The sequence below is a fragment of the Pholcus phalangioides genome, unplaced genomic scaffold (assembly GCF_987345545.1).
Source record: "Pholcus phalangioides strain wild (caught in Gottingen) unplaced genomic scaffold, Ppha-v1.0 ptg000022l_1, whole genome shotgun sequence".
Classification (NCBI taxonomy): domain Eukaryota; kingdom Metazoa; phylum Arthropoda; class Arachnida; order Araneae; family Pholcidae; genus Pholcus; species Pholcus phalangioides.
In genome coordinates, this window is record NW_028301615.1 from 10,729,857 (window position 1) to 10,790,804 (window position 60,948).

At 35.5% G+C, this 60,948-nt stretch overlaps 1 protein-coding gene across 1 annotated transcript; it reads left to right on the top strand.

Annotated features, from left to right (window-relative positions):
• The first annotated feature begins 26,307 nt into the window (after positions 1-26,307).
• On the top strand, positions 26,308-57,618 carry ZnT49B (solute carrier family 30 member 9). Its single transcript, XM_089249503.1, has 18 exons — positions 26,308-26,447; positions 30,779-30,936; positions 31,620-31,859; positions 33,166-33,271; positions 36,971-37,063; positions 38,040-38,122; positions 40,429-40,496; positions 41,117-41,172; positions 43,339-43,441; positions 46,816-46,871; positions 50,389-50,524; positions 51,747-51,786; positions 53,251-53,322; positions 53,906-54,116; positions 54,510-54,572; positions 55,208-55,337; positions 55,829-55,942; positions 57,372-57,618. The coding sequence occupies exons 2-18, from the start codon at positions 30,807-30,809 to the stop codon at positions 57,414-57,416; spliced, it is 1,746 nt and encodes a 581-aa protein (XP_089105629.1). The 5' UTR covers positions 26,308-26,447; positions 30,779-30,806; the 3' UTR covers positions 57,417-57,618.
• The last annotated feature ends 3,330 nt before the right edge of the window (positions 57,619-60,948 follow it).

The following is a 60,948-nucleotide window of genomic DNA, read 5'->3' on the forward strand; positions in this document are numbered from 1 at the left end:
TGAAATAAATTCAGGAATTCAGGAATTAAAATTGTTAAAAACTTGTGCATCTTCATTTTTTTGTTTCTCTACGTACATTAACTTCTTGTATTTACTTTTAGTTATTGCGTTCATAAGTTCGTTTAAAACTAATAAATTCGTGAAATAATTCTGCCAAAATTCTACCGAAATTATCAAATTTTATTTCCTTCTGTCTTTCAGAGTTCTAAAGTGACAATTTGCGAGTAAAACTTTCTAACACATGTCAAAATTTAGACCATAACAGTAGAAAATCTGACTGTTACAAAGTGGTACTATAAGCAGGGGTAACTTTGTGAAAGTTATTTAGTAAAATACTATCCGTTCAAATAATAATTAATTAAAAGGCTCATTCGTAATAAAAAGATTAGTAATGATTATGATCAATGGCACTATTTTTAAAAAAATATTCATATTTTCACATTGAAACATTACAAAAATATTGAAACCCTGTCACAAAGTAGCCTCGGTTTACGGTAAGTAAAACTCCTTCTTTATATAGTGGGTGATTCAGAAAAGGTGAGAAAAACTTTAAAAGGTGATAGTACACGCCAATACAAACAATTGTCATCAAAGAATGCATGGTCTAACATGAAACGCAAACGCGCCAGCGAGTTTCGAAACAGCCGCTCCTCAAACGTTAAAACGACATTCCTACTGAAATTTTTCGGGGGGAAAAAAAGAACACCGTGCATGCAAATATAACCTGGGGAAGAAGAAGAAACAGCGTGCAAATCGGCGTCACAGTAAATAAAAGGCGCGGACGCCCCTGTGAAGTTATTCTAGCCTGCAACCGTTCTAACAGTTGTAACGTATGGGATAATGGCGCACTTGACTAATACTGAAAAAGCAGATAGGCATTTCATTTACGAAGCTGCGAACGGAAGTACCCCAGAGGCAGCACGAATGTACGGCGGTAAGCGTTTCTCCACAGGTGGTTGCCCAATTCGAAAACATTCACGCTCTTGCATCGGCAGTTGTGTGAAACGGGATCCTTTCTTGCTTCCCGGTCGTACAAGGACTGTCAGAACAGCAGGTGTGGAAGACGAGATTTTGGAGATGGTGGCAGATAAAGCCAACTACAAGCACACGAGTTGTGGCCGTAACCTTGTTTTGCCACAATCCACGACGTGGAGGGTGCTGAAGGGTGAGAGGTTGCACCCATACCATTTTCAACGAGTCCAAGCATTGAATGAAGAAGATTATGCTCGTCGCGTAGACTTCGCCCGCTGGCTCCTACAGCAAAGTGCAGCACGCCCAGCTTTTGCGGCAACTGTTGTTTTCCCCGATGGATTAACTTTTGCACGAGATGGTGCATTTAATACCCACAATAAACATGTCTGGGCGTCTGTAAATCCACATGCCGCATATCCACATGAAAAAACAGTGACGCTTCTCCATCAATGTTTTTGCATTTTATGCTTATAATATTTTTCTGGATAGCATTTTTGGGTTTAAAATTTTTTGATTTTTCTGTAATTATTGATTTCACTGGTATAATAGCAGAACGTCAGGGGATCGACCATTCATTTAGGTTTTCGGGCTCAAATGTTTTCAGAAACGTTCTGTTTTAAGCCAATGTCAGGGTTTCCTCCCTGATGAGAGCCCTAGACATTGTATTCGATTAATTCCATTTTTGAATTTGCATGTACTGGTTTCATTTTCGTATATATATATATATATATATATAGACAAATGTGCAAAATGAACATTATGAAAATTTAATTTTTGTCGAAATTCACCAATACCAGCGCCATAGGCAGCTGTAATATGCAGTGTAGTGAAAAAAACATTTTTAAAATATCAATTATATGAAAACAGAAAACAAATTAATTATTTGAACTGGAAAGCAAAAAAAACTTGAACAATCAAAATTTCAAAAAGAAATCGAAGAATTCAAAAAAAAATTTTTTAATTGAAAAAAGTTATAGCCAATATCTAGGGCTCTCATCGGGGGAACGCACTGACATTGGCTTAATACAGAACGTTTCTGAGAGCATCCCTCGGTCTCCAAAGCCTAAATAGATGCTTGATTCTCCCGAGGTTCTGCTGTAATACCGTTGAATTCAAAAATCAAAAGATAAAGACTAAACGAATGTTTTTTTGTTAAGTTGAAAATATATAAAAATAGATGAAGAAGGTGCAAGTACATACCATGTGCAAGACCTAGCTTTGCCGGTCAGATTTAAAGTGAACAGTTATAGTTATTGGTGTGAGGAAGAAGCAAGTCCGAAATAGTTGACAATCGTTAGCATTATTACATATATGTTTAATGCGAGATAGTTGAAAAAATTCAATATTTTTGGAAACCTTTTCGCTGATATTCGAATTGTGATTGGTTAAAAATTGACTTTGAAATTGAAGTGTTTTCTTTTGTCGCGGATACCAGTTAAGATCGTATCGTTAGCAATGTTTATCTTAAGTCAAGGAAATCGGCTTGATCATTGTTGTGATTAGTTTTTTCAAGATTTAATGTGCTACGATAAACTGATTTATATTTTTCTATATTTTTGAATTCAATGGTACTACAGCAGAACGTCAGGGGATCGAGCATCTATTTAGACTTTGGAGGCCAGGGGATGCTCTCAGAAACGGTCTGTGTTAAGCCAATGTCAGTGTGTTCCCCCGATGAGAGCCCTAGATATTGGCTATAACTTTTTCAATTTTGAATTCTTTGTGAATTCTTAAATTTATTTCATTTTAATTTTTTTTTGAAATTTTCATGTTCATATATATTGTTTTCAATTTCCAGTTATTCACTTAATTAATTTGTTTTCAGTTTTTCATATATAAACAATGAAACTTTACACACACACACAATTATATATATATATATATACTTAAAAGCAAAATTCAGACGTGGAAAAAAAAACCCCTTTAAGTATATATTATTGAATGCACGAACAAGTGAGTAGCACTAGTGCTTTTATCATTCGAATATATATAAAGAAAGAAGTACAAACTCATTTGTGAATATATATATATATCTAATATTTTTTTTTTATACAAAAATTGCCACGTTTTTAAGACAAATAAATTCAACTGGTCGAATGGTCGACGCGTTTCGGCTCTTCAATGGAGAGCCGTCATCAGGACCTCGTGGTCAGAACTCACACGAATGAAGAGTGATGTTTACGTCTGGTCGTCCGAAGAGTTCGCCTTTGTATTTGCTGCGTCCGAGTGGTCTTTGGATGCGAATTGGGGAGCCATCTCAACACTTTACAACAGATGGCTCCCCAATTCGCATCCAAAGACCACTCGGACGCAGCAAATACAAAGGCGAACTCTTCGGACGACCAGACGTAAACATCACTCTTCATTCGTGTGAGTTCTGACCACGAGGTCCTGATGACGGCTCTCCATTGAAGAGCCGAAACGCGTCGACCATTCGACCAGTGTGATTTATTTGTCTTAAAAACGTGGCAATTTTTGTATAAATTAAAACCAGGCAAAGTTACTCATTTTTTGTGATAATCTAATATATTATTACATATTTAATTTTCCCAAATAATTTTGTTAACGAAAAAAGTCATTTAAAAAAAAATAAACTCCTTTCTTCTAAACTAAAATGAGTTTTCAGTGATTTACTTTCAGAAAGTACTTTCAATCAATTTTTACTCGAATTATGCGACATTCGGAATGTATTGAGTAGTCTTTCATCGAAAAATATTCGAATAAATCATGAAGATTATTATCTGTGACTTACGCCATACAACCAAAAAGAAAAAAAAAATTATGAAGCCATTTTCTTAGAAATATGTCCGGATGAAACATTTGAAAAAAAGATTTAGCTCTCTCTCTTAATCTGAATTAAAAAAAAAAAAAGAAAGAATTTTCGCTGGCGGTTTCCTGCACTCAGAGACCAAAAAAAGAATCCCCGATGATTCTGTTGGGTATCGGTACAACAGAATCTATTGCTCAGAACGTCGGAGAAGAACAAGAATAAGAAATATATAAATATATCAAACGATGGCATGCCAACTGTCAAAAATGGCAAGAAATATTCACGATTCAGCGAATTTAAATAGATTCTAGTCTTGCTCAATGTGGATGATATATATATAAAAAAAGGAATTGCGTTTTACGTATTATTTTGAGCCCTGTAAAAGCTCCTATCACTTACGAATAAAGCTTTCGCTCGTGGCAAAAAAAAGAAGAAAAGAAGCAGAGGAGAAAAGTAGATATACATTTATATCCAGAAAAGAAAACTAGAAAATCGTGTCGCTTTCTCTCGAAAAGAAATATATGATAAAAAGAAAGAAAATTCGAGATCAATGGGACTGAAACTTTATTTTTTATTACATTTTTGTCCTACAGAAAGCGCGTGGAATTTCAATGATATGATATTCGAAAAGCAGAAAGTAAATACATTACATTCGATACAGAAGCGGAAGAAAAATATCCGTGCGTGCCCGAGGAGAGTGTGTTGCGTCCAAAATTTAGAGCATCTCCAGTCGTGTCCAAGGCTTTGTTCGCCAGCAACGCACACGAGGAAAAAAAAATCTCATTCCATATCGAGAGAAATGAAGATGAAAGATACGCGCGCTGCTCTTTTGTCCTCAATCAATGCACCGACCATTCGATATGATGTACAAACTATGTTTCGAAATGGTTTTCTAATCTTTACACTCGCATTTCTGACTCGACTCGTGATTCGAACTCACGATGATTCTTACGCTCGAAAATTTTTTGGCTGTAAATCCTTGCGCCATATATGATGGGGAGATGGGGTTTCGAGTTTTTCCTTTAAAGACCAAAAAATTGACACCCCCCCCCCCCGGCATCTGGAGGATCCAGGTTTGAACCCCGCTGCCGGCGCAGTAGTGGTGGTCGGTTGAAGTTCGTTTTCTGTGGTTTTCCAACTTCAAGGCGCAAATACGAGCTGCTCTGCCATTTGAAAAGGTCTCTCCGCAGAGAGAAGGCAGACCTACAACAAGATACTCACGTGACATGAAAATTCAAGCTTTTACCATCTTTACTTAAAAACGTAGAAGACAGATGGCAACAAGAACATGAAACGAGCACATAAACGAGAATAGAAACGAGCGCTTACGAACACATAAATAATTTATGGCCACACAAGCACTCAGAACATATATTCCATCATGTACCAATAAGTTAGAAATTCCGCAGAGGAATGTTTATGAGCTTCATGATGTGGTGGTAAGTTTAGTTGAGCGTTACTTCGGAATATGCAGTACAGCTTTGCAAGTCTTTAACGTGGCATTGATTTGATTTTGAATGAAAATGTCATAATCATCCCTTTCAGCGACAAGCACAGGATGACCGCTATAGAAATCCATGTTAAAAATGTCGATTTTACTGAGAAAATAGGGAATTTAGTAGTGTGGGGGGGGGGGGGGAATTCCACCATGCCAATAATTTAAAAAATTGAATTAAATTTTTAATTTATGAAATCTTTAAGGTAAATCTAACATATTAATAAAATTGAAATTGAAATTAAAAAAGCTGAGAAAATGAAATAAAAATTAAAAGTTTGACATACACTCCATACAATAACACATTGATTTCAACCTTTCAGGAAAATTTTATCTTATATATAAATGTGAAAGTATGTATGTATGTATGTATGTATGCTCTTTATACAAATCTACAGTTTTAGACCGATCGTCGCCAGATTTTGCATATATACCAAACAGGTCCGGAATTGAACCGTAGGCTACTTTAAAAGTTCGTCAGAGCTGGGCAAATGCCCGAAATGGGCGAAAAACTGTCGGGCAACAATGGTTTTGGGGGCCTCAACAATTACTTTCGGAACGTTTACTTTGGTTACCGTGGTTTCCAACAATGCGTTTCAGACGTGTATATGTCTTTACAATGGTTTGTCACACCTTTAATTCTGTTATTATAACAGTTTATTCCTTTATAACGGTTTGTCACTTTTCCAATCCTCCCAGTAATTGAAGAAAACCCGGGAAGCGCCGGGTATTATGGCTAGACGGAAATTTGAACAAAATGTCCGGTAAATTTAAGTAATTCATTAACGATTTATCATATTTACCAATATGAGATTATTCATAATCACCGGATTTATCGCATTTACCGTTATATATGTATGAATTAATGATAATTATGTGCAAATGCCCCTTCGCCAGTCAAATCAATATTATAATTATGTCATCGGTGCTTTTTCATTCATATTTGGCCTTTGAAAAAATAATTGAGCTCTTAGGCTGCGGGAGCAATCCTGGGTGAAAATTTGGTCCGCAAGCAGGAAGGTTTGCGCACTCATAGCATACAGTAATCAATTTCAGTTTTTCCTTGTACATTTCTGTGGACATTTCTCTTCAGTTTTTCCTGAAATCGAAGAATCGGTTAACCAACAATGCGTTTCAGACGTGTATATACGCCTTTACAATGGTTTGTCAAATCTTTAATTCTGCCATTATAATGGTTTGTCACTTTTCCAATCCACCCAGTAATTGAAGAAAACCCGGGAAGCGCCGGGTATTATGGCTAGTCTTATATATAAATGTGAAAGTATGTATGTATGTATGTATGCTCTTTATACAAATCTACAGTTTTAGACCGATCGTCGCCAGATTTTGCATATATACCAAACAGGTCCGGGATTGAACCGTAGGTTACTTTAAAAATTCGTCAAAGCTGGGCAAATGCCCGAAATGGGCAAAAAACTGTCGTGCAACAATGGTTTTAGGGCCTCAACAATTACTTTCGGAACGTTTACTTTGGTTACCGTGGTTTCCAACAATGCAATTCAGACGTGAGTATATGCCTTTACAATGGGGTTTGTCAGACCTTCAATTCTGTTATTGTAACAGTTTATTCCTTTATAACGGTTTGTCACTTTTCCAATCCTCCCAGTAATTGAAGAAAATCCGGGAAGCGTCGGGTATTTCAGCTAGCCTATATACAGGGTGTCCACTAAGTGCTAATGCGGCCTTTATCTCATCACCCGCCCATCGTATAAGTATAGTTTCAATTTAAAAAATGCTTAAAAAGGCGTTTGAATAATATTCGATGCACAAGCTGGACGTATGACGTCACTAACAACAGAGAACAATAACTACGCTGACAAAACTGGGAATAAAAATTTTCAACGTCAGCTGATGAACTCAATGCTTGCCTCAAATCATCAACACTCTGGCACGAAGTTAAAAAATTATCATTATCCACCAACATGCGAGTTCAACTGCAAAATGGCTCAGCACTGCTATCATTTTCACATCAGTTGACCAACCAGTAGACCCAAGCACTGGACCGATTACGTTCCCAAATGGATTTTGCCAGTTGTTGAACTCAGTTCAAGAACTTGCAGACAAAGTCTTCCCAAGCATTCAGCAGAATGACCAAAACCATGAGTGGCTTTCTGAGAGCGATTCTGGCACCGAAAAATGACAATGTGAACAAGATCAACGAAAAAATCCTAAAAATTATTCCAGGAGACTTCACATCTTACAAATCGGTTGACACTGTCACAGACACGTCACAGACATTTAGTTCTGTATCCTGCAGAATTTTTGAACTCCTTTGGATATTCCGGGTGTGCCACCACACAATTTGACCCTCAAAGTCGGAGCACCTATAATGCTTTTAAGAAATTTGTCGACACCGATACTCTGCAATGACAACATACTCTGCGTGAAGAAATTGCACTATTGCATCATTGAAGCAACGATTCTGACTGGATGTGACAAAGAAAAAGAAGTGTTCATTCCACGTATCCCAATTATCACCGAAGAAATGCCATTCACTTTCAAGCGATTACAGTTCCCAATTCGTTTAGCTTTTGCCATGACAATCAACAAAGCGCAAGGCCAGTCGTTAGCAGTGGCAGGTATCAACTTACTTGAGCCCTCTTTTTCACACGGACACCTTATCGTCACCTGTTCACGTGTTGGTAATAGCAAAAATTTGTACATCAACACACCAGATGGACAAACAAAAATATTGTGTATCCACAAGAGATTGCCTGAAGATTTTAATTAGATTTTTGAGTAAGAAATAATTAATAAGCTATAAATATATAAATTTTTTACGGGGCGGGCAACGTCGTCGGGTATCAGCTAGTTAAGTATAAAACCGAAAAATTTACGTTCACATATTCTTTGACAAACAGGACGAATGGCAACCCGAAGAGAACCACAAATAACAATAACAGCTGAGAGGAATGATGATTGTTACATGTACAGTTGAACTCGTTTATAACGAACTCGGTTGAAACTTGAAACGACACCTCGGTTTTAACGTCAATAATTGGCGGTTCTAATTCCCACACAGAATAATTTCGACGAACACTGCTTATAAGTCGATGAAAACGCGAAAACCTCGGATATAACGGATAATTTTTGTCGTTATTCCGTATTATTTACCATAATTAGGGTGATAATATGACACGTATACGGAATATTTCGTAATTTTACCCTTCTTGACGTTTTTAGTTGAAAAAAACCTTTCTTTCCACTAAAAGCTTTCTTTAATTCATAACCCTTACTAAAATCGGGGATGAAGATAATTTGCAAAAGTTATAGATTATATTATGGTATATAATTATGACTTTTACCATCAATATTTGTCGTGTTCAGTGTCGTTTTAACGCATGAGCACAACCGGGCACGGTCCAGGGGCTTCAAGTGTAACAAAAAAAAAACCGATCATGACCCAACTATGAAATTTGGTCAGTAGTTTTATTTCATGATGTTGTTTGTTTTTTAATTCGAACCCGAAGAAGGTCATAAGAGGTTCGAAGCTCACATAGGGAAATCACGCCGAGCCGAAACCACTGAAAATACGAACATGAAATTTAGTCAGAAGTTTTATTTTATGCTATAAAATCTCACTAAGGAGGAACTTTTCAAATGCAGCATAGGGTTATGAGGGGGCAATCATGGCTGAGTCGAAACCGCTGCAGCTATAAAAAATATGAAATTTGGTCAGTATTATATTTTATAATGTAGATTCCCACTAAGACGAGATTTCTGAAAACTCAACTAGCAAGGGGTTCATGAGGTATTCAAATGTTAAACGGGGAGATTATTGCCAAGTTATCTTCAGATTACCAAATCCACGCGAGCGAGCGAAGCCACATGTAACAGCTAGTTTCACTTGAAATGACTCAAAAGCTTTCTGAAAGAAACATAGGAAATATATAACTAGAAAGTAATTCCGCGAGGGGTGGACATAAATTAATTGGATTCCGGTAGACATTCCTGATAATGATCGGCACGAAAATTCTTCTCACAACGTGGCTATGTCATGTTACGAGTGAATCCACATCCAAGAAAACATTTGTTAGCCGAGGTAGAGATAAAGCAATTTCGTTAGCCGAAAAATTCTAAGTCGAGCACTGTATTAGGAGAGTTACACTGACTAATAATGTTTTATGATTTGCAACACATTATGGTATAATGACACATCGAGAAATGAGATTTGAACTCATATACGGCAACTGAATTATATTAAGTCCGTCGGTATATCACCTTCCCCATTGAGGGTAAGAAGCCAGAAGAAAAATTTTCCCCACTTTTTATAAAGTGTTCGACTGCCCTCCTCATCCATTATTAAAACGAAAAGATGTGGCTGCTGCCTCTCTGTCGTAATGATGGATAAGGACAGTCATTGACTACCTATATTCCTCGATCGCCGTAGGAATCACGGGACACTAACCGCGTAAGAAACGCTCTTAAATGCTTCACCTCAAGCTCCATCTATACTTTTTTTTTCTACTCGCATACATGAAAAAAAAAATCTTTTTAAGAGTACGGAAGAATTTTTTTTCCTTTCCCAGGAAGAAAAGAAATGCAAGGATGCAATGATGTGTCTAATCGAAAAATTCCTTCACGGAAGCATTATTTATGAAGGTCGGAAATCAATGTCGGCTCCTGCCTCCGAATGCGAGATAAGACCTACTCACTGCTCAGCTGAGGAACTTGGCAGCAACAGCAGAATCGCGACTGCCGTGTACTACTTCTACCACACCGCGAACGACTCCATCCCCGTCTCCGTGACTTGCTGCTACTGAGATATTCAAAACGAGCACTTCGCCCTCAGTGCATTCCTTCTATAAAGGCTCCCGACACATGATTGATCCGTTAAAAACCCCCCATTTTTCTATCGCATGTCCTCGTTTGAAACTTAAATTTTATAACCTTGACGCCATCCATTGTGAATTCTCGAATGAATCGTCGAGAAAGAAATCGATAACCACTGATATGAATGAGAACGAACGGGAACGTGATCGTTATGGCTCTCTCTCTCTCTCTCTTTCTTTCCATCTTTCCTTACCAATAACGATTTGAGACACGCGAAATGATTTGAATGCATATTACTATATATTCGAAAAAAATATTATGCCATTTCTCACGTATTCCTTTATCGCTTCATATTAGACTTTTGGCTTTACAGAATTCGTATATTGTATTTGAATAGACTTTCCGATGCGTTGTTCCATCGATAGAGGGAGGGGGGGGGGGAAATCAGTTTCGCTTTCTGGTTTGCGGTAAAATTCGTAGTTTAGTATGATGTTTGAAGCAGTTAAAAAGGCCCTCAAAAATTATTTTCATTGAGGGGAACCTGCGCTTTAATTTCCTTAAAATATATGAGGGAACGGCAATCAAAGTGCAGTCATACCTCGGCTAACGAAGACAATTCGTGCCGGAAACATATTCGTTAGCCGACAGTTTCGTTTACCGAAACACGATCTCCCATAGGTTTCTATGAAAAAGAATTCAATTCGTTCCAGGTGCTGACCAGAATTTAAAGATGAATATTTTGAAACAACCAAGAGAGCGCTATGAAAAAGACAAAAACCGAAGGCTAAAATGAAATGAACAGCTTCAAAATTCAATAAATGAGAATCTATAAGAAAATCTTGTTTTACACAACCAACACCAGCTTTAAGAGACTAAAACTGGTGAGACTAGCTTAGGTGTTGATACAACTCAGTCGAGTTCGTTGATGTGCCCCCATCCCTTTGTGATTCGGTCAGCTCATTTCAGTGTCTGATACATGCAGATAGAAAAGATAAGCTCCAAGAATGTCTTGCACTGAAAGAGCGCATATTCTAAAAAAATAGACTCCTTTTTTTCTCTTTTTTTTTCTCAAAACATTTTCTACGAGCTGAATCTTTCGTTTTATATGAAATCGTTCCAAAAGTTTCTCAAAGAGAAGTTGGGGTACATCTGAAAACAGATTCTGAGGTGGACGTGAATTAGTCGGGCTCGAGTGACGGAAATCCCGATGTGATGAAAATTTAGCTCACGACGCGACTATTTTATGCCAGCACGTGCATCTATATCAGCGAAAATGTTCGTCAGCGGAATCCGTATTTGTTAGCCGAGGCAGAAAAATCACGAGGAAAAATGTTCGTTAACCGAAAATTTCGTAAGTCGATGCATTCGTTAGTCGAGGTATCGCTAATAGGTATCACTCCTGACATTCGTTTTATCGTTTATGAGAGCGAATAAGAGTTTCTCATTCCGCAAATCGCAAATTCGTTTCAACATCGCGCTGATCCACCATCGAAAGTTTCTCGACGGTTTACGACCAAATTTAACCAAAAAAAGAGAAGAAATAAAGTTTTTGGATGTTCATCACATTTCTCGCCAGTGGCCCAGTTTCCAGAAGTGAAAATAAAAAGGTAAAAAAAGAAAGAAAAAGATGAACTTTTCTTTTTGGTTGTGGAATCGATCCCGAGAACGAAGCAGATGTCGTTTCAAACTTCGGCTCAAAGAGACTTCTTTGAGACAAATAGTAAAATTGACGGTGGCAACGTTGTCTTCTGTGTTTTCTTTGAATTCTAAAGGAAATGGATATCACATAAGGACGAGAGAAAAAATGTGAGAAGAACATTTTTTTTTCTCACTCCGCACATTTGTGATGTTCCTGCTCAATATAGCTTTTGCTTCTTTCTCTTTTATCTCTAGAAAAAACTTCCTGGGCAAAATAAATAAAAATAAAAGATATATTCATAGAAACTGGTTATTCGTATATGAATTCCAAAGGGAACACTTTTTTTCTTCCTTCCGCAACTTTTTTTTATTGCGTTGAAAATCATGAAGGAATACCAAATAGCTTTTAAGCCAGATTGAAGTTGACATACGATTTTCAAGTGCCTTAGGAATTTTCGGTGTAATATTTCTCATTTCTTTCGAAGTTCGTCCCAAATTGACTTCTCTTCGAGAAATCCAAAGCCTTTGAAAAGTTCACTATATACGCACTTTTTTTTCATATAATTTTCATTCACATATATCATATATGCTAAACCGGAATGGTCCATGAGCCAAATGTGGCCCTCGAAGTCATCTGATGTGGCTCGTGACAAATAACCAAACCACTCAAATGGCCGACGAATGATTATCAAATCTTATCACAAAAAATGAGTAACTTTGCCTGGTTTTAATTTATACAAAAATTGCCATGTTTTTAAGACAAATAAATTCAATTGGTCGAATGGTCGACGCGTTTCGGCTCTTCAATGGAGAGCCGTCATCAGGACTTCGTGGTCAGAATTCACACGAATGAATCGTGGAAGAGTGATGTTTACGTCTGGTCGTCCGAAGAGTTCGCCTTTGTATTTGCTCCGTCCGAGTGGTCTTTGGATGCGAATTGGGGAGCCATCTGTTGTAAAGTGTTGAAAGTTTTTTCACGACTGAGGTTAATAAAGCCTGTCCAAGCTGACGAAATAGGTGGTGTGTTTCTTCCATCATTAACGAGGAAATTCTGGCATGTTCTGATGAAGTATCCCTCGAGAAAATTCAATTCCGAATTGTGTGTTGCTTTTTTAAAAACAAATGCTTTGTCAAAATCAAAATGATGTGAATGTTGCCAGCAGTGTTGGGCAATAGCCGAATTATCCGTCCGTCCCTTCTCAACATGCTTTCGGTGTTCGAGAACTCGAATATTTAGATTTCTTCTAGTTTGGCCAATATATCCATTTTCACAATTCTTGCATGGGATGAAGTAGATACCAGATTCTTTGGAGGGTGAGATAGGATCTTTCAGATGGGAAAAGGTGAGTATATTTGTTGGCTGGAATATTGTATGGAAGTCAAATTTCTTGAAGATAGAAGAGATCATGAAACTTGAAGAAACGAATGGAAGAACAACGGTATTAGAAAACTGTTTTGAGTCAGCTGGGAGCAGGTTCGTGGTGCATGTCTGGGTCATTTTTCTGAGGACCTTGTCGATGATAAAAGGTGAAAATATAGATTATCAAATCATTAAAGCTGCCCGTGGCACATTTCCAAATCATTCAAGCTGCCAAAGGTGCATATCCAGATCACTTGAGTGACCCTAAATACATTTCCAAATGATTTGAGCAAACCTGCTGCACACCTCCAGCTCACCACGTGCCAGACGTGATACATTTGCAGATTACTCAGGTGACTGCACGACATTCATTTCCATATCACTAGAGTAGCACCCATCGAGATATAGGTGGTGCGAGTCCATGTATGTATGTATATATCTATATTGTCCACACTTACATTAAATGGTTAGGTTTCCCGGAGGCACCCGATTCCCCCCCCCCCACAGAAGAATGTGCTGACGTCAGCTAGTGTGATAGGAATCGCGGAGCCTAGGTGTCCCGCGATTCCTATCAGTATCATCCTTCGAGATCACTTGAGGGGCCCGCAGTGCAACTTACAGATCACTTAAGTGGCCCATTTACAGCAGGAATTGACAATCCCAGACGCCAGGTCACTATGACAACCAGAAAATTTGTATTGGCACCGAAAATTTTAAATAGTGATTGCCAAATTAGGGTGTGAAAAGGGACGCCCAATTTTTTGATTTCATTATAGTACGTTTTTCAACACGGGAAGAAGTTATTGAGTCGAAAAAAAAACTTTATTTAAAACCAGTTTTCTCTGGAGGAAAAACCATGCTCTTGGCTCCTAAAATTTTTTGGCGGGCAACTAATTTTTTTTATATTTGCCAACCACCGATTTATAGTTTATCTAAGCGGCCCGCTGCATTTTTAATTGCTCTTGGCATATTTCCAGATCACTCAAATTTTTCGCGACACATTTTCACTCAAGTGGCCCGCAGTACACTTTCAGTTCACTTGAGTGACTCGAGGCATACTTCCAGTTAACTCAAGTGGCCTGCGACACGTTTCTAGACCAATGAAATTCCCCCGTCCTCTCCAAAAGGTTGAGCACCGTTGATCATATTAAGGACTCCCTGATTCCCTGCCAACATCATTATATATATATACCACACCTTAACTTTATCTTTTTCTACTACGCCTAGGAACAACTCGTTCAAAGCTAATTTAGTATATGTATGTCAGTGGGAAGAAAAATCGTTTTTTATAATTTTGTTTGATAAAGGTTTAAATAAATGATTTTTTTCGGGAGAAAATTGAGATTGAATAAGTTGTTTTCTGTGTAATAAACGTCATTTGTGTATCATCATCATAAATAGTCATTTGTGTATTTTGTTGGGAAGATATTAGCGTTATGAAATTTCTATCTCTACGTAGTTTTTTGCTTCTTTTTTTTTTTGTCTCTGATTTTTGTTTTTGAGAAAAAAAATGGCAATATATACATTCAAAAATACACGTGGGTTCTGCAACATAAATTAGTATGATTACCCTTCAGATGTGTACTTTTTTTCTTTTTTGTAATTTCAACTTTTTATTTGATTATTAGTTTATATTTAGCTTCATTCGAAAGCATTGGCTGAATTGCGGATTCTTGTAGGAAGTGGGGAATGAACTATGGTTTTATGGTTACCACGCGCACATATTCGAACAGATTAAAAATGTTCGGAAATCTTTATCGCGAGGCAGTCCCTGTGAGTCATCATCATTAAGCTCTTAAAATACGACAGACAGTATTGTTGAAACAATTAGCGGTGCACCGCCGAAGTAACGTACTCGGTCGGCAATTCATTTGTAATAAGACAACGTTAATGTTCCATTTCCTTCTTACGATGCTTATTAACTGATAAGGAGGGCATAGAAAATGACTTTCGATCGAATTTTTCCGCGCAAATCACTGGAAGTGACAAAAGTCAGACATTTGATGGAAGAGGTTCCAACTCATCGAACCACATAATACCAAAAAAAGCCCTATATATATATATATATATATGTTGGCAGAAGTGGTTTTATGATGTCGTGCAGCACGGAGCGCATTTTCTTTTCTCTCTTTTTTTTCAACTTCATTGAATCCAAAAAATGAAAAGGATTCGAATCGATTTCCGTTTAGCGCAAAGAACCATCGAACGCTTTCGATTACCAGTCATTTGCTCTGATGTTCAATTTGTCTTAAAAGGTCTTCGTCGCATGCACAATATCCGTAATTCCGTAATGGTTACAAGCTTATAATTAAATATGTCCTATCTCGCTACATTGAAGATCCCATAATGCTCTTCCCGCTCATAATTGGCGAAAAACTTCTCCGAATGGTTTACGCGATTCCATCTTTCAGACTATTCCAAATTACTGATCTATTTAACTAACGAGTCCTTGATGATGATTTAGTCTTCCTTTTTATCGAAACCATGAGATCTGCAAATCAAATATTATAAAAACTGCAGCAGTAGGACTTCCAAATAGGAATTCTCTGTGATTCGGGATTATGGATCCGCTTTTGTTTATTTCCCAATTTTTCATATTTTAAAGCAGTAAAATTTGTGCGAATGCAAGCCAATCTCCCAATTAAAAAGTCTCGCCGGAGAGAGCAACAGGCCTACAACGGTAAAATCATCAAGAAATACACTTCACTCATAGTTCGAAAAATATGTGGTAGATGGCAGCACTATAACAAGCATTACACATAAACAAGCTTCACGTTAGGTTCACAACACGGACACGCACATTACAACATGTACCAATTCGTTAGAAGTTCCGTAGACGAATATGCACGAGGTACATGTGTGGTTTAATAGTAGTAATGGTATGTTCCATACCTTTCTTGAATGTAATTCCTTTACCACCCAAAGGTCCACTCTCGTCTCTAAGCATAACTTTAACCACTTCAAGTAAAAGCTTTTGACAAAAAATTTGTATTATCTCTATTTGATGAATCGGCGATAAATCTGGTAACCTTGTGCTAACCTAACCATACGTTAGAAAAAGAAAGAAGGGGGAAAGGAAAAAATATAAAAGTTAAAGGTATAATAGATATGGTTGAAAAAAGAGTTTTTTTAGAGTCCTCTTCTCACCATCACCCTACGTATTCCCTTTCGCTCTTATATGTATAGAAAGATACATTATACGTGCGGGAAAAAAATGGAGGAAGTTTCAAAACGGGGAAAGGAAAAACAAAGGTCACCATAAAACTTCGCAATGGTGAAGAGAGAGGGAAGAAAACACAAAGAACGTGTTTGAATTTATTCCACTGGTGTTTGGACGTAATATTACGCCCGTGATCGTAAAAAGGTTAACCTCTACAATCACGAAAACTTTTGGAGTCTTTCTTTCGAACATTTCTCCTGAGCTCTGTCGTGACATCTTCTATTTCATCGAAAACATTATGAAAATAATCACGTTCATCAAAGCCCACAATTATTTTTCTTTTCATTTTGTCCCAGGCCGGACCCGGTCGTTATTTGATACTTTTTATGATGTAATTTTTTTCTTGCCTATATATACATGTATTTGTATTTGGTTTCCCCCCCCCCCACCCTTGTAACTCTGTCTCCCTCCGTATTAATGATTCCGTTTTTGCTTCAATTATGTTTTTCTTCAGGCATGTGCATTGCCATTCTTGATTGACACCCTAGTTCATATCAATGGAATACTTACTCACGTACTTATCTAACGGATCCTGTTCTTGAGGATGATTTAGTCTTACTTTATCGAATCCATGAGTTTTGAAAATATTACAAAAACTACAGTAGGACCTCTCAAATCCGGATTCCTCTATGATTCCGAATTAGGAAATATTCTGGATTATGGATCCGCTTTCGTTTATGTCCAAAATTTTCATATTTAAAGCAGTAATGCTTAAAATGAGTTTGAAAAATTCAATGTCAAATCAATATCACCTTTGGGCACTTTCATTCATATTTTTCTTTGAAAAAAAAATATTAATAAAGCAATAGTATAGTAACAGATAATTTAATAAAATCTATAATTTATAATTTACATACCTTACTAGTTATTGATGGGGAAAAAAATTCCTTATTCTAATTAAAAAAATTTGTAGTCATTGCTCAGATCCAAAAAAAAAAAAAAAACCCGAAAAATATGTATATATATTTCTTTCTGAAGATCGTAAACAGTAGATTTCTCGATTACATGTTCTGCACACATTATTCGTACTGGTGTTCCGCGTTCTTAGCTTTTTTGATAAGTTCAACTTTCTCACATATATTTAAAACATTACATATCTTTTACTGACCTGCCACATCACTTGACGTTTGCAGTATGTTTGGAAATTAACTCGGATAATCATAGAGAAAACAGTGAGCTGGACAATTTCTAAAACACTTAACGAACTGTACATTTGATCATTTTTGTCGCACCACGGTCATTTTCTGCACACGAGGGCTAATTAGACCCCGGGGCCTACAATTTATTGCCGATTCCGAACAGCAGGCTTGTTTTTTATACTCATCGAGAGGTTGGTGCACTAACCCCTCGATGGGGGACTCCCTGCTGTAGCAATTGTACTGTACAGCACGCAGCAGGGCCGGATTAACCATTAAGCAAAATAAGCACGTGCTTAGGGCATCAAGAGGAAAAGGGGCACCACACAAAGTTGGCAAAATGGTTTTTTTAATGTAAATTTTTTTCCAGCATCAAGCACAAGGCACTAAAATTATCGATTGGTTATACAGTTGAAGATATTCATCAAAATATTGCCACAAATTCAGAGAAACTGAAAATATTGCAAACAAGATATCACTTTAATGCTGAGTTTTTGGAATGAAATTTTGCGCAATTTATATAAAGTTAGCTTGAGCTACACTGGTGTAAGAAATTGAGAATTTGCAGACTTGGTCGATTATCCCTAGAACTACTGTACCGATTTAAATGAAATTTGATATGTACATACACTGATACAATACAAAACAAATAACCATTCAATAATTGTAATACACACGCATGATCGTGCCTAACACTCGTTGGAGTCGGAAGGCATGAAACAGCGGTTGCAGAATAAACAAAAAATGGGTTAATAGATGGGTTAATAGCGGGATGGTCCCCTCTTACAGATATACAGGTCTCGCAGCCTGATTTCAGGCAGTTTATCATTTCCTGTGGCAATTGGTCCCACTCGTTCAGCAACGCTGTTTTCATTCCCTGGATGGTTCCCGGAGGGGGCTTGCGATTTGCTATTGCCCTCCCCAGAGCGTCCCGGACATGCTCTATAGGGTTAAGGTCTGGAGATCTGGCTGGCCAATCCATCCGGCGAATATCCTCACTCTCTAGAAAATCGTCGAGCAGAAGAGCTCTATGTGGCCTCGCGTTATCGTGCATCAAAATGAACTCAGGGCCAACTGCACCCCTGAAAAGGCGAACATAGGGCTCCAAGACCTCACACCAGTCACAGTGCCTCTTTCAAAGACATGGAGAGGTGTGCGGCCATCCAGCATGATGCCTGCCCAGACCATTAAACTTCCTCCGCCATGATGGTCGATTTCGCGGACATTGGAGGGTAGGTAGCAGGTCCCTGGTTCTCTCCATATGAACGTACGGCGAGAATCGGTGCTTAGGCTGAACCGGGACTCATCAGTGAAGAGAACGGTTGCCCATTGATCCATACTCCAATCTCTATGCTCTCTACACCATGATAAACGGATTTTCCTGTCCGTAGAAGTGAGCGGGACGCAAACAGCAGGTCTTCTTGCAAACAACCCTCTCTCATAAAGTATTTTACAAGACTTTACAAGACTTACAAGAAACAGTCACCCTTGATACACGGGTTCCTGTGGCTGCATACAAGTCACGAGAGAGCTGAGAAGCTGTAGCACTCCTGTAACGCCTCGCTATAATCGACAAATGGCAATCTTCTCTGGCCGTCGTGGCTGTTGGACCACCTTGCCCAGGCTTTCTCTCGATGGATCCGGTATCCTGGAACTGTTTCCATTAGTTACACACGACGCTGGGCGTTAAATTGAACTCTCTACAAATCTGGACTTGAGATTGGCCTGCTTCTAGCCTCCCCACAATTCGCCACCTCATTCCATCATCTAAACGTTGGTGGTTACTCATTTTTACTGTTACAATTTGAAATTAACCGATTGCTGCAAAATAACACCAAGAAATTCGCCGAGGTGTGCTAACGAACGAAATGCGTCTTAACTTACGCGCGCTTATAAAGCCTGTTTCTCTAGTGGCTCCGCCTACACACACGTGTACACTTACGTATTCGACGTACAAGATTTGCATTTTTGTCTAGAAGCAGTGGTTTTACATACAGTTCAGTTCTTTTCATGAAATTCGATAAAATATGCAAATTCTCTTAATTTATTTCACCAGTGTATTTTAACAGCAGCATCATAGGGAGGGGGGCCTTTGACAAACTGATTTTTCTGAGAGTCCCTCTCTACCAGCTAAAAATTCCTGCCTACCAATTTGCATACTAACTCTCGCAAATTGTAAACAGATCTACTTGTCGCGAGGTCCTCGGGTTGTGTGCGGGTGAGACCCACGCATTAATAAAACCAATCATTATCATTCCCAACCAATATACAATCAATACTAAATCAATACAAAAATGACAAATTTAAGAGTATAAGCCAAGTTCTACAGAATAAGGATGTGAACTCAAGAATGCACAAATCTTTGAATTATTAGCGGATCGACTACATTGTTTCAGGGGTTTTATCTTATAGTTAATTATTATTGCCCGTGCGATACAGTTCGCCACCTCTCACGTATAAGTCGCACCAGTAAAATAACCCGAAAACTCGCTGCTGTGTTCCCATACAGATGAAATGAATAAAAAATTGTCGCCTGGCAGTCCAGTGGTTAGAGAGCTAGCATCTGATTGTGCAAGTATAGGTTCGAATCCTGGTTCATCGATGACCACTAACAAATTTCCTGGACAGATCTTAGGAATGCGCGAGGATGATGTTTAAAGAATATCATGGGTTTCTCTGCGAATCAGTCCAGTGCACTCGTAGTTTGAAATTTTGCATTAAAATTTTTTTTTTCTGTTTTGCTTCTACATAGGCTACACAGCCTAGAGCCACCCTTTTGTAGTTTGATTTAGAACTCCTAGAATATAGGTATGAAAGGTGCTTTCACTCGATCTACCGTAGAACTAAAAGAAATGCCAACAGATTCCAACTCGAAAATGCATCTGACATGAACAGGTACCCAATGATTATGATTACCAAAAATAATGTGATATCGGCCATACCAAGATTCAGTGGTTGCGTTTGAAGCCACTTTGTTAAATAAATCCTAGAAAGCAGTCGATGGGAGAAAATATCTTTAAATGTTTTTAAAATATTCTGGAAATCTAAAAATTTAAGGTCTGTCTTTTTGGGAAATGTGAAAAATAAATTCCAAACATAATAAATTCCAAAAATAAACAAAAATGATCCAAGAGATTTTTATCAATGATTTGCGAGTAGAAAAACCTCTCTTCCCCTTTTTTTTCTATGTCCGTGTTTAAAAATATTCAAATCATAATTCTGCCTTAGATTAATTACTTCTGAAATATAAAATTTCATTTAATTTTGTTGTTTTTCCTTTATAGATTCGATATCGAGTAATATATACTTTCAGGGACGGCGGGGGAGGGGGGGGGGCACCAAAACCATTCAAATGCTTAGGGCCTCCAAATATTTTAATCCGGTCCTGGCAAGCAGACATGAAATGAAAAAAGAAAAGTTCTGTTGATAAACGCTGACTTTCTGACTATCACATTCATTGAGACACACAGTTGGAGACATACAGTAGAGTGGCATTTATCGTAGTAAAGAATATCGTTGTATCGAGAGAAGTTCAGCATTCTTGACTATAAGCAATTCCAAGCGAGATTTGGGAAAAAATATCGTTGTAGAGGGATTTCTCGTCGTATCGAGTATCGTTGTAGCTAGGCTTTATACGCACATAAAAACCATATACAACAATATTTATTGAAGAATTACAACCGACCCAAGACGGCTCTCCCTCTCCCCCGATTTTCTTTCCCAATACTCATTCAACACGAATCAAAATTCCATTTATTTGTTATTATTCCTTCAAAGACACGAATTATTCGTTCAAATTTTAAAAGACAAACACTAAAGCATTCACTCCAGCGTTTTTAAAACCTGATTAAGTTTTTTTTTTTTTTTTTTTTTGTTTTGCGTAGCTACTTGTTATTCACTCGCTACATCCGTCTTCTGCAGAAGATTTAAATTACTTGTAAATTAAATTCGTAAATAATTTAATACTCCCATAGATTAGGGTTCGCGTATCTCGTCGCATAATAATGGTAGATAAACAGTTCTCCACACTCCGACTATCAAAATGCACTCAGTACGAGATGAACCAAATTCATTTTAAGGACATTTGCATCGATTTTCGAGCTCTTTGATTCCTCCATTAAGAATAAAAGTCTAAACTTATATTTTTCCCAGCGGTCCCATTGTGCCGCCAACGGGGTTCGGACCTGGATCCTCAGGATCAATGTCCAGCACGATACCACACGACCACACAGCGGCTACACTTCTCTTACAGAATAAACATCGTATTCATATTATCATTTGATCATTTTCGTCGCACCTAAATCATTTTCTGCCTTTTATATGTACACGAGGGCTAATCAGGCCGGAATCTACATATTTATTGCCGATTCCAAACGGCAGCATTCGACATTTTGTTTTTTTTTTATACTCACCGAGATGTTGGTGCGCTATCCCTTTGGTGTGACATTCCCTGCGGTAGCAATTTTTTTCTGTGGTCATGGTGCAATCGTTTTTCTTGTACCTCCGTGTCAGGAACTTTTCTGACAAGCACGAGTCGGGTATCGAACTCGCGACACCTCTAAACATCCTTTGGCACTTTAAGCAAGTATCTTATCGACCTGAGCTACAACTCTCGAAAAATTTTGTTTCCCCAAAAAAAGTTCTGGATTTTTTTTTTTTTTTGAAGAGACGGATTGGTTAAATTCAGGTTTTAACCAATCCGTGTCGATCTCGTATCCAAAAATTGTGACTACAGTTTAAACCATATCGGTGAATACGGCCCTTAGTGTTTCAAAAAACATGTCGCATTTAGCTTTTCAGAATGGGAAATTATGAAATTTTCTCTTCCATGTGTTCATAAACATACAGTAGATGTTTTTTCTTCCTAAGAATGCAATAAGTAATTTTTGCATGAAAATGCTTTCATAACTGATTCACCTTTTCTTTCATTACATTTATAGCAAAAATTATAATTCAGAATCACTAAAATGCTTTATGGGTTTTTTGTTTTTTTCCCCCGTCCACGAGGTTCTTATGTTCTGTTGGAAAGTGACCTGATGCAGCCGTGGGAGAAGCCCCGTCAGTTTTATTTTCAGTTCCTTCCAATACTGAACCATCTCAGGTTCCCTCATTGCAATTCCCCTGAGAGAGAAAAAAATAGCTTGCGGGAGATTAAACGACTGTTCAACCTCACGGCTGACTGATTGTGGTAAATGAATGTTGCTGGATGCTTCTTAGAAGAAAAGGATCGCCGAACGCAACAAATAACAAAATAAAACTGAATGAGAGAGAGGGAGTATCTGTGAGCTTGGTCAGTAGTGTTCTCTGGTGATATCAGACTAATTCCCAACAGCCTCTCCCATCGGTTCTTTGCTTGAGTGCTCCTTGTAGTAAAGGCACTTGCACTCTTTCTCTCGCTATCGATAATTGGATATAAACAATATTTTTATATCCCCCTCCCTCATATTGCCACTATAAACTAAGACAAATATTTCGTGTTACTCTACTGTCATCTGTAGCAAACCTAAAATAGAATAACCGAACATCCCAGAAACTTGCGAGTGCAGTTCATGAAATGCTCAAATTGAAAGCCAAATTTTGAAGTTCACTATAATTTTCATCTTCTCCCTGAAAATATCCGTGGCATAAAGCTTGCATAAAGTTGATTGAATGTCTCTTAAAATGTCTGATTCAGGGATTCTTAACCAAGGGCCTACTGACCACTTGGGGAATCCTAGAAAGGTTCTAGGGTTTCCGTGAGCTTGGAGAAAACAATTCACTCGTTTTTTTTTTGTTTTCTTTTTTTTGTGATATATGCTTTTCTATTGGGTTTGCTGTATTTTTTTTTTATATTTGATATCCATACTTTTTATGGGCTCCCTTAATTTTTTTATAGCCACCTCTTTGGGCAATTTGCCTGTTGTGGCCTTTGCATTTGTATTTTATATTGCTATATATACTGAATTATTTTTCAAAGAGTCCGCTGTGGCTTTCAACTTTTTTGTGCAGGGGTTGGTAAGGGGAATGGCTTGGAGACGCCATTAGACGATGGGAAATGCGATCATTACCGCCCATCGGGTTTGTGGTGGTTTCTGTTTATTATATTTGTCTTATTCCTACAAAGGGCTCTCATGGAACACCAAAAGGTTAAGAATCCCTTAAACAATTAATTCTTTTTCTGTAAAATTAAAACATAAGAGAAAGTGAGAGAGAGCCTGAATGAAAAAGAATTATTACACGAATATTTTTATGCAAATGGTCATGAACAGGGCCCGAATGTTGATGACGTTTACTTTTTTTTTTTTAATTTTTGGCACTTTTTCACTTTAAGGATATTTTTTTAGCAATTTTAGGATATTTTTCACTTTTTAAAAAAAAATTTCTAGAGCACAAAATCTGAAAGAAATTAAATATGCGTGTGCTAATTACATTGAGTAATATCATTGAAAATAGCATTTATAAAGCGCTTCAATCAAACGACTTTGAACAATTAAACTACGATTTTGGTTGTGATGAAGGAATTCAATTTAAGCAAAAAGCAAAGCACACATTGCAAAAAAAAAAATCTTCGTCGAAATGGGAGAACCAGACAGAAGAGAGCATGAATGAAACAAAAAAGGCTTTCTTGGCGATCATGTAAATTAAAATTAAAATTTCTCGGATTTTTTGGTCCGACTTGATGTATAGTTTATATCTTATGACGTTTCATCGCACGTGTGGCGAACATTTTCAAGAATTACGTAACGACAGTCAAAAGTTTTTTTTGTGAAACTTTTATAATGTAATCCCGTCTTATGACAACGGCATTCATTGGGTAACCGGAATATGTCATAGACTGGGATTACACTATAAACGTTTTAGAAAAGTTCGTATATAAAACTTGAAAAACAACCATTAAGCCTATTCGGTTACATTTGCTCGAATGCAACCAACACGCTTATTCACACTTATACAACCAATTGGTTGTATTTTAGAGTTTTATAAAAGAACTTTCTAAAATTTTTATAGTTCATACAAATACAAGGCCACAACAGGCAAAATGCCTAACGAGGCGGCTGAGAAAATTTAATACCGGACATATGTTTTTTTTATTTATCACCAGAAATGCTGAGAAGTGATTTTCTTCGTTTTATTTAATAAAAGTCGAAGTCTCAAATTTATCTGTTTATGTAGGAGTTTCTCTCTCGTCCGAGGAAGCCTGCTTGGGTGTTAAAGAAATTTTAATTTTTGTTTATAACCTATTTCAAGTATAAATTTCAATGATAGCATTTATTTATATTTTTATTTGATAATAAATATTAATAAAGCCATCATCATTTTATATATTTCAATACATCTGTCATGTGTTGCAACGACATAGCAATTACGCCTCATTGACGATTTTAGCTAGGACTTATTTTCAGGGTAGGGATTATATTAGGAGCATCCTTATAAAAATCATGCTAGGGCTTATTTTCGGGTTAGGTCTTATTTTCGGGGAAACACGGTAGCTCTTGCCAAAGTACCTACACAGGGCCGTCTTAAGATTATCATGAGCCCCCGGGCCAGTTTATTTTTCTGAGGCCCTACCAAACAATTTCGCGAAAATTTCAACCAGATCTCATTTTTGTGAGGCCCCTCTTCGCTTGAGGCCCCCGGGCCGTGCCCGGGTGGTCCCATGCCTTAAGACGGAACTGCTACAGATAATGTAGCATTTCTGGGCACTCTAAAGCTAGCCAAGTCTTCACAAGGTAATATTTCTAGGCGCTCAAGCTCTACCTGAGGCTCGTAAGTTCAGTGGTTTCTCCACAATAATTCCTAATTTCCCATGCCTAATTTCTTCAGAAGATGCGTTTTGGTGGCTGTACACAACAGAACGAGCATTTGATGAACGCCATCCTCAGAACTGAAGCACCTATAAAGGGTATTTCCTGGAGAACGACCGAGAACGATCAATAGCGGGGAAGATTTTGTCCTTTAATAAAGGCGGAAAAAGAGGCTGCTCTGCCCATGCTTTCAGATGAACAGCTTGAGAGCAAAAATGGTAATGAAAACTTCCACTATGAAGAAATAGTATTTTTTCGGCCTGAAATATACTGAAAAATTGAATTTTCTGGATGTTAATGCCGAAACTGATATTTGGAAAGAAAAGTGATTTGCCGCCTCCATCTGGGAATCGAACTCGGATCCCCTTGCATACCGGGCAAGCGCGCTAACCAATACACCAGAGACACCCTTTTCAATTCTTTATAACACGCATTAGTAGCGTGAAGTGCCGAGTGGAGTCATAATAGCCTCTCTTATAATGCGTGTTATATGGAATTGAAAAGTGTGTCTCTGGTGAATTGGTTAGCGCGCTTGCCCGGTATGCAAGGGGATCAGAGTTCGATTCCCAGAGGAGGCGGCAAATCACTTTTCTTTCCAAATATCAGTTTCGGCATTAACATCCAGAGAAAATTCAATTTCTCCAAAAAAAAACCCCCACTCTCTTTCTTCTTCTATAAAATGAATAACACACCCAATCACTGTGAAACTGCAAGAGGCGCATGTATAGATTGTGAGTGTTTTCTGTTTTTCTAATTTTTCTCACTCAACATTTTGGTCAATGAAAGTAGAAAATGGAAAAATTAATTTTTTTTAAAAATCAAATTTGTTTTGGAGATCAAAAGTCATTTACGAGAATAGGCACCAATGCGAGCAAAATTTTTATTGAGGGGAGAAATCACTCTTCCTGATTCCTCCACCCCCTCGAAACCACTATTTCGGGTGCCATGGTTGTGGTTAGAACAGAATGTTTGGGGACCTCTGATTTACTCGGTTAATTGTGTGACCTTTATAATGAGTTATAATTTTTGCCGCAAGAGCCTTCTCGTCCTCTTTTGTGGAATTAAGGTGTGGCAACGGTGAAAACGGAGCTGATTGGGAAAGATGCGCTTCTTTTCGCGCACAATCCCATGTCCCGATGTAGTAACACAGTTTGTTGTTGTTTTTGTTTTTTTAGAGCTGAAAGTAATGGACGGGAATTTAGGTGCAACAAACTTTGTATTTAAATGATCATCATGTTCGCTTCGATGGAATGAGAGCGACACGGCGTTGTGTTAGAGGTTTGTTCCTCGTGGTCATCTGTTTGAATTCTTTCTCTTGTTGTTTCACATCTCACGAGGCCAATCGTCTGCGTTGATCACATTAATTTCTATCGCGAGACATTGATCTCCAAAATGGTGATCAAGATTGACAAAAAAATGTACAATACTGATCAATACTACAAAGCATCTTTGATCACATAAATGCATCTCTGAAGCACGCGGATAATGAATTCAAGTGTTGATATAGCATCAGCTGTAGCGCGCGCTTATTATTATTATTATCAACACCAACGAGATCAGATGCCGCGATACGATATATGTCTATCGCAGTCGTTTATTCGCGTTCCTGATGTGTTTACATCAAAGAGCTGGCTATACCAACACTTAAATTCAGCGCCGCTGTGGTGGTCGAGTGGTCATAATGACGGACTCGCATCGCGGGGACCCGGGTTCGAGCCTCACCACAGTGGTGGTCGGCTGAAGTTGGTTTTCTGTGGTGCCCAACTTCACGGCGCAAATGCGAGCCGATCCCCCAATTAGAAAAAAGTCTCGCCACAGAGAGCAACAGTCCTACAAACAGTACAAATATTCAGTCATTACACTTCACTTCTGAGATATAGATGGTAGCACTAAAAAATCATACACAACGCTAGATACGTACTCAGACTGTTAGGTACACATACTTACACTTCCGGCACAACTCACTTGGTAGTAAATTGCCCATGGCGATAGACCTGAGTTGTGCTCAGCTTGAAAAAAAAAAGTATCTTAGTGCTTCAGAGTTGCATTTTGGTGATCAAAGATACTTTGTAGTATTGATTAGCACTAAATACAAATACAAAAGCCACAACAGGCCCCACCAAATGGCTGAAAAAAGAAGCCCATGAAAAATACGAATGTTAAATATAACCCCAAAATAAAGTAACCCAATATTAAAACATATATCACGAAAGAAAGAACTAATAAATAACCGTAATAAAAAATTATGGTTGTCTTATCTAAGTATGGATAGCTTCTTGATTTATCCCACTATGTCTATCGTACTTCTTTTTAAATGTATCAATTGTGTTAGAACTCGTAATCCCCAGAGGTACGCTATTACATTTTATTGGCAACCCTATTAGAGGAAAAACTCCTTGCGACACCACAACATGGAATTATCTCTTACTAAATGATACTGTCAGACCAGACATGACCCAGGTTGCTCTGTACTAAATGATACTGGTGTTCCCCTTGCCAAAGCAGTCAATTGACGCCGTATTAATAATTGATAAATAATAAAATAATTAATTAAAATAATTGGATTAATAAACTAAATTACTAATAATTGATGGCTTCATTAAAACAAAAAAAAAGGCAGAATTATCTGTTCCCTTGTGACATGGCACATGAGACATCTGTTTTCATAGGCTTTCTTTCAAACCGAGTACAACTCGGGTCTATCACCATCTATGGGCGATTTACTACCGAGTGAGTTGTGCCGGAAGTGTAACTGTGTGTGCACCTAACAGTCTGAGTCCATATGTAGTGTTTGATTTTTCTGTGTCGCCATCTATATTTCAGAAGTGAAGTGAGTCATGTGTTATGATTGAATTACATTTGTATTGTTTGAAAAAAAAAACCAAAACACTACTTTGAATATCTACAGTTTTGTCATCCGGCTGTTATGTGGTAGTCACCGTTTCGCATGATGGTGCAAAAATGATGGGTGTGTATGCAGAATCAGCTTTTAGAAAAGCACAATGATTTCTTTCACAGAAATTATGGGTCACTAATACTCAAAAAGAATTTTACATTAGCGTATAGTACAAGAATGTATTTTTTCCTAATATTTTAATTTTCTACAAAAGTATTTTAAATTTTTGATCTTGGTGGGGCACCCCCCCCCCCCCCCATAACCCCCTCAGATTTTTCCTTAGGTGAAAATCTGGGTTTGGAGCCCGCGATTGCGCAGTTGTAATCAGCAAAAAATATGATTTTCTAAGGTTTTCCAATTTTGAGTTAGCTATTCCTTTGGAAAAAACAGGTTTCCACGGCAATCTACAAAACAAATGGCTATACATTGAATTTCAAATCCAAGCATTATCAATTTGGGGGGGAATAGATGCAGGGCCGTAACTTGGGGGGAAAGCAGGTGAGTTTAGTACACCAGGCTCTGGACTAGGAGGGTGCAGCATTGACCCTTTATAACTGCTTCTTCTATATTACACAGGGGTGCCAAAATGGGTGAGAACGAAAATTTGAGAAAGAATCTAGTTGCAGCCCTAGATAGATGGCATGACCTACTGCACACAAAACATGCCAAATGCTGGGCACACACACATAAGCACTCTGTTAAGTTACGCCAACACAAATCTGACATAGCTTCCATATTCAGGTGTGAAAATATGTGGCAGTTGAATGGCGACAGATCAGAGTGGTGGACTATCATTGAGTGAAAATAAAATCATTCTACTAGGAAATTGATTTGCAAGGAGTTATATGAATAGGGCGATGTTATGCTCTGTTATTTGCTGACTCAATGCAGCATGAAGGCACAAAAATCAAAAAAGATCCAGCTATTGCAGATATTCTTGAAATTATCGTGCCAAAGATAGAAAATATTTGGAAAACTGCTTTGATTCCTATGGTTTCTCACCAACAGATATGCAAAAGTTTAAAAAACTTTTACTGCAAATACAAGAATCTTCCGAAAAATATGAAAGCAAGGAAAGATTCGCAAACTTTCAAGTTGAACTTGAAATCTTTTCAGTGTGAAGCGCAGAAATTGTTCGACATTGCAGCATGCAAATGGGATTTTTAAGACTGTAAGTGTGACAAGATGAGAAAGGCCCCAAATTTAGAGCGATATTTTTTGCAAGATCAAAGAAGTACACGCAAAATGGCCATTGGTCAAGTAGATGTCCTAACAACAAAGAAATTGAAAAAAAAAAATGAAAATGGTATCCCGTTTGAAGTCATCTCAAGAAGAAACGGTGGAAACTAGTTCATCAACCACTGAAAACTCATCTATATCCAACGATTCTGAGGAAACTGATCTATATGAGCCTAAACACAGTTTACCGTTGAAGTTAGCATTTACATCTACCAATATACTGAAGCTGGTCTGAGAATCTCATTTACAAAGAACTGGGAATTAAGAGAATTCTGAAAATTAGAAATGAAGGATTATCAGGAGCAGAAATCCGTACATTCCATGTTCCGAAAATAAACTTTTCTGCTAAGCACTATTCAGAATTAATTGCATGGGATCAAGTGTGAGTGACTGAACCACCTATTATAAAAAATCAGGAAATGCACCCACAAAACTTATCTGAACCTGCTTTTCCATCTATACCGAATTTTCCGTGTCACACACAAGCAGTTGAACAGTGCCTATGACTCGTAACTGAAGCATATCTTGCTGTATCAATAGCTGAGAGTCATGAACGCTTCATTCAAGCCGAAATAAAATCAAGGAGTACTCTTCCATCGTTTGAAAAAATTAATTTGACTATTTATTGACTATTTTGCAAAAAAAGTGAAATGTAATAACAGTGTGATAATAGAGAAAGCAATAGAGGCATTCTCCTGACACCTATATCGTCAAACTATGTTTTTTTGTTGTTGTTTTTTTTTAATTCGGAATATGGTTATAGTTTTGTCCCCACCCCCCCCTAAAAGGATTTATTTTCATCTCCCTCTATCAATCATTATATTCAGTGTTTGAAAAATTCTCCTTTCAACTGCCATGACAGCCGCAATGCTGCATATTTGCTTGTCAGTTATTACTTATATATGGAACTCTTAACTTGGGAGTATTTCTATATATATATATATATATATATATATATATATATATATATATATTCAGTTTTGCCTCATGTACTGAATAACTTTTAACTTAAGTATTTTTCTTTTTTTTTGGAGAATGCTTTTTAAAAATAATCAACTTTGTTTATGCTTAAAAAGATTTTTATAATGTGTAGTTAGAAAAGTCTTTTTGCTCGACCTTTACGGTCCGTGAGGAACCTCAAGATATTAAAATATTTTCTAGATTTTGGTATAACGTCTTAAAATCTTGAAAGTCATCTTTTGAATACTAAGACAACATCAATTTCCAAAAAAAGTGAAAAAACACCCTTTTTCGTTCCACCCTATTGATCACGTTGCTTTAAGATAAGTCATACCTGGGAAATGAGGGGGGAAAACTTTTGCGAAAATTTCGCATTTTTGTATGCACTTCTACTTCTACTGTTCTCGATATTCAGAATTTCATTTGAGGGGTTCACAACCATAGTAGATCAAGATTATTTATTGTTATTTGAAGGAAAAAATATTCTTTTTGAGTATATTTTGTATGTTTTCAGATTCTACTTTGAAATAAAAAGATAAGTCATGCAGAGAGCGTTGCTCAATCCGAAAAATAAGGATTTACTACTCAGAGCATATAGTCAAAATTTTGGTGCTAATTATTTCGATCACAGAAGATGCAGAAGATTTATATTCAGAGGTAAAAATTTCCAAGGTAAGACTTTTAGACTGCTGTAGATTTGTGGATTTTTTGTGTAGGTATTTAAAAATTTCGTATAAGTAATAAAATGTTCTAAATTTTGTAAAATATTCTCATAGAAAAATAGCTGCAATGATAATTACAAATAGAATAGTAGCGGTGACCATGTTGCAAGGTTGTGCAATAACCAGTTTTCAAAGAGAAATAAATATATTAGACCAATGACTAAGAAATTGTTGGATTTTTCGAAAAATTGGTGCCATTTGCTTGAAAAAGGTTCAGTAACAAATAGTTGAAATTTATCCAAGTATCTGTCAAATAATTGCATGCAATATAAGATCTCAATTATATTGTATTAGAGAGCATGGCAAAATTCGTTGGAGCTGTATCTTCCCCCAGGCTTTTTGTATGGAAACCTTGTTGTTAAACGGTGAAAGAACAAACTTGACTTTCTTGGAATGCATGCATGAGCGAAGAAAGATGATAGTACACTGAGGAATAAAAAAATTACAGTGATTTTATACTTCTGTGGTAAATTACAAAACAAATTGATTAATTCTACTAGTAATTATAATTTGTTCACTAGGTATATATTATGATAGATATATTCAGTGAGAATTTTCTGTACTGAAATAAATTGATTTATAAACTTCAATCGTATGATTATAGCATGAAATTATGTTTGATTATTTTTCCAGGTATCAGTAGGTGTTTACTAATCATTCTACCTAATTCCCAGTTTTTCCACAATATACATCATGTGTGTCATAACACTTGTCAAGAAAGTTTTCATAGGTATAGAAATATTCAGCACAGCTGTTTTCATCGGTTTGAAAGTACGGGGAAGAGTCAAGAAAATGCACAAGATGAAAAATCATCAACTTCTGTTAATAATGTTTCCAATACTGTAGAAGTTTTAAAAAATTTAAAAAAGCATGGTAAGATTTTTCACCTCTCTCCCTACTGCAACAAAACTTTCTTACATACATTTCTTTCTTCATTTTCTTGATGCATTTTCAGTTTTTTCTGTTTGATTATATAAAAGGGGATTCATTTTATCCAAAAAAAGAAGCATTAAAAACTGAAATTTCAAAATCACAATTGATACATTAATCAGAACTAATCATAAGTTTCAGCCTTCATAACTACCATCCCAAGTCCATCTTTCTTTTGCAAATGTGTGTTTTGTTTACATTACAAAAAGTTAAATAGTTCTAATGAACTAGAGCAAACTAATTGAATCCCATCAGACATCAAAACTAATTTCTTTTATTTTAGAGAAAAGTATCTATTACACATCAGTTTAATAACTTTCTTGGGAAAGCATGCGCATATTAAGTTTTGTGGTTGAACGGCAAATTTAATGTCCTATTTCATTATTTCATTTTTATCATTATTTACTCTATTGTTCTGTAACAATGTCTCTTTATATACGAGGTGATTATAAAAAAACTATCCCGACATATGGGCCCCTAACTATCATACCATTCACAGAAACTGAATGAAATTGTGGCATAAGGTATTTTGAGGTATGCGCTCAAGAATGATATCAAAAACAACAGTGTCACTCTAACAGTTACGGTTACAGTGAGAAAATTTCGAAAATATCAAATGGCAACACCAAGTTTTTTGTATTGGAATGCGATCTCTGTACTGAAAAACACTAAATAGCGTTGGAATGGCACCTGTAGCACGAAAATCCCCGGAGCTAGGCAAGGAAAAAGTAAAAAGGACTTTGCCGTGCACCAGAGCATTAATGTTTGTTTCATTCATCACACCGTTTCTTCGGCTGAGATCCCAGCCTGATTAGTCCTCCACAAGGTCATGTGGAAAATTTGCGAAACACAATAAAATGCTTTATTTTATGCTGCTTCTCTGTCCTTATTGGTTGTCCTCACTTTTAGCCTATCTACCGCCGGTGATTTTCATGCTACAGTTGCCGTTCGAACGCTATTTAGGGTTTTTCACAATGGAGATCACATTCCAATACAAAAAACTTGGTGTTGCCATTTGATATTTTCGAAATTTTCTCACTGTAACCGTAACTGTTAGAGTGACACTGTTGTTTTCCATATCATTCTTGAGCGCATACATCAAAATACCTTATGCCAAAATTTCATTCAGTTTCTGTGAATGGTATGATAGTTAGGGGCCCATATGTCGGGATAGTTTTTTTATAATCACCCTGTACATACTTACTCATATTTTATTTGCTTACTGAAGATTCTATTTTTATGTGTATAGCTTCATTTAAAGATGGGAGACGAAAGATGGACTTCACAAAAACTTACACAGAGAGGAATTTCATCACACCTGTGAGAGCGATGGCTGAGTACTTGTTAAAACCAAGGTGCCTGTCATTTGGAAATATTTGCTCAAAACCATGTGATAATCAATCATGAAACTATTAATTTTTCATTTTATAAGCATAATATGGAATATGACTGCACAATATAGTGCCCAAGATAAAGTTATCCGACAGAGATTCTTTGCAAAACTGTGTGTGTGTGTGCTCCAGGGAGCTGTGGATTAGCGTTGATTAGGGTAAGAGGCATTGCGGGTGGATAAAGTTCGAGAACCTTTGGCTTATATAGTGAAAGACCCATGCATGATCAGCTACATTAAAGAGGACAACTCTTCAGATATCTTTTCACATGTGTTTCATCATAGGAATGTTATCATTTTTCCATCTTCCCGATTCAATTGAAACTTATTTAACACACAAACACAATAAGATGGTAGAAAAAAGTTTAAGGACAACTGAGAGACTGCTATATATCTTAAAAACTTGTTCTTGCAGGTGCGTGAAAATTTCAGAGCAATAATTACAAATGGAATTAAAAATTTTCCACTAAAATAATTTTGTTGAGTTCTGCACTTTTTCAGAAAAAAAATTGCAGAATTTATAGTGAAGGTCAAAACTTGGAAAAAGGTGTAAGGACATGTGTTTCTGACATTGAAAAAAAAAATTAAATTTTTCTCACATTGGCCTAACAGCTGAGATCATTCGTGTGCTGTGAAATCGATTTTTTTTCTCAAAGTATGAAGAGATGGCGAAGACAACACATTCATTAGACTTTGAAGGGGAGAAACACTTGCTCACAGAAAAACTGTGTCATGAAATTTTATGAAGGATTCAAAGATTGAAGACTATTGATAGAAGTTTAATAAATGGGCCGGAGAATTATGGGAGGAAAGAAGGCTTCAAGAAGGGGCACAAGAAGGCCTCTTTCTCTTACAGTTTGTCAAAAAAAAAATGATTTCCCACAGTTTTTAAGTGAAAAAGTTTCTCTGTATAATTCACAGAAGAAATCCAGCTTGCCTTGCTCATGTCGAACTGGGCCTTATGTGATAAAAAAAATTCAATTGTCTGGTATGCAAATCCGAAGTACAACCTCAATTTATAAAACAGTACTTTCAAAAGCAAGTTCAATTATGCAAAAAGCATGTATCTTTTGGTTCCAAGTGGTATGATGGTGTTTTATCTGATGCGTGAGAGTGAGAGATCTTGATCGATGACATCCAGAATGATAAAGATTATAGGGAATAATTTCTGCATAAAAAATTTTCTAGTGGCCTTATACTTTTTTCCCAGGTTTTGACCTTTACTATAAATTCAACAATTTTTTTCTGAGACAGTGTAGCACTCATCAGCTTTTTTTTTCATTGGAAAAGGTTTAGTTGTACTTGTAATTATCATTCTAAAAGTTATAAGTATTTATTAGGTTGTTCGGAAAGTAATTTTGTTTTTTTTCCCAACAGAGGACTTAATTGTATTTTTTCACAGCCAACTTCACACTTAAGCCACATAATCATTATATATTTTGACAGCTGATATAGCAAGGCTTACTTGTGAAAAAGTTAGATTGATTCTACACAGTAGTTTTTGGTTGGTGCCCTTTCAAATATGGAAAGTGAAAAGCAGCATTTTCGGCATATTTTACTTTTTTACTATAGAAAAGGTAAAAATGCTATTCACGCAAGAAAAAAATTATCCGATGTGTATGGAGAAGATTTATTGACAGAACACCAGTGCCAAAACTGGTTTGCAAAATTTCGATACAGCAATTTTGATGTTGAAGATGCACCAAGTTCTGGAAGGAAGTCAAGTTCTGTTGAAGCTGTCATCAAGTTCTGGAAGGAAGTCAAGTTCTGTTGAAGCTGTCATCAAGTTCTGTTGAAGCTGATGAAGACACAATAAAGGCATTAATTGATGCACACCAGTGAATAACAACTCGTGAGATTGCTGAGAGATTAAATTTATCGAATTCAACTGTTCATGATCATTTGAAACGCCTAGGTTTAATCTCAAAGAACGACATTTGGGTTCCTCATGTTCTTACGGAAAGAAATTTGTGTCGTCGCATTGACGTTTGTGATTTGCTTCGTAAACATCAAGAAAATTATACATTTTTGAAGCACATCATCACTGGGGATGAGAAATGGGTTGTCTACAACAATGTTAAACACAAGAGATCATGGAATAAAAAAGAAAAAGTAAAAAGTTTTTTTTGGGCTTCTACCGGACAACACAACAATCAATTCTGAAGTGTACTGTCATCAGCTGGACAAATTAAATGATTCACTTAAACAGAAAAGGTCAGCAATTGATCAATAGAAAAGATATAGTGTTCCACCAAGATAATATGAGACCTCATACAAGTTTGGTAACTCGCAAAAGTTTTTACAGCTTGGATGGGATGTACTGCCACACCCACCATATTCTTCAGATCTGGCACCTTCTGATTATTATTTGTTCCGGTCTCTACAAAATTTTTTAGACAGTAAAACCTTTACTTCAAATGAGGAGGTCAAAAATCACCTGGATCAGTTTTTTGCCAGCAGACACCAAAAATTTTATGAGCGTGGAATCGCGCTACTGCCAGGAAGATGGCAAAAGGTATTGGACCAGAATAGAAAATATATAATTCAATAAAATATTTATTCACTATAAGAAAATTGTCTTTCATTTTCATAAAAAAAACGAAATTACTTTCCGAACAACCTAATATATCAACAGGTTTTGTATATATGGTAATTTTTTGGTTGTTTTAAACTTTTTTCCAGCACCATACAACAGTGCAGAGACAAACACAAATTACATTTTCCATTTTACCCAAGAGATCGCACAATCTGTATAGAGTTCAATATTTTGGGATATGCTTGGCAACAGAGACCAATCTTTATTTGTATACATTTATACAGCATTCAAAATAAAATATACACATGAATTATAACTTAATTCTATTCATTCCAGATTAATTTACTGTATATACTAGTGTGTAAGGATGCCCCCCCCCCCCCAATTCTCAGGGCCACAAAAATGATGGTCTTGACCTGATGGCCCTCAAAAACTGACCTGACTGCATATAGCCAACATTCCAAATATACAAATAAATTTTTGAATGAAAAAACTTGGCTTATATAAGGAATAGCCCTGTACGGTATATTTTTAAAATATTTTTAAGCATTTTTCTGATTTTATTTCTTCACTAGCTATATAATACCCGGCGTTGCCTGGGTTTTCTTCAAAGAGGCTTTCTTTCTTTGAGGGACATGCAAACCGTGTCTAAGTTCACCAATATGGCGACTTCCTGCACGACTCATGAAAGAAACAAATCTAGATTTAAAGAAACGTAAAAATATATTTTTTTTCTTCTTTTTTTAAAAGGTGCTAGGTATTTCGATTCCCCCCCCCCCCTTTGAACTTCAAGTTATCCATCTCTCCCTGTTTCTGCTCCGAAAAATGCTTAATTAAAGCTGTGAAATTTTTTCGATGTACTTTTTACGCGCCCATAATTAATTTTATAACAACCTAAACTATATGAATTTATGCAGTTGAATATTAAAAGGCAATGCAAAGACATTAATTTTCATGCTTGAGAAGATATAAATAAAAAGTTGAAATCACTGTTATTGCATGGATATCCAACTCACAAATATATAGGTCCGGATAACATTAGTTTTCTCTTATAATAACAAAATTATTCTTTATGTTGTTTTTATTTTTCAAATATCTCATGAGGACTATGTATCTTTATTGCTTCAGTGACCTTGAAGATTTGCGAAAAATTCAGCGGAGAAGTCCTTATGAAGATAACCCACCAATTCATGTATACCTACGTAGAGATGTAGAACTTAAGTAAGTCCTGTGTTCACCAATAGTGTATCATTTTTAAAATATTCTATTTTTACTGGCTTATACTATGTATTATGGCATGCCTCGAAGGAAATAGATAAAATTGCCTTTGTAAGTTCCCTGTATAAAATGTTAATATTGGAGAAATCTATGTTTATGTAAACATATAGTAATGTACTACTGTGACAGCATATACATTTACTTGTACATAATCTGTTTAGCTTTGTTTTATGCTTTTAGAGCTATTCTTAAATAAAAATTGAACCAAAAACTGTCAACTCATGAAATCATAAACCTTTGTTAAAAAGAAAGGAAAAAAAACTTGGCTATTGGAACAAATTTTCTTAACTAATACATATTTGAAACTGATTCGGTATATTGAAATATTCAATGAAAATAATATTTAGAATAAGTCTGCTTTTTTGTAGGTTTAAAATCTGGAGTTTTCTAATTTATTCATATACTGAGAGTCATAGCTCAAAAGCTGTCTAATAATCTGGAAAATTCAAGAGATAATTCATTGTGATTTCCATGGCTATGAACTCGTATTGGAGTTCCCATAAATCCAAGCCCCTTTGCAACCATCCTCATAATATTATGAAAATTTTCAATAACTTTATGCTTACCCAGAGATTTCCACTTTTTTTCTTTTTTGGTATCAGCTGTGATTTTTTTTTTTTTTTGTAATAAATTTCAAAATAATCAGGGGAAAAATTCCAAATTTAGTAGCAGAGTGCTTAGCTATATACATAGCTATTAGTAGCTCCAGAAATAGTTGAAGCTTTGCTATTGATGGAGTTTCAAAGGTCAAAAAGTTCACAAAGGGTGATTACAATCATTCATTGTATTCTGGAAGAGCGGAATAGGTTTTTTTGTAAAATTTTATTTTATTTTTTCTTATTAATCATATAGATATTCCAACTTATTGAATGTGTATCTCAGATTTTATTTTGTTTTAATTATTGAACTCACTTTTCAGGGCTATGGAAGTTTGGGGCAGCCAAGAAGCACTCTTGAGAGAACTCAAGAAAAAACAGGAAGAAGAACAAAAATATAGAGATTGTAAGTTTTTCAACTATGACCACAACCTCTTAATGGTAAAAATATTGGAAACAACAAAATGCTAATCTAAAATGCAAAAATGAATATTTCTAATAGAAAATGATTTTTATGATGAATATAAAAGAAAATTGTTGAATATAAATTTTGAAAAATTGGCTGGGAAAAACTTTTCATGTGAAATTTTTAATGATTATGTCAAAGATTTCAATGATAATTGATGAAGAGCAAAGTATTTGCATGAATAAAATCTATCATTAAATGGAATACATAATACCATAATGAAAACCTTCTTCCCAGAGACTGAATAATAATGACTTCATAGGCAGAGTGACTTAACAACTATACAACATTTAAGGAAACAGTTATTTTCTGGATATTATGCTGAGGTGAATTCAGAAAGAAAAGTCATCACGTCTCCGCCGGGACTTTGTAACTTTTCTTTCCGAAACTTTTCTTTAATGACTTTTCTTTCAGAGTTCACCTCAGCATAATATCCGGAAAATAACTGTTTCCTTGATATCTTGGGCTGAGAAAAAGCCACCTATCTCTCTCTATGCAACATTTGTTAATTATGCTGGCAGTGCCCTTGGAGAGTTGTAGTTTTTATACAAATACAATACCACAACCGGCAAAATGCTCAACGAGGTGGCTGTGAAAAAGATGCCCATAACAAATATGGATGTCATATATTTAAAAAATTTAGTTTTATTTTGAGTTCGGGCATAACCAAAACCAAAAAATTTGGTCTGTTGCAGTTTTCAGTATCCGCCTCAATGTTATTACCAATTGAAGTGAAGTCCTATGTAATGATACCCAATATAACAACAATCGCCTATATTAGAATATTAATCTCTGATCCCGATGCACTTTTCATAGTGTTAATATATTCCATCTATAGCATTGATTCTCAACGTAGTTGTTAACGCCCCTGGGGGCGATGGAATGTTACAGAGGGTGGTAGAAGCTACTGGTTCAACATAGGATCCTATGAGTTAAATTGCATTGGGGGCGATGGGAGAAAAAAAATTCTGAAGAAGGGAGTGATGAGACAAAAAAGGTTGGGGAAACTATGATCTATAATAATAAGTTTTTATGACAATACATTTCTCCAATTCCTTGAGTACCATTATATAGAAATACCACTATTTTTAGATATTTCTTATTCTCTTGGTCATCTGCTGTTCTGTCAATGCACTGATTTTTTACTTTGTTCGATTTGGTTGTATTTTATAACATCACTAGCTATAATACCCGGCGCTTCCCGGGTTTTCTTCAATGAGGCTGTTTGGATCACGTGATATCTCTCTATTTCTTTGAGAAACATGCAAACCGTGTCTAAGTTAACCAATATGGTGACTTCCTGCGCGACTCATGAAATAAACAAATCTAAATTTGAAGAAACGTAGAAATGAATATATATATTTTCCCCCCTTTTTTAAGGGTGCTAAGTATTTCGATTCCCCCCCCCCCCCTTTTGAACCTCAAGTTATCCATCTGCCTATTTCAGCTTCCAAAATTGCTTAATTAAAACTGTGGAATTTCCTCGATGCATTTTATGGGTCCATAATTAATTTTAAAACATCCTAAACTACTGTATGAATTTATGCAGTTGAATATTAAAAGACACAATACAGAGACATTAATTTTCATGCTTGAGAAGATGTAAATAAAAAGTTGAAATCAATGTTATTGCATGGATATCCAATGCAAAAGTAGGTCCGGGCTAATTACTTCCTATTTAATCTCCTGGGCTTCGTATATCTCAAAGCAAACTCAATATTTCAAAAATCAGGAATTCAATAAATTTTTTTAAATTATTGATGTGGCGGAAAACCCCACCAAATTTCCGCATTTCTACAGTAAAATTGACAATTTTAACACTGATTTCTATGGGGATCATCCTTTGCCTGACCTTCAAAGTGATGCTGATAATGATTATAGCATCTATTCAAAAAGTCTCATTGTTGGGAGGATTGAAAAAGTGACAAACCATTGTAAAGGCATAAAACACGTCTGAAATGCATTGCTATGGAACCGCGGTAACCAAAGTAAACGTTCGGAAAGTGATTGTTGAGGCCCAAAAACCATTGTTGCCCGACAGTTTTTTGCCCATTTGGGGCATTTGCCCTGCTCTGACAAAATTTTAAAGTAGCCTATTGTTCAATTCGGGTCCCATTTGGTATATATGAAAAATTTGGCAACGATCGATCTAAAATTGTGGATTTGTATAGAGAACACACACACACAGACATACAGAAAATCAATTTTATATATATAGATTAATCATTACACAATTTTTATTTCAGCGGTATTTCAGGTTAAAAGAGTTCTTAAAGAATATACTCGATCAAGTATGCATGCAGAAGAGCAGAAGGTAAGAGTCAGATTCAATTAAAATTTTGAATTGCTTTTCAACTTCGGTATTAAAGTGAAATGTACATTATATTTTTAATTTATTCAATTGATAATTAACAATATCCAATTATTTTTCAAATATTGAATTTATGAGATCTAATTTTAAATGAATGGAAGTTTTCCCTATCTGTATATCTGAAGTATCCAGACAGTCTTTATAGACTTATACTGAATGAACTATACTTTGCTATGCCTTTGTATTTTTCATTGCACCAGTCTAAATTGGAAAAGAATGTTTTGAGAAAGTTTTTCTATTATAAATTCCTTAATTTTGATTCATAGTTTGAGTGGATAGGTGTAAAGAAGTTGTTCTCTCTGTGCATCATCAATTGTCAAGAAACTTAGAATGGTGTCCAAAATTAATTTAAATTTAATTCTTGCAAAAATTGGTGGGATTCAATTTCAACTTATGAATTCATCGACTTATGGATGATGCTCAGAACAGAACCTGTTCATAAGATGCAGGGAAGAACTGTATGTGTATGTAATAAATATATAGTTTGGGAATAATATTTTATATTTATTTTTTTCTGTGAAAAAATTATATACTAAAACCATTAATATTTTTTGCTGTTTTAGAGACAAAAGATGATCTTACAAACTTCTGGTCGAGTTGTTATAACCGCTGTGATAATGTAAGTCATTTTCAGACATAACCCATGTATGTTACGAGATTCATAAAAGATTAGAATGTATCAAGTTTTTCTGTTGTAAAAATAAAAAATAATGTACGTTGTTAAAAGTTATAAATTATATAAAAATTAAATATTATATTATTACTTGTTTGATTTGAGACACATTTTAAAAAGATCAGACTGATAATTGAAATGAAATATCATGGATTTTTAAGATCCATGTATGCATTATAGTAATCAATGTATATATGTTATGGTCCGAGTCTAAAACCAGCCTCTTCATGGTAGTTGTCAGCCATGATCATAACTTATCATCACCTTATAATGAAAACCTCATATATAAAAAATTCCCAACTTTACAGGAAGAGCAAAAAAAATGATGGGATGTCTTCTTGAATAACACATGAAAGGGGTTCATTTTTTCTCTATATACAGAGCAGATTGTTGTCATTTTTTTTCTTCTTTTTTCCAAAAGTCGTAATGGATGACATATCATCCCCCGCATGCCAAAAGCATGAATGTACAAATTGTTTTTCTTTTATCAGCTGGTTGGATGCCTTACTTTGCTATCTAAGTTTTACGTTAAACATGAATGTGTATTCCTATTAGAAAACATGTTACAAAGTATTTTAGAAAAATATCTTTTATAGAGTAACGGGGGTGGAGAGTAAACATTCAATCATCATTTCCCATATTATTATTTTTTTTTTTTGCAAGAACATTGCACATTCATGCTTCTAATATGAGGGGGAATGATATGCTCAAATCAGTTTTTTATATGACAGCCGTATTGTGCATGTCGTTGAAAAAACATACGTGGCTGGAAAAAGTTTTTTACATGCTCTGGGCATGTAAAATTTGTTTGATTTTGCCTATGGATATGTTCTGCCCTGATTTGTGGTATAGCTAAGTGGCCTTTGGGCTTCATTAAAACGTCAAATGAGGTTTGTGCTGTGTCAGTGATTAAAGGCAATTGGTGTGTGGTAGCCTCAAAATATAAATAATCCCAAAGAATTGGTCCAGATTGGTATAATATGAAGATCTTGGTCCTTTACAGATGTTTGTTTCTCTAAAAAATTCCTGTAGCATTGCTGTAAAGGAATTGGCGGTATAACCATTCATGCTGCCTTGCTGTATCCAGCAGTATATTTGGGGATCACGTTACCTCTGTATGTGAAAAAAAAACAGAGGGCAAAATTATCTGTTGCCTTGACATGGCACATGAGACATTTATTTTTATAGGCTGCAGAAATGACTATACAAAGAGATGTAATTATTCATAGATCTATGCTTATTTTGCTATCTAAGTTTTGGTGCAAATGAAGTCATTAATGTGTATCCCTATTGAAACACATATTGTAAAATATTTTAGGGAAATAACTTCCACAGATTAACATGGGCAGAGTGAACATTGAAACGTCATGTCCCACGTTCCTTTTTCCGCAAGGAAATTTGTGCTTCTGGCGTGAGGAGGACAATATAATGTTCTCAATCCACAGTTGTCAAAAAGTCATTTTCAGAAAAAATGTATGTACAATGTTTTTATTATAAGGTGACAATATTTATACAATCAAATTCCAATTCAGTGTCAACGCCCCTTCATAAACTTAGGCTTCAGCCAACAATATTGTATAAATAAATAGGTATGGCTATTTTGTGTGTGTGTGTGTGTGTGTGTGTGTGTGTGTGAGTGTGAGTGAGTGAGTGAGTGAGTGAGTGAGTGAGAGGGAGGGAGGGGGAGAGAGAGAGAGAGAGAGGACAACTTTATTCTTCAGTTGGATTGGAAATGTTATAGCACAACAGTTGCAGATTCCCATTTGCTCAATTCAAGAATACAAAAAGCCTTTCTTACTGTAGATGTTACCGATTTCACGAACTAATCATGTGACATGCATGCTATGGGCTACGTCACTTCCCTTGGTAGCAGGACACAAACTTTATGAGTACATCTACCCAACATATTGTAGTTGTGGTCCGCATTCTCAACTGTTGCGGTTTTACATCCTATGGAAACTGTACTCTTTTATGGATCACCCTGTACTATGTATGATGATGACATAATGATGCATCCTTTACTAAAGAGGAAAGAGAAAAATATATAAAGAACGATATAAATAAAAAGATTATTTTTTGCTGCTTATTCTTAATTTTTCTTTTACATTCCAGAAATGCAACAAATTTCGTTCTAAAACTTGTGACATGGGTGTACACTGGTTCTCATAGTATGTTTGCAGAAGCTATACATTCCTTGGCTGATACTTGTAATCAGGTTAGTTTGTGCTCAATCACTTTTATCTTTTTTCTCTTTTTTCGCAGTACTTGATTCAAAAATCAGTGTATATATAGTCATATATATGGGGTGATTATAAAAAAACTATCCCGACAAATGGGCCCCTAACTATCATACCATTCACAGAAACTGAATGAAATTGTGGCATAAGGTATTTTGAGGTATGCGCTCAAGAATGATATTGAAAACAACAGTGTCACTCTAACAGTTACGGTTACAGTGAGAAAATTTCGAAAATATCAAATGGCAACCCCAAGTTTTTTGTATTGGAATGCGATCTCCATACTGAAAAACACTAAATAGCGTTGGAATGGCACCTGTAGCACGAAAATCCCCGGAGCTAGGCAAGGAAAAAGTAAAAAGGACTTTGCCGTGCACCAGAGCATTAATGTTTGTTTCATTCGTCACACCGTTTCTTCGGCTGAGATCCCAGCCTGATTAGTCCTCCACAAGGTCATGTGGAAAATTTATGAAACACAATAAAATGCTTTATTTTATGCTGCTTCTCTGTCCTTATTGGTTGTCCTCACTTTTAGCCTATCTACCGCCGGTGATTTTCATGCTACAGTTGCCGTTCGAACGCTATTTAGGGTTTTTCACAATGGAGATCACATTCCAATACAAAAAACTTGGTGTTGCCATTTGATATTTTCGAAATTTTCTCACTGTAACAGTAACTGTTAGAGTGACACTGTTGTTTTCCATATCATTCTTGAGCGCATACATCAAAATACCTTATGCCAAAATTTCATTCAGTTTCTGTGAATGGTATGATAGTTAGGGGCCCATATGTCGGGATAGTTTTTTTATAATCACCCTGTATATATATATATATAATCTATCTATAGTATAAAATCACAAACTCGAAAAGGGCCCATTTCTATGCAATAGAAATTAGTGACGATTTTATGTAACAGAAGTCGGTGACATTGTTTGAGTGACGGAAATTAGTTACACTTTTGTGTTGCAGAAGTCGGCTACGATTTTGGGTTGAGTTTTCATTTAACTCCTGAACACATCTGGAATTGCTTGACCTGTAGGGACCAAGTTTTGTGCATGTACCCAGAGATAGGTATAAATCACCAGTGCTTCCAGCACCTTCCAGGGTCCAGGTACCCAGGGCGGGGCATTGGACAGATATCTTTATGGGGAAATTGACAGGTTTAATTTCCAGTTGAATTTTCAAAATGCTTTTCATTGCGCATTGTGCTGCATTGCTGATTGTGTGTGGTGCATTGCTTATTGTAGTGCATCGCGTGCTGTATTGCTCATTGTATAATGTAGCGTTTATTGCGTATTGTGGTGCATTGCATATTATAATGCTTCGCTTATTGAAATTCATTGCATAATGTGCCGTATTACAAATTCTTATCCATTGTGTAGTAGGCTGCATTGCTTATTGTGGTGCACTATTAGTGATTGCACACATTACTGATTGTGATGCTTTACATGCTGTAGTGCATTGAGTGCTGTATTGCTCAATACATATTATGGTGCTTTGCTTATTGTGGTGCATAGGGTATTTAGGTAGGTATTTAGTAGTATGGTAGGTGCAGTTATTGTGGTGCACTGTAAATATTAGTCAATTGCGCATTGTTATACATTACATATTTTAGTGCATTCCATGCCATATTGCTTATTCTAATGCAGTGTTTGTGTTGTATTGCGATTGATTGCATATTGTGGTGCATTGCTTATTGTGCTGTATTGTGTATGGCAATGTTTTACTTATTATGGTGTATTGCCAATGGGGGGTGCATTGCGTATTGTGCTATATTGCGTAATGTGGTGCACTGAATATAGTGATGCATTTCTTATTTCTGTGCTTTGAATATGGTGGTGCACTAATTATTGTGCTGTATTGCTGATGGTGGTGCAACAAGTATTGTGCTGTATTGCCGATGGTGGTGCAATAAGTATTGTGCTGTATTGCCGATGGTGGTGCAATAAGTATTGTGCTGTAATGCTGATGATAGAACATTGCGTATTCTGCTGCCAATGGTGGTGCTCTGAATATAGTGGTGCATTGCTTTTTGTGGGTGCCCTGAATATAAGGGTGCACTATTTATTGTGCTGTATTGCCTATGATAGTGCATTGCTTATTGTGTACTGAATCACCGATGGTGGTGCATTGCTAATTGTGGTGCATTACCCATTGCAGCGCATCTTGTGATGTATTGCTTATTGTATATATATAATGTAGTGCTTTTTGCTTAATACGATACATTGTGTATTATGCTGTATTGCTTATTGTGGTGCGCTGTAAATAGCATATTGTAGTGCATCACGTGCTGTATTGCTTATTTTAATGAGTGCTTATTGAGTATTGGCGGTCTACTGCTTATTGTGGCGTGCTGCAAATAGTACTGCATTCCGTATTGTAATGCACTGTGTATTGTAGTGCAACGCGTGCTGTATTGCTTATTTTAATGAGTGCTTATTGCATATTGGAGGGGTGTACTGCATTCCATATTGTAGTGCATTGCATGCTTTATTGCTTATTGCGTATTGTGATGCATTGCATATTATTGTGCTTTGCTTAATGCAATACATTGCTTACTGTGGTGCACTGCATATTGTGCTGTATTGTAATGCAGTGCTTACAGTGTATTTTGGTGCATTGCATATTATGGTACTTTGCCCATTGTGCGAAGCATCACATATTGCATTGTATTGCATATTGTGGTGCATTCCTTATCATGGTGCACTATTTATTTTGCTGTATTGCCGATGGTGGTGCATTGCATTTTGTGCTGTATTTCTCATTGTGATGCACTGGAGATAGTGGTGGATTGAGTATTGTGCTTTATTGCAGATGGTGGTGCTTTGCATGTTGTAATGCACTGTATATAGTGGTGCATTCCTTTTTGTGATGCACTGTATATAGTGGTACATTACTTATTGTGCTGTATTGCCTATAGTGGTATATCAGATATGTATTGTGGTGCATCGAGTATTGTGCTATATCTATGATGACAGAGAGTGCAATCAAAATGGAATACCAAAATCAAAATGGGAAACTTGCAATTGAATGACTATTTTGCAGGCATTTGCAGGCCTGAGGAACATTTTACTTGATAATTAAAGAAAATGTCACAAGTTGTTAGGTCCATTGGAGGAGTTGGGGGGGGGGGGTTGGACGCCCCCTAGTGTATATATATATATATATATTAACAATCACTAAGATTGTAGCATGTAATAAAACTGGATTTTTTTTCATGATTGGAATTCTCAGATGTAGACTGTGCTTAGCTTGATATTTTTGTCTTCTAAACTGTAGAATATTTTAGCGCTTGTTGCTACTATTAATGTTAAAATGAGAAAAAAATACTGACATCATATTTACATTTCAGTTGCTCTTATATTACGGCATAAGAAAATCTATACAGACACCTACACAATATCACCCGTGAGTAGAATTTTTTTTAAATAAAAATCTTTGCGCTACAATTATAGTCTGTTATTCTGAGGACTTTTTATAATATTGAAGGTGAAGTTAAATAAAATAACTGCCATTCTCTATCATGTTCGTTCTGCACCACTGGATGTCAAACTGGTCCTAACTCTGATAGAAAGTATAACATAACCCATCACCACGCAGGATAATGAAGTATTTGTGAATTTTTCTTAGACAAACTTCTCTTGGTTTGAAGTATCATGTATTCAGGGTTGTAACTAGGCTGGGACTGCAGGGCCCCGAGATGAATGGGGGCCTCACAGATAATGTACATTTATTTTGCATAATTTTTTTCCTTTTTGGGTACTCCAAGAAAATGTCTGCCCTGGGGCTCCGAGAAAAGAAGACACACTACGTCCCTGGCTGGTCCTAGTAATTCTGCTGCCTGACTCGAATGATATTTTGCCTCCCTTGAAATACAATTATCTGAAAAGAGTTTTCTTTTTTCTCTATTACCCTGATACAGTGGTTCCAAAAATGGTGATCGAGACCCCTTGTGGGGAAGGGCTGTTGATAATTTGGATCAGCGGTTTTTAACCGATGCTCTGTGAAACCCCAAGGGCTCCGCAACCACTCGAGGGAAAATAAAATAAATAAGCAAATTCGATGAATAAATTAGAAAAATAGATTGTCAGGGCGCCGTCATAAAAATAATATACTAAGAAAGACTCTGCAAATCCAAAAAGGGCTGAGAACTACTGATTTAGGGTGTCGTAAGAGAATTTCATAATAAAAATGTCCGATAAGAATTTTTATTTCATTTTTTGTGACATAAATAAACATTTATCAAACCTATTGGCATCCTATTGCACAATTTGACATTTATATTTTTATGGGCATATTTTTTCAGCAACCTTGTTAGGCATTTTGCTTGTTGTGGCCTTTTTATTTGTATTTGCTGTATATATAGCATAAGCTCCGTTCACATGTGCAAATATTGCGGTAGGATTGGAAGTGTTAGCACCCGCTTGACGACTTTTTTCCTTCGTAAGGAAATAAATAAATAGCAGTCATTGGGAAAAATTCTTGAAGCGGGTTTTTAACCCACTTTCCTATTTCCCATGTAAATGGGGCTATATACAACACATTAAAGTTCTGAAAAATGTACTAAAAGTAATTTGAGGAAGAAAAATGTATCACAAGTATGCTCTTGCACACACTTTCATAAGAAAACATAAAAATTTTATAAATGAATGACTATTTATTCTATATCCAAGACAAAATGTATTTACTGAAATTCTGAAAATTGCTCTTCTCATTTCCTAGTTATTAAAATCATGATTCTCTACATTAGGCTGGTCGTCCATTGGAAGCTACTACACGCGAGACTAGTATAGCAGTCTTGCCAGCCTCACACCTACACGTGGCTTGTTATTGTGTACAATAGCTTTCAGGGGATAAACCGCTTCAACACACTCCTAGGCATAACATGATGATAAGGTTTTCTACCTTTTGTTATGCATAAATTGCTGCAAAATTTTCCAGCATAAGTTAAAGCGACATCCCTGAGTTCATACACTTATCACCAGAGGAGTACTCAAGAGGGGATATAGAGAACCATCCCCAAGACAATCAAAAATTAGATATATTTTGAAACATTTTGGTAAAAAAATTAACATATAAAGGTATTTGCTATCAGTATTTTATCTCAATCCCCATCTCTGTTAACTTAAAATGTTTTTTGAAGGTGAAGTAGCTCAAAATTTCTCTGGAAGAGATTCCTGTGCTCTCTATACCCAATGGTTAAGTTTGCTCAAGTTTGCTCTTGCATATGCCCTTGTTTGTAATAGCTATAAAAGTGGCATGAATCTTATCTGAGCTTGATTGAAGAGCACCAAATTGGTCGTAAATGGTGGCATCTCCTTATACTCATCCTTTTCAAAAAATGAGAACTCCCCAGAAATTTACAAGAGCAATTCATGAAATGTTCAAGCCCAAATGAAGGGTATGGTTTTAATTACCACTTTCATTTTCTAAGCAATTTTCCTTGAGCATATTGGTGGCAAAAAATTTGCATAAAGTAGATTGAATATGCATGATAAAATTCCAAAGTACCTTTTCTTCTTTGTTTCAAAAAATTAGAACCCCCCCCCCCCCCCCGAAAAATGTTTCAAAAAATTAGAACATCTGAATTAAAACCTTATTATTACATAAATATTTTTGTGCAAATTTACATCAACTTGATTGAATAAGTGTTTACATATACATAACCAGAAATGTCTTTCCTGGTTGTGTATGTGAATCTAGATAGTTCAATCTTCACATTATGAGTAGAAAAACTGGACACATCTGTAAATGTAAAATTACATGTGTATTTGCTTGGACAATATGGAGAAATGCATTGTAATGTTGGTTCGCACTTGATCAGCTTTTTTTTTAGCTCAACTTCACACACACTTGATAAGATGAGCATCGGGTATAGTCATCAAATATCACAAAATTGCCAAAGTATCAATTTCATTGACGTTGCTGAATTATTTATGTGATCTGCATTTTCCATCCTCAAATATCTTCAGCTGCTATAAACAAAAAATAGAACCCAGTGAGAGAATCAGAAGACTTCTCTGGATGGAAGTGTAGATTAGACTCACCTTTTGATTCCAGAAGTTGAAGACTTGTATGGAGATTTAATTTGCCATCAATATTTTCCCTGTACAAATTGTTGCAGCATCAATATAGCTTCTTGGACATGATCAAAATCTTGATGACAAATAAAATTTCCATTTCTACACAAGTCTTCAAAAACGTATATCTCATCAAAAATTCAGCAATGCCAATTAAATCATCATCAATACTTTAGTAATTTCATGATATCTGATGATTGTACTTGATGCTGATCTTATCAAGTGTTGTAAAGTCGAGCATAAAAAAAGGCTGATTAATGGCAAACCAACTGCTATCGGCTCTACAATAACAAAGATGGGATTCATGGCTGATCTCCAATCCAGATCTGTTCTGGAGACATCAATTCAATGTCTTGATGCATAAAATCCATGGTTAGGTAACCATACCAGGTTACATTTACTTCAATATCATTGAATTTATGTAAAGAAAAAACAAATTTAAATTTTGTGATTTAAATTAATGATTTTTTTTTTTAAATCAAGTGATTTAAATCAGCGTACCCTGGGTTCAAGATAGAAATATCCTTTAGGAACAAATTTTGAGGACTTTTCTTATACATCATTATTAATACATCATTTTTATAGTTTTCTTGTTCAAAAGTGTGTTTTTTTCGGAGGTTAATCTCAGTGTTAATCCAATAGGATAACCATTTCTATTCCATGGAAATGTGACGTTTTTTCAAAGGTGACCAATATAACAGATTTTATTGTACTTATCATTTTTATTGGGCTCTTGTGCATTTTATAGTTTTATTAATGGGATTTTTTTTATGTGGTTAGGTACTTAAACGACATTAGTTATTAATTTTGTGGCCTAAATTATCATTGGTTTTTTTCATTGTTAGGTATGGGTATCACAATATGCGGTACGTGGCATCTCTCATAAGTGGAGTAGGAATTTTTTTCTTTGGCACAGGATTGTCTTTATACCATGGAATTATGGGTATTCTGAATCCAGAAGTCATAAACTCTCTTCTCTGGGTGAGGTGATGAGTGATTCCTGACTTTATTGAGTAAAAAAAGTTCCTCGTCTAAGATTTTAAAAATTGAAAATATTGTTGTTTGTCATAATTAATGTATTTTATGTGTATTTTATGGGCACTTAGCATGTCCTATCTCTATTATTTATTTTTTTAATCAATTTCATAAATAATTCTTGCAATATTTTGATAATAGTATTTTGCCAGAAATCTCATTGAAGATAGCCTATTTTTAATTTGCAGTTTTTGAAATACTTAAAAAAATTCATATAAAAATCTTATAGTATGACTGACATAAAATGGATTTTGTTTTATTGCTTTTATGTTTCTTTTCTTTCTCAAATAAAGTGAATTATATCTTTGATATTATTTGATAAAAAAAAGGCCCATTATTAATCACACTCCATTGGCGTGCGCAAAGGGGGGTTTTGGGGTTCTAATCACCCCCCCCCCCTCCTCAAGCTGAGATGTTAACTCCCCCTCTCGAGAAGAAAAAAAACAAACCCTCTCCTTGAGAAAGTTCTGCGTACGCCTATGTCTCGCTCTATATATGATTCACGTTTTTCAGATGTGATACATGCAGTGGAACCTCAATCCAGATTTCCACACATTACAATTTTTTCCCCTTAAATTAAAAAATTCACTAATAACGTGAACATCTTTGACCATATCATTAGGTTCCATTTTCCATTGAGTCCATTCAAGTCAAAGGTCCTAACTTCCTACAATCATTGTTTTCTGCTGTTGTTTTGCTTCTTGTTCTTTTTTCATTATTAGAGACCAATGTTTACTCAAACAAGTTTGAACAATGTAAATAAATGATAATATTCAATAATAATACCTCCATCTAATTATTGAATTGCTGAATTTTTGATGAGATATACGTTTTTGAAGACTTGTGTAGAAATTCAGCTATATATATAAAAGTTCCCCCCTTCTTCCCATGTATGCCTCTGATAAAAACATGTATTACCCTTTAGTAATACCATATAACCATCAGCTTTACATTTTCTGAGAAATAATTTCATGATTGTTCTCTCTTCTTCCATGAAGATTTTTTTTTTGTATCTCAGGATGGTCTAGGTTCTTCTGTATTTGAGCATTGAATCAAAATAATTTCTTTTGTCCCACGCTTATAATTTACTTTCAGTTTTCAAATAAAATATATTTTTTATATTTTAATGAGATTCACTACTTTATTTCATAAATTTCTTTTCACATAGGGTTATGTAACACTCGCTGGGTCCCTTATTTCTGAAGGAGGTAAAGTGTCGTAAGCTCACATTTTCATCACTATCATATAAATTTCAGAAAATTATAAAATCATGTATAAATGTTTTTTTTCTTCTTCTAAATACTGTTGCAAGTAAAAATGTCAAATTAGAATAAATAACATACAGTCATATACCTGGGCTAAAGATAGTTTGTTCCAGAATCCTGTTTGTTCCAGAATCCTGTTTGTTCCAGAATCCTGTTTGTTTGCTGAAACACAATTTCCTATTGTCTTCTACAAAAAATTGTTCAATTCATTCCAGATACTGCTAAAAAATTTAAGATAAGTTGAGTATATGGTGAGTGCAAAAAGGGATTTTTAGGTGAACATAAATTAATCAGGTTTGAGTGACAATAATTTTGATGATTATTGTGAGAAAATTCAGCTTGCAATACACCTTGTGTTATTTGTTAGCTAAGGTTGAAAAGCCATGAGAAAAAATCTTTGTTAGCAGAAACATTTACCACACACACACATAAGCTGTGGTGTTAGTTAGCCAAGTCGTCCCTGTACATATCTGTATAAGCTGGAGGTAAAGTTCTCATTTTCGTCAATATTAAAATAGCTCTATTAATTTTGTGGTCTGTTATTACATTACATTTACATTATTAGTATAGGACTCCAAGTTCTGTTTCAATAACTGGCAGAGATATTCACTTTATATTTCACAACAAGCAAGCTCCATAGAAAGACTAGTAAAAATATTTTTAAACAGTTTTTCTTGTGAAATTTCCATTTTGTGAAATATCTTTACTTCCAGCATACAGATATTGTCTCTCATACTAGAAGCACAAATGTGAATTTTTTTTTTATCAGCTGATTGCTCACCTTATTTTGCTAGCTAAGTTTTGACACAAATGAAATGGTGAATGTGTATCCCTATTGAAACACATGTTGCAAAATATTTTAAGAAAATAACTTCCATGGGTAGAAAACATAGGTGGCAACTTCCACATGGGTAGAGTAAACATTCAAACGTCATTTCCCACATTATTTTTTTTATAAGGACATTGCACATTTGTGCTTTTACTGTGAGAGGGGGGGATTATATAATTTTGTACATTGTACATCAAAATTGTAATAAATGTAAATCATCTTTATGCATCAAACAGAAAAAAATCTTTATTTCCATTCAATGTATAAGTTTGGTCCTGATTTTTCTCTATAAAATGTGTTGTAATTTACAACATTAATTCAGTCCTGATTTATCTCTTGTAATTTCAAAATACTGTAGAACCTCAGTTTTTATTATGGCAGATCAGTTGATTTTCAGATTGCCTGGAAATTTTCAGTTAGCGCATTTAATATTATGACTAAAAAAGCCTTTACAGAAACAATTCAAATGATCATCTGGATAAGTGACCTGTCTAATATAAAATATTAATTTGAACTGTTCCTTTCCAATTATTTGAATATCAGAGTATACTATATACATATGAGTTTTCTTTTCTTAGGAACTTTGCTCGTTGCATTTAGGGAAACAAGACGAGGAGCTAAACGTGAAGGACTAAGCTTTAAGGAATATGGTATGCATTTTCTCTCCTTTTTTAGTGTTTATCTTTGTATGGACAAAATTATAGAGCAGTATGGAACTAGAACAGTATTAATGCTGTGTATGTAAATTAAAAGTTTTTCCATCAGATTAAAAATGTTATATGACATACACAGCATACACTAAAAATATACATATGCAGTGTATTGCATACTGTGTAACACTTCATTTAACTAAAAATTTGCCTATGGTCACTGTTCAGTTATAGTCATTTTATATAAATCAAGTGTAAAATAGCAGTGATTATCAAATCCATTTTCTTCCCCCCCTCTCTTCTTCCAACACTCAAAGGCAATATTTATTTGGTGCTTTATTAGATACATTGAAATTGTGATAAACTTTTGGTTTTTTTTTTTTCAAGTAAAAAAACGTGATTGGATATGGTTAATTAGACAATTTTTTGTTCAAATTAACAAAAATTAAATAACCACTGTCTTGAAGAATCATTTCTCAGTTTAAGACGCAATCCATTCAAATATGTTGCCTTTCTATTGCTAGTTTTTTTTAAACTAGTGCAGCCTTCTAATTACTTTTTTTAATGTCAATTTTTTATACAGTGATGAGAGGTCAAGATCCAAGTGTAAATGTTGTTCTTCTTGAGGATGTTGCAGCAGTTCTAAGTATTGGTATTGCAGGAACATGCATGGGTCTAACGTCATATACTGGTTCTCCTATTTATGATTCCGTTGGTTCATTGCTGGTTGGAGGTGTGTTAGGAACAGTTGCTTCTTTTATTATATACACAAACAGTGGAGCTCTAGTTGGAAGGTAAGATTTATCTTCTATTTTGTTTTGTGAATACTTAATTAAAAGTATAATTTTATTCATTTAGAATGAAACATATTTATGTCTGGTATGCTGTGATTGAGTTTATAAAAGAAAGAGTTATTTGAGAATATAGTTGAGATTGAAAAATTTTTCAACATATTTTTATTTCCTCCTTCCTAATTAATATTTACTTCCCCCCCCCCCCCCCACACACACACACACAAGTCTCAGTTGAATTTTTTTTCCCCCCTTGACCATAAGAAACATCAAGTTGTCACTGAAATTCAGTATAAATTATATTAAAGCATTTCAAGTCCATTAAAGTGATGCACAAATTTCCATGAAATGCATGTTTCTTGTTTTCATAGATTTTTTTATGTTCACTTTTTGCAGGTCTATTCCTGAGGAACAACTACTTCAAATAAATAAAGAAATGGAAAATGATATCATGATTAGGTAGTGTTTAACTGTTATTCACATCAAACTATGAACAGAGTTATTTATTGTATTGAAATGTGACATTCAAAGTACTTTCATACAATCCATTCATAGGTCGATGTCAAAATTTGAATAAAAAATATTTTCTTTTCTTTTATTAATGCTGTTCTATTTATGGAATATTGGTGTATGTGGGTGGAGATGGAGCCAAAAACTAATAACACTTACATTAATAATTATTATTTTTGAATTTTATAACCCACAGCTTTCTATTTATATTACAAATAATGAGCTGAAAATCTGAGTGCAAAAAAATCTAAGCTGAAAATTTCTAATGTCCATGATAGGACAGAAAACACTTTAAATGGTCCTGTTTCTCACATTGATAACAATTATACAGTGAAACCTGTACAAAACGGAACATCAAGAGATGGAAATAATATTCCGTTCTACAGAGATTTCCATTCTGTAAAGGTGTACATCAAATCATTAATCATTGAACAGACTACCTTTTGATTTTATTCAAGACAGGTTTCTGTCTCATACAATGTTCATCTTAGGCAGGTTTTCACTGTATTCAGTTATTTCTTATATTATTTATTTATTTTTCTCTTTGCTATGTTTAAAAAAAACTTCAATCTCTTTTCTTTTAGGGCTATCCATGATGTGAAAGCAACAGACATGGGAAATAACTTTGTTCGTTACAAAGCAGAAGTTGATTTTGATGGGAGAGAACTCACACGATCTTACCTAGATTCACAGGACCTAGAGACATTGTTAGAGGTAGCCATTCCCTTCCAACTAACTGTTTTGGATTTGATTTGTCTTCTTATTCTCAATCTATTTTTCTCAGCTACAACCGCACAGTTTACTATGGAAGCCCTGCATGTTTGAAAATGTTTGGAAGGATTCATTTTTGAGCTCAGATTTCCATGAAAATTCAAAAATATAACTAGATGGATAAACTCTATTCTTTTAGACTTTTATTCCTGATTTTTATTCACTTTTTCTAAATTTATTTTTTTGAGAATGATTTAATTCTTGAATGATCATATTATGTCTTTTTGCATGATTCTTAAACTTGAATTTGCCTTCAATTATCTTTGTTATGTTAGTTTTATGCTTGTATTGCTTTGCACTTTATTTTAACTTCTTAATGAGTTAAATTTATTTTATTTCCATATTTTTAATGAAAAATTCAAATATATTGAAATAATAAATAAATCTGATATGTTTTTTGAGTGTTAATATTTTCATGCAAATTATCTTTATAGGAAATGCAAAAATTAAAGTCCATCGAAGAAGTAGAAGTTTTCTTGTTGAAACATGGCGAGAATATAGTAGATCTACTGGGAGGTCAGATTGATAGAATCGAAATAGCTTTAAAGGTGAATAATTTTTCTAATCTGCATGATAGAAATATTTGTGCAATCTCATTCTTAACGATACTCGTTGAATTTATTTTCAAAAAAAAACATTTTCACTTTTTTTCTATAATACAATTTTTAACGGTTTATGAATCTTTGGGATAAGCTTTGTCAGATTATGCAACTGGGATTATTCAAATGTGAATATTTTTGGTAGAAATTACAATGTAAAGTTATTAGTTTCTATCAAAAGGAAGCATGTCCACCTTTTTCATACACTTTGGTATTTTTTAGCTCTCAATAACAGACTTGTAAATAACAGACACCCATGGGACCAAAACTTTTTTTCCACTAATGAGGAGTGTCCATAAATGGATAGTAAGAAAATTGAGTCCCATCAATGTAATTCAAAATTGTGTCCAACAGGGGATAGTAAGATACATTGAGTCCCATTGATGTAATTAAAAATTGTGTCCATCAGTTGAGGTGTCCGTTATGGGAGGTTCCACCATAGAATGATAGTTTTTCTTATGTTAATGGCGAGAGGGCAGTAAGGGTACCTTCATGGGGCAGTTAAAACCTTCTGCAGGGCTCCCATGCATCCTACTTTTTCTACTTTTTGGTAAAATGTCCTACTTTCTTACCAAATCCTATTGATAAAATTTTTGTAATTGATTTTAATTGAAGAGGGAACCACAAATATAATTGTCAAACATTACAAATGTTTTAGATTGCAATTAATAATTCTGGCAAAGCAGAGATTGTATCATTTTTAAGGATATTTGGGGGGGGGGGTGTATGTGGACCATTTGGTGGTTTATAAATTTTTCATTTGCTTAGTTTGAGGGTTCAACAAGTAGAATAGTCATTAAAAACTTCTGCCTGGTTGAAAAAAAATAATTTTGTATTTACTACTTCATGGTCTTGGACAGTAACTAACATTCATCACTCAATATTACTGTGCACATTTTGTGTATAGGTGAAACAACAGTCTTCATAGCAAAGCAGTGGGATACATAGGCCTATTCTAGGTTTGTAGCATTCAGTTGTCTTATGTATTTTTAGGGCATGTGCAAAAGCATAAAAATATTTACAATGCTCAAAGATGCTCTCAATATTTACAATGCCCAGTATGCAAGAGGGCCTGGGTTCGAGTCCCGGCAGAGACAAGATTACTTTTCTTTCTGAGTTCACCTTAGCATAATATCCAGAAAAATAAAATGTTTCCTTAATGTACTTTATACTTACTTGTATTGAATTCTTATGCCTAAAAAAGTAAGCGATTTAGAAGTATTTTGATGATTTTCATACTTTCAATTTTCTAATTTGAAACAAGTCAAATTATCTGTTGTGCAATATGTGTAATGCATTTATTTCATTTTCGTGATCCAAACATAAACCCATTTCATTTAAATAACTACTTCTGTCTCTGTTGTTTTTTTTTTTCCAGAAAAGGCATCCCGAAGTGCGACATGTAGATTTAGAAGTTTTATGAGGATTGCAGATTTGTAAATATGGATGTACATAGATGAATATTTATAAATATATTTATTTGTATTCAAATCTTATTTTACAGATTGATGAACTAGTTTTTTGTGCAAAGATTTCTTCTAGAAAAAACTAAATATGTTCCTTTTTAATATTTTTGTGCATTCTGTTACGGTAGGAAGAAATAAAAGCTGGATTATTCAAATTTACGCATTTTCTTAAATTTTTATATGATTTGAAGTTTAATTAGATTCTTGTAAAATTTTTGAAGCCATATACTTATTCCTACAGAGGTACGCTCAGTGAAGATCGTGGTATGTACAGGGTGGGCAAAAATGCCACACATAGAAACTTTAAAAATTCATAAAAACCTGAAAAATAACCGAAATAAAACATGGTTTGCAGGGTTAGCATCACTAGGTCACGGGAATTTTTTTAAGACAGGAAAAAAAACCTAAAAACAGCCGCTAGGTGGCGCTGGCACGAGCGACTTTAGTGGAAATGTGCAAATGAGATGGTTATAAGAACTTGCACTTCTAATCCAAAACCAGTTCACCATTATAAACCATATATGTGGACCTGCTACACTATGCCATTGCTGGATTTGTGACTCGCCTGCAATGAGTTATCCCCTGTGGTGGTGGTCATGTGGAACACATATTGCGGTAATAAACGATTTGGAGGCATTGTGTTCGTTATTTTCATATCCTTTCTTTGACTTGTGTACATCCTCGCCTCATATCGGCTGGTTTTTTTCCTGTCAAAAAATATTCCAGTGACCTAGCGATGCTAACCTTGCAAACCGTTTTTTATTTTGGTTATTTTTCGGGTTTTTATGAGTTTATATGTATAATACTTGAAAACTGATGAGATTGAGGATAAATATGAAGTGATGATAGACCCCCAAAGGTTTTCTGTTAAATTTAGGTCTGGGCTCATAGCTGATCATTCCAACACCTGTGTCTTTTAATATCAGTAAACCTTACACTGGTGGATGTAGATGTGGAAATAGGGAGCATTGGACTGTTGAAACAGCCAACAGTGACCCTCTATTGTGCTCCTGATTAGAAGATTAGTGCTTATTAGTACTTCTGAGAATGTTCCAGTAGTCTTCTGCCAACTTCACAAAAAAAACAATACCAATCCAGGTATTGAATCAGATTGTTCCCTATCCCATTAACTATTATTATTAAAATTCTTCTCTTTGCTGATGGTTATAGAAAGTGTGAGATTAGTGTCTGAAGTCATGCTAATAAATACAGCCATGGTCTGTCCCTGAAGACAACAGCGAATCACTCATCCCTCTAATTCACGTCATTCTGGCCCTAGTCAATTGATCATCTTTGTAGTGTTGGTTCAGAAGAGATCTATAGCACATGTTTTGAAATACATGCCTATTGCTGGACTGCAAACGGCGATGAACAATGTCCTTTGATATAGGAATTGATAAGCTTTGTGAAATTTGACACACAGATAATTTCTGGCTAAATGCAAAATATCTATCCATCCAAGCCATGGTTACTTTCAGTATTCCAGCTCAAGATTATACATTCTCATTTTTAGATAATATTTTGTATATACCTGATCTGGTGTGCCATATTATCTTTGACAGCCACACCTTTAGATGTTAAGCGCCAGATTTCAGCCACATTCCTCATGGTGTAATGAACTTGCGAGGCGTAGTGAAAACTACTTGCAATAAAAGTTTTCAAATGAACATTTATAGTTTTTCAATGCTTACATTATAGCAATCATGTTAAAATATCCAGTTATAGCTATCTCTTTCTTTGCAAGTTTTTTTTCAAGTAAAGTCTATATACTTTTGAGACAGGCTGTTTTTAATATTTGTGTGATTCATTTCTTGTGAAAATTTCGTTCCACTATAGTGAAATTACTTTACCAACATCAGGTTTATGTATAAAAAATTTGAGATCAAACAGTGGAACTGTTTATTCGTTATTCAAGAAAACTGAATGTTTATATATTTTTATATGGTAAAGCTAAACTATAATAATCTCAGTAGGTGAGAGTTTCGCTTTATGCTATTAGTTGGTTTGACAAAATAATTATGTAAAATAAAAAAATATGTAAAGTAAATTCAATTTAGTATCCATAAGATATAGAGACAGGTTTCTTCAGAAATACAAAATAACAAATTGAACTTGAGACACATGCCCAGCAGAAAAATAAAATTTTGTGAATCAATTATTCAAACTTGTAAATAATTATAAAAGTGAATTTTATCGGTACTGCTTAGCTCCGACTGTCATTAATCAGATGATGAATGGGCTGGTTCTGGTAACTGTCTATCTCTGGTATCCTGAAGTTCCTGCAGTGATGCAAGGCCGTCTTAACAGCATCGTGGGTCCCCAGGCCAAAAGGTTTTTCTGAGGCCCTACTAGATAAATTCCAGAAAATTTTAACTAGATCTCATTTTCGTGAGGCCCCCGGTCTCCCATTTGAAAAAGTCTCTTTACACAGATCCTCAGACCTTCAACACGATACTTACATAACACAAAAATTTACTCATCATCCATTTTCACTTTTAAATATGGAAGACAATGATAGCACCACTAGAACACGAAACACACATAGCTGACATCAAGGCCGTAGCGAGGGGGAGTCAGGATTTGGGGGGGGGGGGTTCTGCCTTCCCCCGAAATGTTTTAGGTAATGCCGTTATAAAATCATTGAATTTTGCAGTGGTAGGGGGTTGGGGTGGCAAAATCATGTTTGCCCCCCCCCCCCCGACAAAAATTCTAGTTACGACCCTGACGTGTCTGGCCCCGAGTCTAAAAGACTATATTAAGAACACACTAATGAATAAGGCAAATACACGAAACTACAAAAAGCCTAGGATTTTTGTAGTTTTGTGTCTTCGCCTCATCAGGTCGTGGCCTTATTCGTTGGTGTCTTGGGCAAAGTTGATCAACTCTGCCATCAAAAACTGATTTAAAAATTTTCATTCTATAGTCCGTTTTTTTCACACCTTTTTTCCGCGAAATTTCATTTGCTTTTACAAATAAATTTGTGTCGTGATTGATTCCTTTTGCTCCTTGAAGTTAGAGTTTTAAATTTCGCCAGCAGATGGCAGCAGAAGCTATTTGGAATTACGGAGAGAGTCGGAGATTGTCTCCATAGCTTATACATAGCTCAATGTGTGTATGTACTTATAGCTCAGTGTATGACTTCCACAAGGGTAGTAGGGTGACCATACATCCCGTATTTGCCGGAATAGTCACTTAGAGGAGAATATTTCTTCTCAATGGATAGTCCCACTTTTTCCTGGCTGTAGGGCCGTCTTAAAAGCTTCATGGGTCCCGGGCCAAGTGGTTTTTCTGAGGCCTTACCTTGTAAATTCTAGAAAATTTCAACCGGATTCTCATGTGTTAAGACGGCACTGCCTGGCTGTCCCGCCTTTTTAGCAAAAATGTCCGGTTTTTCACGTACTTTCAACGAAGTCAATTTGATTTTTATTCTTCAAATCAACAATTAAAATTATCTTCCCAACTCAGAAATTCGATAATTACGACTGCACA

Bases quoted from the DNA above. Each gene is read 5' to 3' on its own strand.
- ZnT49B (XM_089249503.1), top strand. From the start codon at position 30,807: ATGCAGAGAGCGTTGCTCAATCCGAAAAATAAGGATTTACTACTCAGA. The intron at 37,064-38,039 runs GTAAGTCCTGTG...CTCACTTTTCAG, and splicing joins CGTAGAGATGTAGAACTTAA to GGCTATGGAAGTTTGGGGCA. The intron at 54,573-55,207 runs GTAGTGTTTAAC...CTTTTCTTTTAG, and splicing joins GAAAATGATATCATGATTAG to GGCTATCCATGATGTGAAAG.